The 71014-nt window shown below is 41.3% G+C and overlaps 2 protein-coding genes across 3 annotated transcripts; one reads left to right on the top strand and one right to left on the bottom strand.

The window, feature by feature from the left end:
* On the top strand, positions 24235-37262 carry DNAJA1 (DnaJ heat shock protein family (Hsp40) member A1). Of its 2 annotated transcripts, none has more exon segments than NM_001244163.1 (9): positions 24235-24367; positions 25421-25562; positions 25720-25897; positions 27715-27819; positions 28519-28746; positions 32631-32745; positions 34172-34287; positions 34698-34798; positions 35715-36096. In NM_001244163.1, coding segments are annotated over 8 exon segments (1194 nt in total). In that variant the 5' UTR covers positions 24235-24367; positions 25421-25430; the 3' UTR covers positions 35934-36096.
* Positions 43478-70408, bottom strand: SMU1 (DNA replication regulator and spliceosomal factor). Its single transcript, NM_001243898.1, is given in 12 exon segments — positions 43478-44012; positions 46006-46158; positions 47994-48161; positions 51983-52109; positions 52967-53094; positions 53732-53848; positions 55094-55213; positions 57720-57848; positions 61893-62003; positions 64079-64231; positions 65544-65754; positions 70346-70408. Coding segments are annotated over 12 exon segments (1542 nt in total). The 5' UTR covers positions 70372-70408; the 3' UTR covers positions 43478-43913.

Raw genomic sequence — 71014 nt, 5'->3', positions numbered from 1 at the left:
GCCGTGTCTAGGCAGCTGTGCAGCCTCTTGGCATTCTTTTCGTAAGGAAAAGCCCGCGACTTTTCCGCTATACAAATTACCTGCGTTATTCTCTCACCCCCTTTCAAAGCTACAGTCTGCTTTCTCCTTTCCTGGAAGAGATAGGACTGGAGGGGCTAGAGGCGGGGAAACCTGCAAAGATTTTTTTTTTTAATATTAAAGATTTTTTTTTTAATGCTCTTTTCACTAAATGAATTGGCTGAGGGGCAGAGGAGAAAATCAGGATCTTTGGAATGAAATATTTTCCGATTTTTATCGCAATTCCAGGATGTTCCCAGAGTCTTATATTACAATTATTCAAAGGCATTCTGGCAAATGAAAAAAATCCCTATCTCGTTCGGAATGTTGCTTCCTTACCTAGGAAAGCGGACGCTCAAAGGTATGATGGAGATATCGAAGCTATCAAGATATAGCAGGAGGATCTTCCAGGAAACACAGAAGAGAGACTTGCCCTTGTTAGCAAAGAAGATGCAGGTTTTTATTAGGGCCACCCCGGAAAGTGGGGAGCACAGGAAGCATCTAAGTGGCCACACAGGCCTCATGGCTGTGGAATGTGGTTCACAATGCTCGAGGTTAAAGAGAGCCTACTCTGGTGACGTGACCAGTTTTTGGGGCTCCCTCAGAATTAAGCTTCTTTTAGCCTCTGCTTCTACCTGACCTGCCTTTGTGTGTCACAGTCACAACTGAATTGGATTAATTCACCATATATTGTGCAGAATTGGGTAGAGATTTGTTGCCCAGCCTATTAGCTCTAGCCCTTTGTCCATAGCAAATTACTGGTCCAAGAAGAAGGATCACAGGGCATAATGCATGGCTTAAGGGCATGGTGGACACTTAAAATTTTCAAGGACTCCAGAACTAAAGATTTATCACAAACATAAATATAGAAATTAATAGAGAGTAAGTCTGTGGTATTATCTAGTGCAGTAGTTCTCAAAGTATTATCCTTATGACAGTAGCAGTGGCCTCTAAATGCTTGGGAAGCTGTTAGAAATGCAGATTCTCAGTTCTCACCTCAGGCTGATTCAGAAACTCGGGGGGGGGCGGGTCCAGCAATCTGTTTACCAAAGCCCACCAGGATATCCTAATACATGGTTAAATTTGAGATTCACTGGTAGGAGGTAAAGGCTTCAAACCATATGCTGTGATAAGTGTGTTTTGTTGATTTGCTCAGGGCTTTGGTGTTTTGTTTTGTTTTTCTTTTTCCCAAGTTAAATTTTTCTCAATTTTCAACTGTGACAAAACATGCATAACATAAAACTTAGCAGCTTAACCATTTTTAAGTATAAAGTTCAATTTGTTAAGTATATTCACATTAGGAGTTCCCATTGTGTTGCAGTGAATTAAGGATCCAGCATTGCCACATCTGTGGTGTAGATCACGGCTCTGGCTCAGATTCGATCTCTGGCCCAGTAACTTCCATGTGCAGCAGGTGCGGCTGAAAAAGAAAGAGAAAAAAGCATATTCACATTGTAATGAAATCTACCTCCAGAACCTTTTAAACTCGCAAAACCGAAACTCAACTCATTTCCTCTTCCCCCAGCCCCTGGCAGCCACCATTCTACTTTCAGTTTCCATAAGTTTGACCACTCCAGGTATCTCATGTAACTGAAATCATACAGTAATTGTTTTTTTTGTGACTGGCTTATTTCATTCAGCATAATGTCAAGGTTCATTTACTTGTAAAGTGTCAAAACTTCTCTCTTTTTCAGGGCTCAAAAACATTCTGCTGCATGTATACACCACATTTTATCCTTCTGCTTCCAACTTTTGGCTACTAGGAATAATGCTATGAACATGGTTGTACAAATATCTCTTTGAGAGCTTGCCTCCAGTTCTTTTGGATCTATACCCCAAAGTGAGATTGCTGGTTCATAAGGTAATTCTGTTTCTAATATTTCAAGGAACAACCCATAGCAGCTGCATCATTTCCACCACCAATAGTACATAAGAGTTTTGATTTCTCCATATCCTTGACAACACTTGTTAATTTTCTGATTTGGAGTTTATTTTTAAATAGTAGTCATCCTAATGGGTGTGAATAATATCTCATTGTAGCTTTTTTTTTTTTTGGTCTTTTTAGGGCTGCACCCATAGCATATGGAGGTTCCTAGGCTAGGGGTCTAATCAGAGCTGTTGCTGCCGCCCTACCCCAGAGCCATAGCAATGCCAGGTCCGAGCCGTGTCTGTGACCTACATCACAGCTCACAGCAACGCTGGATCCTTAACCCACTGAGTGAGGGCGGGGATCAAACCCATAACCTCATGGTTCCTAGTCAGATTTGTTTCTGCTGTGCCAAGATGGGACCTCCTCATTGTAGCTTTGATTTGCATTTCTCTAATGATTAGTGATGCTGAGCATATTTCCATGTTTATTGACCCTGTGTCTATCTTTGGAGAAATGTCTATTCAAGTCCTTTGCCCATTTTTTTTCTTTTTACAGCCACACCTGTGTCACATGGAAGTTCCTAGGGCTAGGGGTCAAATTGGAGCTGCAGCTGTAGAACTATACCATAGCCATGGCAACACCAGATCTGAGCTGCATCTGCAACCTATGCCACAGCTTGCAGTAATGACAGATCCTTAGCCCACTGAGCAAGGTCAGGTATCAAACCCACATCCTCATGGATACTATGCTAGGTTCTTAACCCTCTGGGCCACAACAGGAACTCCTGCCCATTTTAAAAATCAGGTTATTTTGTTGTTATTGCATTGCAGAAGTTCTTTTTATCTTCTGGGTATTAACCCCCTATCAGATATACGACTTGCAAATATTTTTTCCCATTTCATAGGTTGCCTTTTCACTCTGTCAACTGTGCCCTGGACAGTAATTTTTAATTTTGATGTAGTCCAATTTCTCTATTTTTACTCTCATTGCCTGTGCTTTTAGTATCATATCCAAGAAATCATTGGAAGCTTTTCCCTTATATTTTATAGTTTTAGGCCTTACATTTAGATCTTTGATCTATTTTGAGTTCATTTTTTATATGGTATATGGTAAGCATCCAACTTCATCCTTTTGCATATGAATAACTTTTTCCAACATTATTTGCTGAAAACACTATCTTTTCTTCATTGAATGGTCTTTGATTACTTGTTGAAAATCATTTGACCACAGCTGCAAGGCTTTATTTCTGGACTTTCTATTCTATTCCATTCATCTATGTCTGTGTTTATGCCAGTGCTACCCTGTTTTCATCACTGTAGTCTTGCAATAACTTTTGAAATCATGAGGTGTGACACCTCCAACTTTACTTTTTCAAGATTTTTTTTGGCCATTTTGTTCATGGGGGGTTAATTTTTTCTTATTCTGTGGAGTGTGAGTGGCTGCCATGTGGTTTCCAGTTACCAGTCTCCACTCACTCACTTATGTAACCTGTCTGCCCCTTGAAGGCCCTTTTTTCTCTCTTTGAGACTTTGAGCCTCTTGCTCTAAAGGGAAAGGCTGCTGGAGCTAGAGGACCAACCTGGGAAGTTGCAATGGTATGGTTCAGAGATTTTCTCAAAAGGAAAAGCACAAAGTTCTGAGAGAAAATATAGCTATGAAATTTTGTTTTTGCAGGAGGGAAGGTTGGGTGGGAGGGGTTTGGGAAGAGTGTCAGGAAAGACCCATCTAAGGAAAGGACAATTAAACTGAGTCCAGAAAGATGAAAATGAAACAGACAAGTGAAGATTTGGTGGAAGAATATTCTAGGTCCATTATCTAGGTTGAGGCAAGAATACATATAAAAGCCCTACAGGAGTTCCCATTGTGGCACTGGAGTTCCCGTTGTGGCACAGTGGTTAATGAATCTGACTAGGAACCATGAGGTTGTGGGTTGGATCCCTGGCCTTGCTCAGTGGGTCAAGGATACGGTGTTGCCACGAGCTGTGGTGTAGGTCGCAGATGCGGCTTGGATCCTGAGTTGCTGTGGCTGTGGCATAGGCCAGTGGCTACAGCTCCAATTAGACCCCTAGCCTGGGAATCTCCATATGCCGCGGGAGTGATCCTAGAAAAGGCAAAAAGACAAAAAAAAAAAAAGCCCTACAGTAAAGCTTTTAGCATATTCTGTCAGGGATGACAGAAGTCTAATGGAGCTGAAGAGTAGAAAGTAAGAGGAAAATGGTGAGATCTGACCAAGGTCAGAAAGTAAACCATTTAGGAACTATATGTGAGCTCGTCCTATATTGAAAAAACCCTAAAGAGTTAGCTGGGGAGTGACATTATTCGATTTTCATTTTATGAAGATCACTGTGGTGCTGTGAGGAAGAATGGATTAGAGGGGCGGATGAAAGCAGAAAAGCTGAGAGCAGTTAGGAGTATACTGATGGAGCACAAAGGATGTTGGCAGCTGGACAAGAATACCAAGGTGGACTGATTTAAGAGATATTTTGGAGGCAGCATCAACTGGACAAGACATATTCTTCTCTGTAGGCCTGTATAGGTCCAATGGCAAATAATAAAAATCTTTCAGTGGGGATGGGACTAAAACCTAGTGAGCTACAAATGTAGTTGCCTCTTTCACATATCAAAAAACTTCTCACTGCAAGCACCTATGACTCTGCCTACAAGCTTCCTCTGGCCCCAAGAGCCTTCTCTGACTGCATCAGGCCAGAAGGGAGGGGATTTACACTCCAGGGAGTAGGAATGAAAATAATATAAAGTGGATGGCTGGAGCTCCTGTTATGGCTCAGCGGTAACAAACCCAACCAGTATCCATGAGGATGCAGATTCGATCCCTAGCCCCTGGGATTTAGGATCCGGCGTTGCCATGAGCTGTGGTGTAGTTTGCAGGTGCGGCTCAGATCTGGTGTTGCTGTGGCTATGGCATAAGCTGGTAGCTGCAGCTCTGATTCAACTCCTAGCCTGGGAACTTCCGTATGCCTTGGGTGTGGCCCTAAAAAGACAAAAAAAAAAAAAAAAAAAAAAAGAGGAAGTGGATAGGTAAACTTGTCTCCACACTCCTAGGGTGAAACAACTTTGAGGCATAGACTACACTGTCTCCCATAAGCTCTGCAGCCCCAGTTGTCTAGGGTGGTAACCTGCATGTTATCCCACCTGCACAGCTTCCTTCCCATCCCATCTCACTTGGCTCCCCTCCTGGTGCTTCCTGGGACCATCTCCTAAAGAAACTAATCACACTCAAATCCTTGCCTCTGTGTCTATTTCTGAGGGAATCCACCCTACACGCGCCTCCTAAATATTTTATAATGATATTTTATTTCTATCTAACTAGGCCATGCCCGCATGTGGAAGTTCCTGGGAACCTGAGTCACAGTTGCAACCTGTGCCACAGCTGTGGCAATGCCAGAGACAACTCATTGCACCACATAGGAACTTCCCTTATTTCCTTTTTTAAATAAGTAAATAACTCCTACTACTTCCCAACTTTTTGTTGTCATGGCACAAAGATAAAATACATGCAGAGGAGTTCCCGTCATGGCTCAGTGGCAACAAACCCAACTAGAATCCACAGGGACATGGGTTCAATCCCTGGCCTCTCCCAGTGGGTTAAGGATCTGGCATTGTTGTGAGCTGTGGTGTAAGTCACAGACTTGGCTCAGATCTGGTATTGCTGTGGCTGTGGTATAGGCTGGCAGCTACAGCTCTGATTCAACCCTTAGCCTGGGAACTTGCATGTGCTGGGTGTGGCCCGAAAAGACAAAAAGAAAAGAAATTATATATGCAGAGCATACTGGGGTCATACTAAGGTCTATCAAGAACTTAGTGAAAAAAAATACACTTTTTTTTTTCTTTTTGCTTTTAAGGGCCGCGCCCATGGCATATAGAGGTTCCCAGGCTGGGGTCAAATCTGAGCTACAGTTGCCAGCCTAATCACAGCCACAGCCACACAGGATCCGAGCTGCATCTGCAACCTACACCACAGCTCATGGCAACACGGGATCCTTAACCCCACTGAGTGAGGCCAGGGATTGAACCCTCATCCTCATGGATGTTAGTTGTGTTTGTTAACTGCTGAGCCACGACAGAACTCCAAAAATACATTTTCTTAATAATTATGTATGATAAAAATTTTAAATAGATTATTTGAAAAATATTATTGATTTTAGCTAACTATACAAGTATTTAAAATTTTTTCCTGAGAAGCCTGACCATGTTCCTGTGAATACTACCTTCTTGATGTGAGGTTTCATGGTGAAATAGCGATATCATTTGCAATTAAGTTTTTAATGATAATCTTTCAAAAGTCTTAGTAGTCAGACCTATAATTGGCACACCAGTAGAGAAGGTTTGTTCTGTACATCACAGTGTAAACATGCTGATGTATCCATAAACTACACACTATAATTTACTTTAAAATCTTCCATCTATAATTTATACTTTATTTTTAACTGCTACTTTCAGTACTGGTTAACCTCTCCCACTGTGTGTTGACTTCCTAGCTTAATTCTCTCAAGAATCTAACTTTCCAAGATTTTAGTGGATTGTCACTGTAATCTCAGTCTCAAGGTTCCTGTTAGAACCATCAATTCAGCAATTCTTATTTGTGTAAATCTCAGATGTTATGGTGGTCTCTTCTGAAATGTCTTCTAAACATACTAAAACAAAAAATAAATAAATATACCAAGAAGAAAGTCACAGGAAGGGCTTCTAGCTTAACCTGCTTACCTTCTACCATCTCTTCATTGCCAGCCTTGTACCAGCAATACTGATCTTCTTATCCTTCCATCCGTCCTCCCCAACACTCCAAAGAGATAGATGAGCTATCCCTGCTAAGCCCTGACCCAAATGCAATACTCTACTCTATTCCTTGATGTTCATGCTGTTTCCTCTGGAATATTCTTTATTTTCTCCCTAATTCACTCCAGCCACCTCCAATCCATTTACATGCAGCTAGAGAAAATATTTCAAAACACAAATCTGAGTAAAATCAGTGTTAGTCGTACTTTTTTTTTTAAGGCTGCACATGCAGCATGTGGAAGTTCCTGAGCTAAGGGTCAAATTTGGAGCTGCAGCGGCCTGCCTACGCCATAGACACAGCAATGCTAGATCCAAGCGACATCTGTTACCTATGCCTCAGCTTGTAGCAATGCCGGATCCTTAACCCACTGAGTGAGGCCAGAGATCGAACCCGCATCCTCACAGATACTAGTCGGGTTCTTAATCCACTGAGGCACAACAGGAATACCTAGTCTTACTTTTAAACAAGATCTTATCTATTTCTCTAATCCTACATTTTTTCCTTGCCTATCTACATACCCAAACACAGGGGCTTTCTTTCAATTTTTCAAACCCACTCAATTAAGTTTCTCTGGTTAGAAGCTGGAAAACCACTGCAGCTAACTTAAAGATTGATAGGGCTGCCCTTGGACCATTCCCAAACCATATGAATCCTATACTATCCAGGCCCTCAACCTCACAATTACAGACAGTTAGCAGTAACTCCAGAACAGCAGGGTACAGGTCGTTGGCATTGTCGACATCAGCTCTTCCTCCTGGTCAAGTAGGACAGACCTGACTGTAGGAGCCCACATGGATACCTCACATTTTTCAGGGTCTTGGCCACTAGCCAGATGAAATCAGGGATGCTCTAGCTTTCCATTGCTTAGTATATCTATTCATTCATTCAACAGGTATTTTTTGAGCACCTTCCACATGTCAGGCATTGTTTTAGGTGCCAAGGCTATACCACAGTGAACAAAACAAAGCTCCTACTTTCAAGGAGCTTACAAGGTAGTGGAGAGAGGCAGGTCATAAAAAAGAAACATGCAGGAGTTCTCTTGTGGCACAGGAGGTTAAGGATCCAGTGTTGTCACTGCTGTGGTGCAGGTTTGATCATTGGCCCAGGAACTTCCACATGCCATGGGCACAGCCAAAACAAAACAAAACAAAAGAAATATGCAGGTCATGTTCGATAAATGCTATAAAGAAAAAGCAGAATAGGAGTTCCCGTCATGGCGCAGTGGTTAACGAATCTGACTAGGAACCATGAGGTTGTGGGTTCGGTTCCTGCCCTTGCTCAGTGGGTTAACGATCCGGCCGTGCCATGAGCTGTGGTGTAGGTTGCAGACGCGGCTCAGATCCCGCGTTGCTGTGGCCCCTAGCCTGGGAACCTCCATATGCCACGGGAGCGGCCCAAGAAATGGCAAAAAGACCAAAAAAAAAAAAAAAAAAAAAAAAAGAAGAAAAAGCAGAATAGGAGTTCCTGACACGGCTCAGTGGTTAACAAATCCGACTAGCATCCATGAGGATGGAGGTTTGATCCCTGGCCTTGCTCAATAGGTTAAGTGTCCTGGGTTTCTGTGGCTGTAGTGTAGGCCAACAGCCATAGCTCAGATTTGATCCCTAGCCTGGGACCCTCCATATTCCGTGGGCACAGCCCTAAAAAGCAAAAAGAGAAAGAAAAAAAGAAAAAGCAGAATAGAAAGTGAAGATAGTCTGTGTATCCTGGAAGGCTTTTTTTTTTTTTAAACCTCAGACCTAAAAGAAGGAAGGAAGACATGTAGATATCTAGAGGACGGGAACCATCAAAGGATTTCATTTTATTTTTTTTATTTATGTATTTATTTTTACTTTTTAGGGCCTCACCTGCAGCATATGGAAGTTACCAGGCTAAGGGTCAAATCAGAGACACAGCTGCTGCCTACAACACAGCCACAAAAACACAGGATCTGAACCACATCTGAGACCTACACCACAGCTCAGGGCACTGCCAGAACCTTAAACCACTGAGCAAGGCCAGGGATCAAACTCGCACCCTCACTGATACTAGTCAGGTTCATTTCTACTGACCCACAACAGGAACTCCCCATTAAAAGATTTTAATCAGAGGAGTGATTTTTTGAGTCTGCTATCTCCAGCTACCCCAGAATGACCTATCTTTTGAAAGGTCATTCTAGGTAGGCTAGAGAAGGCAACAAGCCAGACCCAGCCCCTCTCTTAAGGAGCTTCCAGCACAGGGAGCTCAGCTCCAGCACACATTCACCTTTCACAGACTTCCCTTTGAGCTCTCCTCTCCTGAACCTGTCAGGATCCTTCATACTGACCTAGCTGCTCTTTCTCCCATTTGTCCCTCTAATTATACTTCAGGCAGGATGCCCAGTGGCATTTTCCTGACCATAGTTTGTATCCTCTTGACAACAAATTTGTATTTCTTCACTTTTACACTATTCAGACAACCCTGGGGCCCTCCCACCTGTCACTCTTTCATCAGCAAAGCTCCAGCTCTGCATATCAAAATAACACAGTTTGCTTAAATTTACTCTTTCTTTACCATACTTTCAAACATCTACGTACATAGAATAACATTAGCCTAAATTATGCGGCCTATAAGAGAAAATTTTAATCATTCTCAAAAGAGCTTTTGATACAGAAGAGACCTCACTTCTCACTGTGTGACCTCTCCCTGATGTCTCAGAGAAAAGGGATATGGCACATGTGATTGAGGAGGAAAAGAAAGTTTTTTTAGAAAACATAGATTTATCTTTCTCTCTACAGTAGTCTGTTATTTTATTAGACCCTACTGATTCTCACTTCTCAGAATTCTTGCACTTGTATAGTTCCCTCTCACAGTGACTCTGGACTTGGCTGAGGGGCTGGTTTTGACCAACAGGACATTAAGAAGTAGGATGTGAGCAGAGCTCTGATAAGTGCTTGCACATTGTGGCCTATCCTATGAGGGTGCTCTTCTTTAGAACCCAGCTGCCATGCTGTGAGAAGCCAAACGTAGCCACGTGAGAAGATCACATGAAGGAGAACTAGCATCCTGGTCAACACCCACAGCTAACCTCTCAGCCAACAGACAGGATATGAGTGATCCAGCTTGAATAGACCGTCCAGCCCTGGTCAAGCAATCTCAGTAGTTACCACACAGGACAAACATGAGCTTTCTTTAAGAGGCCTTGCTCTAACTGCAAAATTTTGAGCAAAATAAATATTGTTGCTATTCTAAGCCATTACTTTGGGAAGCATTTTGTCACACCATATTAGATAACCATAACACGCTCTTAAAAAAAAAAAAAAGAGAGAGAGAGAGAAAGAAAGAAAAAGAAGAAGCACTGTTCCTACTTTATGTTGGTTTTTTTTTTTTTTTTTTTTTTTTTTTGGAGGGGGCACACCTGTGGCATATAGAGGTTCCCTGGCTAGGGATCCAATTGGAGCTACAGCTGCTGGCCTACACCACAGCCAGAGAAACATCAGATCCAAGCCACATCTTTGACCTACACCACAGCTCACAGCAACACCAGATCCAAGCCAAGTCTGCGACCTACACCACAGCACACTGCAACACTGGATCCTTAACCCACTGAGCGAGGTCAGGGATGGAACCCGCAACCTCACGGTTCCTAGTCAGATTTGTTTCTGCTATACCACGACGGGAACTCCTGTATGTTGGAATTCTTGAGACTGAAATGTCTGAAGCTTGGGTCAAGGTTCAACCTCCCTAATAAGAGAACTTCCTTGTATACTTCTATAACTGTTAGTTTAATACCTGTGTATCTGTTCCCCACTCATCTGTAAGCTCCATGAAGGAAGGGATGATGTCTATCATGTTCAACCTTGTTTCAATGACCAAGAAAAGACTCTAGCATATGGTATGCACTCAATCAGTATTTTAGTAAATCATTATTAGTTTGATTTACTAGCTATATTAGTTCTCCTATTTGAATACAACAGTAATTTCTGTCATATTACCATCTAATGTTTATTACATGTAGACCCTATCCTAATCAATTTACATTAACTTATTTTGTCCTCACAATAACCCAAGAACTAGGTACTATTATTATCCTCTTTTATAGATGAGGAAACTGAGGCACAAAAAGAATAACCTGCTTAGCGATTCAGGGCCAGGATTCAAGCCCAGTGAGTCAGTTTCCAGAATCCATATTCTTAGCCACTACACTGCCTCTCCCAGTTTCCTGTCCTAGGTCTGACAGCGCCGTTGCTGTTGAAGCAAGAACATGATTAAGGTTACACACCAGAAATGAAGAGTATCTTTATCATGATGAAGATACCATTGGGACTATGCTCCGTCCCTATATATAGGGACAGAGTTCCTGCTCTCACACATCTCTACAGTGTCAATGACAGCAAGAAGATGACAGTCAGGAATGAGAAGTAGTGACCCACAATAGGAAGAAAAACCCTAACACCAGACCCTACGCCAGTCCTTAACTGCCAGCTAAAATGAATGAACTCCAGCTGGTAAGCTCAGCACAACTACAGAACCATAAAGAGCCCTGAGTCAGTAGCTGTCAGCTTAGCGCTGAGTCTCTTTTAATGCCAGTGCTACCTGTTACTGGGTTTTCCTGATGCTCAGCTAAGAGGCCAATGACAAAAGCCCACCATGGCACCATCACCGGCCCTGCCTCTGCTCTGAAGAGCAGCCTGGATGTGGGAATCTGTATCTAAGCCAAAAGCACTTAAAGGTCACCAGCAAGCTGACCTCCCAGTTTGATGAGCAACGTACCTTGTTGACCCAAAACTACCACAACCACCACCACTGAGAGTGTACACACACACACAAATGCCCTGGCTTCACTCCCATATTTGGATAAAACAAATTTAATATTAAAATAATGAAATAGCTGGAGTTCCCATCATGGCTCAGTGGTTAACAAATCCAGCTAGTATCCATGAGGACACAGGTTCAATCCCCGGCCTTGACAGTGGGTTAAGGATCCAGAGTTGCCGTGAGCTGTGGTGTAGGTCACAGACATGGCTCAGATCCCGCATTGCTGTGGCTATGGTATACACCGGCAGCTGTAGCTCGGATTCGACTCCTAGCCTAGGAACCTCCACATGCCAAGGGTGTGGCCCTAAAAAGACAAATAAATAAATAAATAAAATAAAAAATAGGCGTTCCCGTTGTGGCTCGGCTCAGCAGTTAATGAACCTGACTAGCATCCGTTAAGACACCAGTTCGATCCCTGGCCTCGATCAGTGGGTTAAGGATCGGCATTGCCATGAGCTGTGGTGTAGGTCACAGACTCAGCTCTGATTCCGAGTTGCTGTAGCTGTGGTGTAGGCCAGCAGCTGTAGCTCAGATTCGACCCCTAGCCCAGGAACCTCCATATGCCAAGGGTTCAACCCTAAAAAATAAAAAAATAATAAATTAATTAAAATAAATAATAAAAAATAAAATAATGAAATAGGTATTTACTCTGACAGTAGAAGAAATGCTTCATAATGCTTGTATATCTTGATAGCTGCAAAAGGGATTCAGAGTTGCAGAGCAGGATTTTAGGTTCTGGTAATCAGGGGGACCTTTTAGAAGCTCTTCAAACTAGGTCATCTCCATTTGACATCCACTCAACAAATACTTTTAGAGTATGTCAATAACTGTACTAGGTGCAAGAGATAAAGTGAAGTTATGATCTCTGAGAGTGCTCCACCTCAGACACAGCACTTTAACCCACTGAATTGCTTTTTGGTGTGCTGCCATCAGGCTCTAAGAGTCATCCTTGTAACTGGTCACCCTGTCGGGGACGCTGTCAAGGACACTGCTCCTCACGTAACACAATGTTCTTTCATGAGCATCCCTGGGAGAAATTCCAATCTGATCTCAATTCTGGGAATAATTTTACTTCTCCAGAGCAACAGGTTTGTCTTGTTATCTATGGACACCATGAATTATGGGACCAATGAGGCTGTCAGCTTAGAGAGAAATTCATGGCCCAGCTGTAGCAAATGTGAAGGTCATTCCTATCTGCATTTTTAGCTTTGCCCCTGGCTCTATTTTGTCTCTATGTTTTTATTTCTTCATATTCTGCACTTTTAATTTATGACATGTGTATGTGTGTCCATGTGATTCTTTTTGGAGGTTTTTCTTGTATCTTTGGAAATGGCTATGGAACCTTTCTAAAAGAAGACACTGGCATCAAAGTTATAATACATTATGCACATTTACATAAATGCTATGATAGAGGTGTATCCACACAGTGATGTTCCCACACAAGAGAGCTTATAATTGTCAGGAGCCTTAGCGAGAAAACCTTGCATAGAGGTCAGTGCTAGAGTTGAATTTTTCTTCTATTCTTTGTTTTGTTGAGAATGTTGTAGAGTTTATTCACAATGTGACAATTGTTAAACAAAATTAACTTGTTACCTAGTGCAAAAAGATACTAAGAATAATCTTGCAGAGTAAATTTTTGTATCATATCATGGGTTTATAGGACACCACATAAATTGTTTACAACAGATCGAGACTACTTCTACAAGAGTTTCCTTCATTAATTTTTTTTTCTAAAAATAAGATCATGGGGCAAAATAATTCATATCTACATCAGAATTTATGTGCAGAGAAGGAAATTCAGATTGAAAATCTAACAAGTTATAAGGTATTTGACAGCAAAGTGAGGTGAGGAATTAAAATCATTATCTAGAAGACATATACACACAAAATGTTACAAACCAGATTTTTCAAATAAATGAGGACAAACAGGATTTAGGAGTTTAAATTATCTAGGTCAAGAGTCTCCTTTTGGAGGAGATATTAAAAATCATTTAATTCAGTTACATACACATGCAGCAGCATGCTTCCTTCCTTAATTCTTTATTCAACATCTTGCTGGTAGACCTCTGGCCTTTGACTTTCCCTGGATTGGGTGGTTACCTCCAGGAGAACCGGGTGAGAGAAAGAATAGTCACTGACCCATTGTTTTATTCTGTTACATAGGATAATATATATCATGAAGGGAACTCCCATGGGTACTTCCTTTAAAAGATGAAAGTCCCCAACCAATGGCCACCTACATCCTGGTCCTCAACATCAGAGATCAGTAAGTACGATCAGTTCTGATTGTATCCTCCTGCCCTTTTTCTAGAGATATTTGTATATCCAAGTGCTGCCTGCATATCCACACTCGGGTGTTAATACGTTTAAAACCAAACTCATCCTTTTCCCCTCAAAGCTAATGTGGTCCTCTCATTTCCTGTGTCAATGAACAGCATTATCCCATCAGCAACTTTACATCCCATATTTTATCCGCCCTCTCACCTACCACATCTAATTATCAGTTGATTCCAGTGGGTCTACTTCTTTAATATCTTGTGTTACCACTCTCCTCCAATCCTACTTCCACTGCTTTAATATTGGCCCCTTTTATCTACTACTTCTAACGCAGGGCTAGCTTTTTGGCCCTGTGATGTGCAGTCACATAGGGTCTCATGCTTAGAAGGTGCCCAAGCTTGGTTTAATGCTCTGCTGTCACTGTCTTGAAATTCTCAATATTTTTTGAACAGGGGACCTTATGTTTTCATTTTGCACTGGGTCTTAAAAATTATATAGCCAGTCCTATACTACTGTAGCAACACCCTAACTGGTACCCACTTTCCCAGCATGGTCCTGCTGCAACACACCCTCCACAATTCTGTTGAGAATGAAAAAGAAGCAGGAGTTCCCGTCAAGGCTCAGTGGTAAAGAACTTGACTAGTATCCATGAGGATGCAGGTTCGATCCCTGGCCTCACTTAATGGGTTAAGAAGCCAGCATTGCCGTGAGCTGTTGTGTAGGTTGCAGATGTGGCTCAGATGCCATGTTGCTGTGGCTGTTGCTTCGGCTGTGGCTGTGGCCGTGGCCAGCAGTGGCAGCTCCAATTCAACCTCTAGCCTGGGAATTTCCATATGCTGGAGGCATGGCCCTAAAAAAAAAAAACACAGAAAAAGAAACTATTCCACTGGAATTGGATCAAGCAATACAGGGCACAGAGGTACCCCTATCCAAGGCTGAGCAGCCTAAAGGATAACTTTAAATTGAAAAATGAATCAATCATAGAAGAATGAAATCTCCATATAATCAAGGACACTTTTGCATTACAAGTACTTAGAGAAAATGGACAAGGTAAACACAGCTCTCCCTGAAGCCAGAATGGTGTAGGTAAAGACCACAGAGTTTTTTGGTTGTTTTTTCTCTCTTCTTTTTCAGCCATTCCCATGGCATATGGAAGTTCCCAGGCACCAAGGACAGAATCTTAGCCACAGCCGAAACCTACACCATGGCTGTGGCAATGCTGGATCCTTAATCCACTGTGCCGAGTCAGGGATCGAATCAGCACTGCCTCAGAAACAACAACAGATCCTTAACCTACTGCACCACAGCAGGAACTCCAAGACCACAGGTTTTGCATTCAGAAAGCCTGGGTTCAAACTCTAATTTGACCACTTACTATGTGACTTTGGGCAAATTATTCAAATTGACTAATTTTTATTTCCTACTGATAAAATAGAGAAAATTTTCTGGCAGGAACTTCGTGAGACTCACAAAATAATTGGGACTTGGTTCAGTTCAACAAACATTACTGTGCCAGACCATGCTTTCATACTGACAACATCAAGATGACTAAGATTTCCTCTAAAGCGTACAGTATGGAAAAGGGTGGTGGAGATGGGGGAAGTAACTTCAAAAAGGAGAAATCTGACAGATGCTACCTCAGCCAAGTGATCAAGGTCAACATCAACAGGGATTAAGTCATGTTCGTGGTATGTACCTTGGATATGATATGATGAAACTAGCAATCTATCTCCATGATCTTTCTCCCCAAAACCCATAAACCTGGTCTAACCATGAGAAAAAAACAAAATCAGAGAAACCCAAATTGAAGGACAATCTACAAAATACCTGGCCAGTACTCCTTAAAAATGTCAAGGTTATCCAAAATAAGGAAAACCTGGGAGTTCCTGTTATGGCTCAGCAGGCTAAAAATCCAACTATCTATGAGGATGTGGGTTCAACCCCTAGCCTCGCTCAGTGGGTTAAGTATCTGGGATTGCTGCAAGCTGTGGCATAGGTTGCAAATGTGGCTCAGATCTGGCATTGCTGTCGCTGTGGCATAGGCCAGCGAGCTGTAGTTCCAATTGGACCCCCAGGCTGAGAATTTCCATATGCTGAGGGTGTGGCCCTAAATATATATATACATATGAGAAACCGTCACAGTCAAGAAGAACCCAAGGAGACAAGATAATTAAAAATAATGTGGTATCCTGGATGACATCCTGAAACAGCAAAGAGACATTAAGTAAAAATTAAGGAAATAAGAATAAATAATGGACTTTAAAAAGAATAAAATTGTAACTTTGATGATAGATGGTAACTAGACACTATGGTGATCATTTTTCAGTGTATACAAGTATCAAATCATTCTGATGTGCACCTGAAACTAATACAATGTTATATGTCAATTATACCTCAATTTTAAAAATGGGCTTTAGTTAATAATAATGTAACAATCGTAGGTCATTAATTGTGGCAACTGTACCATTTTAATTAAGATACTGACAGGAGGAAAAACTGTGTGCCAGGTAGACAGGAACTCTGTACTATCCTTACAACACCTCTGTAAATATAAAACTATTCTAAAATAAAATGTTTATTAAAAAAAATAACTAGGGGTTGGGAGGTTGGAAGGGAGAACACCTGGTAAAAAAGACTGAGACCATGTGTAGTCATAGAGATAAGAGAGCCAGAACAAACTAGTGATACTCAAAAATAATAATTTCAGCCCCACTAGGTCCCACAGTCAATTAAAATCTAAATGTTGCAGGGGAGCTCCCTGGTGGTCTAGTGATTTGGGCTCTGTACTTTCATTGCTTTGGCCCACCCAGGTTCAATCCTGGTCTGGGAACAGACCCCACATCAAACTGCTGTATGTGGTGACAAAACAAAAACAAAATATTGCAAAAATATAAATTAGGGGAGTTCCTGTGGTGCAGTGGAAACAAATCCGACTAGGAACCATGAGGTTCGGGTTCAATCCCTGGCCCCACTTAGTGGGTTAAGGATCTGGTGTTGCAGTGAGCTGTGGTGTAGGTGGCAGACGTGGCTTGGATCTGGCACTGCTGTGGCTGTGGTGTAAGCTGGCAGCAACAGCTCTGATTAAACCCCTAGCATGGGAACCTCCATATGCCACGGGTGTGACCCTAAAAAAAAAAGAAAAAAAAAGAAATTTAAATTAACTTATATGAGCATTTAAAAATAGCATTTTAAAAACAACCCAATAAAAAATCGGCAGAAGACCTAAATAGACATTTTTTTCCAAAGACGACATCCAGATGGCCAACAGGCACATTAAAAGATACTCATCATCACTAATTATTAGAGAAATGGAAATCAAAACTACAATGAATTATCACCTCACACTGGTCAAAATGGTCATTATTACAAACTCCACAAATAACAAATGCCAGAGAGGGTGTGGAGAAAAGGGAACCCTCCTACATTGTTGGTGGAATGTAAATTGGTGAAGCCAGTATGGAAAACTGTATAGAGGTTCCTGAAAAAGCTAAAAATATACCTGCTAAACAATCCAGCAATTCCACTCCTGGGCATATACCCAGACAAAACTATAATTCAAAAAGATACATGCACCCCTAATGTTTACAGCAGCAAGATTTGCAACAGATAAGACATGGAAACAACCTAAATGTTCACGAATACACAAATGGATAAAGAAGATGTGGCATGGAGTTCCCATCGTGGCTTATCAGAAACGAATCTGACTAGCATCCATGAAGACGCAGGTTCACTCCCTAGTCTTGCTCGGTGGGTTAAGGATCCAATGTTGCCATGAGCTGTGGTGTAGGTCGCACAGATAAGGCTTAGATCTGGTGTTGCTGCGGCTGTGGTGTAGGTCAGCAGCTATTGCTCCAATTCGCGCTGCATCTATCAGCTACAGCCTAGCTTGGGAACCTCCATATGCCATGGGTGCAGCCCTAAAAAGACAAAAAAAAAAAAGATATGGCATGTGCATACACACACACACTCATATACATACACATACACAATGGAATATTACTCAGCCATAAAAAAGAATGAAATGGAGTTCCCTCTTGGGTTAAGGATCCCATGATATTACTGCTGCAGCTCAGATTACTGCTGTGGCACAAGTTCGAACCCTGGCCCAGGAACTTCCACATGCTGCAGGTGTGGTCAAAAAAAAAAGAAGAAAAAAAGGAGTTCCTGTCGTGGCGCAGTGGTTAACAAATCCGACTAGGAGCCATGAGCTTGCTGGTTCGGTCCCTGCCCTTGCTCAGTGGGTTAACGATCCGGCGTCGCCGTGAGCTGTGGTGTAGGTTGCAGACTCGGCTCGGATCCTGCGTTGCTGTGGCTCTGGCGTAGGCCGGTGACTACAGCTCCGATTTGACCCCTACCCTGGGAACCTCCATATGCCGCAGGAGCAGCCCAAGAAATGGCAAAAACACAAAAAAAAAAGAAAAAGAAAAGAAATAATGTCATTTGCAGCAACATGAATGCAACTAGACATTCTCATACGAAGTGAAATATGTCAGAAAAGTAAAGACAAATACCATATGTTATCACTTAAACGTGGAATCTAAAATATGACACAAATGAACTTATCTACAAAACAGAAACAGACTCACACAGAAAACAAACTTGTGATTGCCAAGGAGGAGTGGGGTTGGGGTAGAGATGGAGTGGGAGTTTTGGATTAGCAGATGTAAACCATTCTTTATAGAATGGATAAACAACAAGATTCTCCTGTATAGCACAGAGAACTATATTCAATATATTACGATAAGCCTTAATGGAAAAGAACATGAAAAGAATGTATATCAATGTATAACCACTTTGCTGTACAGCAAAAATTAATACTTGTAAATCAATTATACTTCAATTAAAAATTTTAAAATAGCACTTTAGGTAGAATTTACTTTTCATTTTGTTCTTTCCAATAAAATTTTTCTTCCCTTTTTGTAGTATATTGTAATTCTATGCATCCAAAACTCAACTCATCTGTCTCCTTTTCCAAATCTGCCCCCACCACAGCCTTTTTTTCCTCCTCTTTCAGGTCTCCTTATCTCAGGAAAGGCATTCCCCAACCATCCTGTTGCTCAGACCAGAAAGCTGGAGGTCATCCATGACGCCTTCTTCCTCAACTTCGCATCCAGTCACCATGACCTGCAGATTCCACCTCTATATTTATATCTCCCTCCCTCTCCATGTCTACTGCACAGGCCTTACCAATTCTAATCTAACCTCTCACCCTAACAGCTTCCTATGGCTCCAACCTCCACATTAGCACCCAAAGTATTGTTCTAAACAAGGTTGCTGTGAGGATTAAAATATGACAACATTCATATAGTTTGCACACTGCCTGACAGGCACGCCCCCACCCCACCAAAAAAAAGTCAGCTGTTGGAGGTTATATCACCCCACCTCTAAAGTGTTCCGGTATCCCTTAAGTGCTTTCAAGATAAAATTCAAGCTTTTAGCATAATTCTCAAGCCCTTAAGATTTGGCTCCTGCTGCTCCTTCCATCATCTCCAGCTATCTCCATGGACACTTGAAATCTGGTGAGAGTTACAAAACACACCTCTGAGATAAAATATAATGGTAAGAAAACAGACCATTCATGATAGCAACAAGAAGACAACGTCTAGTAACACCTTTAAAAAGAAATGATCAGGATCTAGTTGTTTGATTCTTTTTTAAGCATGAAACATAAAGAAAGTGAATATACAGGAGTTCCCATCATGGCTCAGCAGAAACAAATCTGACTAGGAACCATAAAGTTTCGGGTTCAATCCCTGGCCTTGCTCAGTGGGTTAAGGATCCGGCGTTGCCATGAGCTGTGGTGTAGGTCACATACATGGCTTGGATCCAGCGTTGCTGTGGCTGTGGCGGAGGCCAGCAGCTGTAGCTCTGATTCAACCCCTAGCCTGGGAACTTCCATGAAAAGAGAAAAGACAAAAGACAAAAAAAAAAAAAAAAAAAGAAAGTGAATGTACAGTTATGTGCACAACATAACTTGTTTACAAGTAGCAGGATTCAACAATATAAACATGTTAATTCTCCCCAAACTGACTGATATATAAAAGTAAGGTAATCTTAAGCAAAATCACATTGGGATTTTGGAGGAATCTGCCAGAAATATTCTTAAGCTCATCTGGAAGAATAAAAATACTAGAAAATGCCAGGAAAATTGTAAAAAGGAGGGGCAATGAGGGGAAAGAAGCCCACTAGACAGTAAAATGTATTTTAAGGAAATTTAGTATACAGTAAAAGTGGCATTTCACATTAGTTAGGAAAAACAAGAGTATTAAAATAGTTAGACAAACTGGCTCACCATCTGGAGAAAAAGAAAGCTCAGTTACAAATAACCCTCAGACTTATACCAAAAGAAGTTCCAGGTGGAATAAAGACTTAAATACAAAAAAACAGAATCACAGAAGGCCCTGCAATGGCCCAGTGGGTTAAAGGATCAGGTCTTGCCACAGCTGTGGTGAAGATCATGCATTTGAGCCATGGCCTGGGAACTCCCATAAGCTGAAGGTGTGGTTATAAAAAAAAAAGTTGGATTCATGAGGAGTTCCATGGTGGCCTAGTGGTTAAGGATCCAGCATTGTCACTGCTGTGGTGCAGGTTCAATCCCTGGCCCAGGAACTTCTGCATGCCATGGGTGCAGCCAAAAAAAAAAAAAAAAAAAAGGAATTATGAATGCACTAGAAAAAAACCTGGGAGTATACATGTAAACATTCATAATGTTGGACTGGTGGAGTTGCTTTTTTTCTTTTTTGGCTGTACTTGCAGCATGCAGAAGTTCCCAGGCCAGGGATCACACCCTTGCCACAGCAGTGACAACATCAGATCCTTAACCTAATGAGCCACCAGAGAACTCTGGTGAAGGCTTTTAAACATAGCAAATGAAGGAGAAGTAGGAGGGGAAAAGAAGGGAGAAGAAAAGAACCGAGAAGCCAAAAAAGAAAGTAATCAAAAATTACCTACGTAAAAATTAAAAACTTAATACAGCCAAAATGTATACATATAGATACAGGCATGAAGTCACTAGAGAAAATAACCACAACATATGACACACTAAAACCTACTATCCCTAATATAAAAGTGCTATTATATGTTATTAAAATAGCAAAGACACCAGAGAAAAGTGGGCAAATGGTAAGAATAGACAGTTGACAGAAAAATCAGTCAGTAAATATCTAAAAGATGCTAACTACACTATTCAAGAAACTTAAATTAAAATAAAAGATATCACTTTTTAATCTCTAAAAAAGGTTAGCAAGGACAAAAGAAAAAAAAAGATCCCTCCCATATAGGCAAGGCCCACTCACATACTGCTGACAGTACAAACCAACATGGAAAGTTATTTATTCAATTTTAAATCTGCATTCACATTGACAAAGCCATTTCTGTTTTACAGAAATACTTTCACAATTACCCAAAGGTATATTTAAGAATTTCTCTGCAACATTATTCATAACGCAGTGGAAATTACCAAAATGCTCACCAATAGGGGAGTGGTTAAATAAATTATAGCACCTACACACTATACGCTATGAAGTTATTAAAAACAACAAGCCAGACTTATTTATCCTGACATGGTAAGATGACAATAAATTAAGTGAAAAGGGAAAATTGCGAACAACACGTAAAAAATGATCCTATTTCTTCACCGAAAAAGATCATATTCTAAATTACTGCTAATCTTTTTGTATTTTATGTAAATAAGAATTCTTTTTAAGGGAGTTCCCTTGTAGCATACCCTCAGCATATGGAAGTTCCCCAGCCAGGGATCAAATCCAAGCTGCAGTTGTGACCTACACGACAGCTACAGCAACAACAGACTTTAACCCATTTTGCTGAGCTGTGGAGGATTGAACCCTAGCCTCCACAGTGACCTGAGCCACTGTAGTCAAATTCTTAACCCACTGTGCCACAGCAGGAATTTGTTTGTTTGTTTGTTTGCTTTTTTAGGGCTGCACCAGAGGCATATGGAGGCTCCCAGATTAGGGGTCAAATCAGAGCTACAGCTGCCAGCCTACACCACAGCCACAGCAACACAGGATCCAAGCTGTGTCTGTGACCTACACCATGGCTCAGGGCAACGCCAGGTCATTAACCCACTAAGTTAGGTCAGGGATAGAACCCCAAACCTCATGGTTTCTAGTCGGATTCGTTTCCAATGCACCACGACAGGAACTCCAGCAGGAACTTCTAATAATGTTTTTTAAGACAACTAAGCATCACCTAACTTTGCCATTGGAGTGATAAGTTATTAGTTCTAAGCTATCTTCATGTTTGTATCACACTTTCATCTTTCTAATACTTGTATGAATTTCACTTGGGTTCCTCAGGCAAAAAGAAACACTAAACATGGTAACATTTAAGAAACACTAAGCATGGTAACATTCACTGTGGAAAATCTTGGTTGATGTGATTTAATATACACCATACTGATGTTTACCTCATATGCTTAACATTGGCATTCATCCTTGAGGGCAGGACAAGAATTTAGGTGATTTTTATATTATCAAGCCCTAGTTCACTGCCTGGCAATATTAGACTTTTATTTTTTCTTTTTTTTGTGGGGGGGGGGGGTTAGTACCTGAGGCATATGGAAGTTCCCAGGCTAGGGGTTGAATTGGAGCTGCAGCTGCCAGCCTACACCACAGCCACAGCAATCTGCAATTGCCACCACAGCTCACAGCAATGCTGATCCTTAACCCATTGAGAGGTGTCCCCTGGGATGTATCCACATCCTCAAGGATACCAGCTGGGTTCTTAACCTGGTGAACCACAATGGGAACTCCAGTACTAAACTTTTAGTAACTGCTGATTAAACAAAACAAAGCCCTTTATACCTGAGGTGATATCTGAGATGGCAACACCTAAGATTGGAAATGTTAAGGGTTTGTCAGCTGGAGCACAAGCAAAAACAGGTGAAAAAGTGCATTTGGGAAAATGCAGATAGTGACAACTTAAAGAGATAAGGCTGAGGTGATAAGCTTGGGGATAACTCCAGGGTAAAGTTCAAAATCCTTAGTTGAGTAAGATACACCAACAGGTGCTCTCCAACTACCTCTGAGGCCTCACCTCCTGTCACTCCAGCTCTTAGCTCTGGCTATAGTCAAATAACTGCAATTTCCTAAAAGCATCATATTCTTTCACACCTTAACCTTAGGTTCCCTTGCACTTTGTCCTTTTCTGGGAATACTCCTCTTCTTTCAAAACTCAGCTCAACTGCCACTTTCCCAAAGGAGCTTTCTCTGTTCCATCAAGTGAACATACAAGATCTTTCCTCGCTGAACTCTATCTTCCACTTCCCTTATAGTTAGTTCACTTCTCGTCTCCCTACTAAAATGTGTACAGAGCTTATTCAACTTTACATCTTCTCCGATGCTAGATACTCCAATGTTTTGTTATTAAATAAAGAAAACAGACCACATTTGCCATTATGCCCCAGGCTCAACATCTGAAAGCCCCAAGGACTCATTTTGCAAACTACAGATTCAGACTCACAGACTGGTAGAACTTAATTGTTAGGTCCAATAATTAAAACCATCCGTGTAATAATCTATGTAGGAAAAGAATCTGATGAGGAATGGCTATATGTATAACTGATATACTGATTTCAAGTGAACTGATGACACCTGAAACATGTTTATAAGTCAACTCTAATAACATTTATTTAAAAAAAAAAAGTTTGCCACTCTTGGTGTTACTGTGCCTAGGCTAGCCAAACCAGGTGAATGCCTGGCCTGAGAGGTTCCAAGGCCCTGGGTTTGCACCAAAGTATTCCAAACGTTTCCCTGTTTAGAGCTGCCTGAGCACAACGTATTACAAGGCCCAAAGTATATATCGTGTGTACAGGGGCCAAAACTTGCACGGAGGGTTCTTCCAACTTCGCAGTTCAGTGAATTACGAGGCTTTGGACAGCGCGTTAAAAAAAGCAAGATCCAAGGCCTGAGACTGTTCAGGAGCCCACAACCGTCTTGATCAGAAGTTCATGCTCCATGGCTTCCCAGAACCTCAGGTCTAAGAAACTAAACCGGTTAGAGACGCCAAAAGCGGTGTCAAACGCGCCGGCGGAGAGCAGGTGCGGCAAGGCTTTGTTCTGAGAGATTCCTGTACCGCACACCGCCCCGGCCAGCGTCCCTGTTCCCCAGCTCTCCGAGCTCTAGCAAGCGGCGGTGGCGGCGGCTCTCCTGATTGTGAATCCTGAGTTGGCCCGGAACGGAATCGCAGCGCTACTGGGCAAATCCCTGTTCCCGCCCAAGACTTCCAGACTTTAGGGCCCGCTGGGTGGAGGAAGGGGATCCAGAAAGTTCTACGAGCTGCAGGAACCCAGTCTTGAGCCCACCCCCACAAGGCCCTTCAGCTGAGTCCCTCCCACTCCGAGCACCCCCGCGCCGTTGCCCAGGTAACCGCGGGGCGGTGGCAGCAGCCGGAGGGGGTGGGACTTCCGGCGGGTGACGCGCCGCGACTCGGCTACAAAAGACGACGGTTGCGGCGCGCCGGGCGGAACTTTCCAGAACGCTCGGTGAGAGGCGGAGGAGCGGCGGCTGCCCGAGCTGCGCACAGAAACGCGCTCCTTCCCGCTCCCCCACATCGGCCTCGGCCCGCTCACCGGTGAGTTTCTGCTTTCACGCTTCCTCTGGTCCCCAGGCCTGCGCCATTAGCGGCTCCGGGAACTGGGATGGAGCCGCGGTCAAGTGGCGGTTGGCTCCGCGTGGGCTGCGGGGCTGTCGGTTCCTGTATCCTCGATTCCCTTTCTGTAGAATTGATGGGGGTGTCCCGGCAGCCCTTGCTGGTGCGCAACGGCTGGGCCCGATACCGTTCCAGAAGCTTTCCCCTCGCCTATCTAGCCGGGGGTCTCCAAGGATCTGCCGCCTCCGGGTTTCCCTCCGCCCGCCCTCGCTGGGGGTGGGGTGGGGGTGGGGGCGATTCTGCGCGCACGCGCAGGAGGAGCCAGGGGCGAGGGGCTGCGGGAGGAGCTTGGCGGAGGCTGCGGTTTTCGCATCTCCGGTCTCCCCTCCTTCTCTTTGTTGAGGGTTGGGCTTCTCCCACCCCTTCGCTCCTGAGTCGGAGGAAGAAAGGAAGGAAGCCCAACGCTCGGCGCTAAGTGCAGGGGGAAACCTAAGAACATGTAAGCTATGCTGGCTTGTGGGGCAAGAGGGGTTCGGCGTTCAAAGCAGAGAAGCTGTAGGTCCTGTGATTGAGAAACAGTCTCAGGATTGAGGGGGAGGGGAGCTTGCTTTCTGGAGCTTCCTCCCCGCCTTGTGCCCAGACGTCTTTTCTAGGAAGTGTATGGTTTATCAGATTTACCAAAGATGATAATGACAGTGGACTGAACCTATTAGTGCGTCTTGTCTTTACTGCCCTGTCATTAATGGGGAGGGGAGACAGGAAGAATCGAGATGGAGGTTTTCAGGTGGAAAGTGGGAACAAAGTAGTATGGGAGGTTTCTTAATTATTCCCTGATAATTATTAGCTTATATTTAGTCTGTTAGAATTTAATGGCTGAATTATCAAAGGACTTGTTACCGTCTCTGTGAAATTTAGGGAAGGTGATGTTCTTATGATCAGATTTGGCAAAGAACAAATTTCTTTGCCTAAACTCTTGATTTTTACTAATTAAAACTACCAGTTGAAAGTAGTTAAAATTGAACTTTTTTATTTCAGGCTGTAGAAAATGGTGAAAGAAACCACTTACTATGATGTTTTGGGGGTCAAACCCAATGCCACCCAAGAAGAATTGAAAAAGGCTTACAGGAAACTGGCCTTGAAGTACCACCCTGATAAGAATCCAAATGAAGGAGAGAAGGCGAGTACCATACTCACACTTTAACATAACTGGGTAGTTCTTGCCAGGTGTATGGTATTTCCATTACAACATGAAATTGAGTATGTCTAATACAGTGGCTGTGCTTTGTGACAGTTGAGTTTTTTTGGTGAAATTTATCCCCTTTTTTCTCACACAGTTTAAACAGATTTCTCAAGCTTACGAAGTGCTCTCTGATGCAAAGAAAAGGGAATTATATGATAAAGGAGGAGAACAGGCAATTAAAGAAGGTGGAGCAGGTGGTGGTTTTGGCTCCCCCATGGATATCTTTGATATGTTTTTTGGAGGAGGAGGAAGGATGCAGAGAGAAAGGAGAGGTAAGAATGACTTAGTCCACATATAGCAAATTAGCCAATTTGGTTAAAGCGAATTCTTGAGAATTCACATATTATTAAATGCTTGTTCACATGTTAGTGTAATGTTGCAAGCTGACTGTAAACATTTTATGATAGTTTTTTAAAATGAGTTTGGATGAAACTAAAAATAGCCAATAGGGTGCTAACAAATGAGTGTTTCTAAAGCTCTTCAGATACATAGGACTTTGTTGAAGTTGTCAAGCATTAAATGAATAAAGTTACAGGAGCATAAAATTTTCAAAACCCTTTTTATATGTTTTGATTTTCAGAACTTACACACCTACTCCTCAACCCCAATAGTGGATGTAGTCAAAAGTGAATAACACCCAGTCGAAGGGAGTTACAGTTCAGAATCCTAAATATTTGTCAGGGTCACATATAGCCAGCATCAGAGTCTGGATTGGAACACAGGTTCATTGCCTTCAAAAAGCTTGGTCTCTGTTTAATCTACCTTCAGTTGTATTGTACTAAAATACGTGCCATATTAAGAAACTTACCTTAAAACAATTTCCAGTCAAAATCAATTGATTGGCAAACTCTTCTTTGTGTGTATTAGATCAATGAAAGGTTATTTTTTAAGTGTGATAATTCGAAAGTTTTCCTTAAATTTTAGAAGCTTTATTTCTTATATTCTGAAACATACAAAGCTGAATTAAGGGCAGCTGTTACCATGCCTGAATTAATCACATAGAATTATATTTGTGATACAGAAGCCAAAGGTGGGTCTAGAAGAGGAAGGTAATGGTACTTTACTTTTCATGTCGATCAGATAGTTTGAGAATTTCTCCCACTTAGACGTAAGGCAGTATTTCATGGTGGATAAAGTCCTTGTGGAAGGAAGAATCACTAGTTAGAAACTTATTAACCATTGGCAGGTACATTCTGTAGCCTCTGTCCTTATATGATCGCCATCTTCTAGTTCTCATTCCTAGATGAGATATGTCACTCCTTTGTAGCCACTGGCTGCATCAAATTTAGATTATCTTAAAAATAAAAATTCAGTTATTTAGTCTGCAGTAGCCATATTTATATGCTCTACAACCATGTGTGATTTCTGGCTACTGTTGTATAGCACAAGATATAAAACATCTCCGTCACTGCAGAAAGTTTTATTGGACTGCACTATGGTAAAGAATGAGAAATCTAGCCTTTAAACAGTTAGTGCTGGCTCAGCAGTAAATGCGCATTTCTGGATCGATACTCCTATATGGAGACAGGATAAATACATCAGCTTTCCTGGCTGAACTTGATGAGTTTTTGGAACTTAGTGTGTGAAGACTTTTTGGATGATGTAATTTCACTAAATACCATAGTAAGTGAAGGAGTCATAGAATGTGTTGGGACAGAAGAGCAGTTGGGGTGATTTATTGGCAAATAATTGTGTTTTAAGTAACATTGGTTTTCTCAGTTGATTTTGCAGTTAACTTTTTTTTTTTTTAAGGATTTATCAAGCTTATCAGTGACCTTTTTTTGTTTCTGCTTTTTGGGGCCACACTCCGAGGCATATGGAAGTTGCCAGGCTAGGGGTTGATTTAGACCTGCACTGCTGGCCACAGCCATGCCAGATCTGAGCCTCAATTGCAGCCTACACCACAGCTCTAGGCAGCATAGGATCCTTATCCCACTGAGCGAGGCCAGGATTGAACTCACATCCTCATGGAAACTAGTCAGATTCTTTTCCACTGAGCCACAACAGGAACTCATAGTTAATGTTTTTGATTGCATTAAAAAAAAAGATGCAGTATCTTAGATTTTTAATGAGTAATATTTTGTTCTAGGTAAAAATGTTGTGCATCAACTCTCAGTAACTTTAGAAGATTTATATAATGGTGCAACAAGAAAACTAGCTCTGCAGAAGAATGTGATTTGTGACAAATGTGAAGGTATGTCTTAATGCTTGTAATAGAACTGAAATGGGACCAAAGCTTTTCTGGATATATAAAAACTGACAAATACTGCACTACCTAGATCTTGGAGAATGCAAGTCTGAAAACCACCCGAACCTACCTCCTAGAGAAATATTTGCAAAATATCACACTTTTATGTGTATATTTTGAACACAGGTGGGATCTAATTTGGTGTCCCTTTTTCTCAACATTGTTCAGAGATGAGTACTTCCTTTCTTCTCTAGAACTTCAGAGGCATTGCAGTGGCTTCATATGATTTTAAAGTGTCCTCTTTTTAAGTCCAGAGCTGTCAAATTATTGGCTCTGAACCTCTAAGCTTTTTTCAAGTAAATACAAGTTACTTGTTTGAAATAGATTTTCTAAAGAGAATAAAGTCTTAAAATGTTCTCGCAGTTAAAGTAGTCTTTAAGAATTGTGCTTTGGAAGCACATGTTTAAAATTAAAAATTCTGAAATGGTTCCTTGGGAAAATAGCAGTCAAGATGTCTATAGGTAACCGAAGCTCATTTGGGACTATGTTGTATCAAATAAAAAGGCTGAATTGTAGATTCTTAAGGCAGCATTCCATTAGACCTTAAAAGTATTAACAAAGCAGAGTGTTTAGATACTGTCTCATTAAAACATTCATCACTGTGTTGGATACTAAATATAAACAATTTCTTTTTAAACTATTTAGGCCGAGGTGGTAAGAAAGGAGCAGTAGAATGCTGTCCCAATTGCCGAGGTACTGGAATGCAAATAAGAATTCATCAAATAGGACCTGGAATGGTTCAGCAAATTCAGTCTGTGTGCATGGAGTGCCAGGGCCATGGGGAGCGGATCAGTCCTAAAGATAGATGTAAAAGTTGCAATGGGAGGAAGATAGTTCGAGAAAAGAAAATTCTAGAAGTTCATATTGACAAAGGTGAGTTGTGAGCCACTTCTTATTTTAAATTCTTGAGTGTTATGTCAAATTTATTAGCATTATATTTTATTTCCTAATAGGGGTTCGTTCCTTGGGAGCTGATAGGGTCAGGAACAGGTGATATACTTTGATTTATTAACTTATTTGTGAGGACTTAGGTTATAATTACTACTTTCTAATGGTTTTTACAAGTTAAACACAAGTTATCAGTTTCTGCCTTTTGGGTTCCAGGATATAACTTAAGAGTTTCTTTTCAATATTAGGATATTTTATTTTGCCAATTTTTAAATTTTAATTTAGTAAAAAATATTTTAAAATGTATTAGATCAGTGTCTATTTTCCATTGTAGTTTCTCTCTCTCTCTCTCTTTTTTTTTTTTTTTTTTTTTTGCTTTTCAGGGCTGCACCCGAGGTATATGGCAGTTCCCAGGCTAGGGGTCAAATCGGAGCTACAGCACAGCCACAGCAACGCAGGATCTGAGCTGTGTCTGTGACCTACACCACAGCTCACAGCAACGCCAGATCTTAACCCAGCAAGGCCAGGATCAAACCCGGAACCTCATGGTTCCTAGTCACATTCATTTCCACTGCACCACAATGGAAACTCCTCATTGTAGAAATTCTTAAAATGTGTATAACCCCAGAATACATTATGCTACTCTGAAAAAAATCAACATGATTAGCTCATTCGGACTTTGCTATTTTATTCATTGGTTCGGGGGCCTTTACCTGTGGCATACGGAAGTTCCCAGGCCAGGAGTCAAATTGAAGCTGCAGCTTACAGTCTACACCACAGCCATGCCAGTGGCAAGCTGCATCTGGGACTTTTCCTGCAGCTCACCAGAACACCAGATCCTTAACCCATTAAGCGGGGCCAGGGAATTAATGTGCATCCTCATGGGTACTAGTTGGGTTAGTTACCACTGAGCCACAGTGGGAACTCCAGACTTTGCTATATTATTTTTTTATATTTTTAAATTTTTTCATTATTATTATTATTTTTTTGGTTTTAGGCTGTACCCATGGCATATGGAGGGACCCAGGCTAGGGGGCTAATCAGAGCTACAGCTGTTGGCCTATACTACAGCCACAGCAATGTAGAATCCGAGCTGCCTCTGTGACCTATACCACAGCTCGTGGCAACACCAGATCTTAACCCAGTGATCAAGGCCAGGGATCAGACCTGCATCCTCATGGATGCTAGTTGGGTTTGTTAACCACTGAGCCATGACAGGAACTCCAGACTTTGCTATTTTTTATTTATTTTTATTTTATTTATTTATTTATTTATTTGTGTTTTATATTTTCAGGGCCACACCCACGGCATATATGGAAGTTCTCAAGCTACAGGTCGAATTGGAGCTACAGCTGCCAGCCTACACCTCAGCCACAGCAACACAGAATCTGAGCCACATCTGTGACCTACACCACATCTCACAGCAATGCTGGATCCTTGACTTACTAAGCAAAGCCAGGGATCGAACCCACATCCTTACGGATCCTAGTCATAGTCATGTTTGTTAACCATCGATCCACAACAGGAACTCCCAGAGACTTTGTTATTTTAAAGTGAAACATACAGAGTTTCTGTGGTAGCTCCGGGGTAACAAACTGGACTAGTATCCATGAAGACACAGGTTCAATCCCTGGCCTTGCTTAGTGGGTTAAGGTCTGGCGTTTCTGTGAGCTGTGGTGTAGGTTGGAGACCCAGCTCGGATCTGGCATTGCTGTGGCTGTGGTATAGGCCCATAGCTGCAGCTGCAGCTCCAATTTGACCCCTGGTCTGTGAACTCCCACATGCCACAGGTGCAGCCCTAGGAAAAAAAAAAGCAGAAAAATTAAAAACCACACAAAAATAAAAGTAATAATACATTGTACATACTCACATGGAACTGTACTTATGAACATCTTATCAGTATACACATCTACTTTAAGTCTCTGCAATAGTTTTCTCCCCATGTGAATCACGGTACTTCCCTCCCCATGTTTTTTAATTTCAGCCATGCCTAGGGCATGTGGATTCCCAAGTCATAGCAGTGACAACATGGAGTCCTTAACCGCTAGGTCACCAGGGAACTCCTTCCTCCATTTTTCTCCCCTTAATTGGCCCATGTTTAGTAGGATTTGAATTTTTCCCTGTCCAGTAAAGTTCCCTTCTTGCTACCAAAAGTATGTATTCAGGAGGCAGTAGTAGTAAGTGAAGCCATTTATGAACGCTGCACTAGCCTGTGCTCTTTATGTTAATGGAACAACCAGCAAAACTGGTTGAGTTCAATTGCTTCACTAGTATAGTGAGACACAGTTACTTTGTGATTAAAGATAGATTGTTTAGTTTCATCAGTGCATAATACTGGTATTTTGGTTTAAGTCTATCTTTTTAGAGGTATATACTGAAGTATTTGGGGTAATTGGCCTGTCTGGACTCGAAATACATGGAATGTGGGTGGAGGTATATGTAACATGAAATACTAGTCAAGAGCTGATAATTACTAGATGTATATTGATGAATATTTAGGAATTCTTTGTACTTTTGACTATTTTATATAAGTTCAGTACTTCCTGTAATAGTAAAACAAAGTTGCTTTTGTTGGGTGATTTCAGTGCTCAATGGTTCAGGAATCCTGGAGCTACTGCTGCAGTCTAATGACTTGCAAACATGAGTTCTGTTTAAAGAGGTGTTAGCTTAAGTGAATCCTTAGTGAACTAAGATACATGAGCCAGAGGTAATCTCAGTAAACACATTGGTGTTTAAGAAATGTTTGCCCTATTGGAAAAATTTTGCTGGGGTTTTTCTCTTTTTTTCTTTTGGCCACACCCACAGTATATGAAAGTTCCCTGGGCAAGGGATTGAACCTGAGTCAGAGCTGCACCTCACTACAGCAACACCAGATCCTTTGCCCACTCCACTGGGCCAGGAATCAAACCCATGCCTCAGCAGTGACCTGAGCCACTTGCAGAGGATGCCAGATCCTTAACCCACTGTGTCACAGTGGGAATTCCACATTTCTCCGTAATTTTTTTTTTTTTCCTTTTTAGGGCCCCACCTGCTGTATATGGAGGTTCCCAGGCTAGGGATCTAATCAGAGCAATAGCTGCTGGCCTACACCACAGAAATGGCAATACCAGATCCTTAACCTACTGAGCGAGGCCAGGGCTGGAACCCTCGTCTTCATGGTCCTCATGGGTACTAGTCAGATTCGTTTCTGCTGAGCCACAAAGGGAACTCCAACATTTCTCTGTAATTTTGACCCTAACCACATGGTCTGAAAGTGTTAAGCCATAATTATCCTTTCTTTAAGAAAAGACTAAAAATCATTTAACAAAACAATTATGGACTTTTAATTTTTTTAAGTTTTATATATTGCTTTCCTATATGTAAACATTGCTAATACAGTAAGGGGGGGGAGTCTGACTTAGGCTTCTGTAGACTTGATAGAAATAATTTGACTAAGTTTTTTTAAAGTGATGAAATAATTGAAACATTTATGGTTATGATGTTTACCACTGATTTGGTGACAGTGTAGACCTCTTTTTTTAGTCCTCACAAGAGCTCTAATGGAGAGGTAGGTAGGTCTCTGTGGGAAAGTTGATGCTTAGGAAGTTAAGCAACTTGCTTCCCCAGGGTAATCCAGCCTACTGGTAAATAGCTCTGAGATTTGAAGCCTGATTTGCTTGTTTGCCTCTAGAATTTGTGTTCTCCACTATGAGAGTTTTCTTCAGTAAGAAGTAGGACTGGGGGTATTTTTGGTAAATTCTCCAAAACTTTAGCATCCATATGGACTTGAACAATTTCTTCATGTACACACAAACATGCATCTGTATTTCTTGTAGATGGAGATTCTGACCTTGGATGTTAAGAGTGTAAAATTAGCTTTTTGTTTTTAGGCATGAAAGATGGCCAGAAGATAACATTCCATGGTGAGGGAGACCAAGAACCAGGACTGGAGCCAGGAGACATTATCATTGTTTTAGATCAGAAGGACCATGCCGTTTTTACTCGGTAAAAACTTTTATCAAATACTCAAAGTGATACTTGGGGGGTGAGAGGGGTTCCTTCATTTTTCTTATTTAAATGAGCTTTTCACTACTTTTAGAACCATTTCTTGGAACTACCCTAGGAAAGTATAGAAGGAGAGTTAGTCTATGTAGTGTTGTCCTCTCCAAAAGATTGTTAATCATTTATGTTTGTCTTAACAGAGAGTCAGATTTTAAGTTTTTTTGGTCTAAATTTGGGTTAATTGTTGCCTAATCTGGATTTTGAAGGATCAATTAGGAGTTATTTTTTTCTTTTTAGGGCTGCACCTGTGGCATATGTAAGTTCCCATGCTAGGAGCAGAATCAGAGCCGCAGCTGCCAGCCTACATCACATGGGATCTGAGCCATGTCTGCGATCTCTGTCTCAGCTCAGAGCAGTGCCAGATCCTTAACCTACTGAGCAAGGCCAGGAATTGAACTCACATCCTCAATGGGTCCTAGTTGGATTTATTACCACTGAGCCACAATGGGAACTCCCAGGAGATGTTTTATATGAGTATAAACAGGTGGATTGGGGAAACATCCCCTAGATAAAGCTGTCACCAATATTTGTATTAAGCAGTTAGTTTTGAAGTAAGTGCCCTAAAGCTTTCACCAATTTCTTAAATCCTGAGTTTCACTTTCTTCAATCCTGGGTTTCTTTTTTTATATTTAAAAAAAATGTTTAAAATATTCTGTATAAAAAAGTTAATTCAGGTCTGTTATGTGAAATACTTAATTTTGTTTATGAACTTATAGTGAAGCACAAGGAAGATTGGTTAACAGTGAATGTGTTAAATAATAAATCCATGGCTAATTTTAAAAACATCTGGAATTGGGTTCCAGTAAGTCTGTTGGGAATGACATGTAAGGAACAGGTTTTGAATTATGGAACAATCATGGAAAATGCCATCAAGCTTAGGATTTTGATTCTGTCATTTGAGGTGAATCCTCAAGATTATTTCTGGAAAGTATTCTGCTTGATGAAAAAAATTACTAGTATGAATGGGAAAAGAAAGCAAGCATGAGGAGGCAGTGGGCTGTTATCAAATATAAAAGATTGTGTTCATAATGTGCCAGGCACTGTATTCCCTAATTCATGTATATCAACAAAGAAATTCTCATTGTCCTATGAAATTGGCCATATCCCCATAATTTAATTCAGACTCTAAATTATCTGGAATCCAGCCTTCGGTGTGTTTCTCCACCTAGACTGTGCGGGGAAGGGATGGGGATCTGAAGCCTTGTTGAGGACACAGTGCTGGCAGGTTCTATGTATTTGCTGTTCCCAGTTCTCAGCTCTGTTTCAAGAATCAGAAAGAAAGGGCATCTTAAAACAGTTTCTTGCTTTGGTGCTTGTAATCATTAGCGATTTGAAAGATATAAGTATATGCCATATTTATATTGTACAGACGAGGAGAAGACCTTTTTATGTGTATGGACATACAGCTGGTTGAGGCATTGTGTGGCTTCCAAAAGCCGATATCTACTCTTGACAACCGAACCATAGTCATCACTTCTCATCCAGGTATGGTAACTAGATAAGCTTGTCTTTCTATTCTAGTGTTTTCATAGTCTGCTGGTAACTATATAGGCATAGAAAAGCTGCTGAGTACATAGGCATCCTTGAGCTGAAATCATGCATTCTTGGCTGTCTTGGAAGCCCCTAGAAGATCCAAAAACAAAAGGTATCAGGATTGTTTCCCATAAATTTACTTGTCAGTGAGCTAGGACATTTCTGTTTATTTTCTCTGCGTCATAAAAGTGTGACTAGGAGCATGACTATGCTGCAAGCAGGATCAGTGGTGTCTCTGTGCCGGATGCACAGGTCACAACTGTGGCTTGGAGCTGATCCCTGGCCTGGTAAACTCCGTATGTATCAGGGCAGCCCAAAAAAAGTGTGACTATATTTGAGGTATTTGGTTTCATTGTTTTTAGGTCAGATTGTCAAGCATGGAGATATCAAGTGTGTGCTAAATGAAGGCATGCCAATTTATCGTAGACCATATGAAAAGGGTCGCCTAATTATTGAATTTAAGGTAAGCTATAAAGTACTCTAGGAATGTTTGAGAATGACTAGTTTATTAAAATTTGTTAGCAGTTACAGTTTCTGAATGATCAGAATCATAAAATGTATATTCTTTTCCCAGATCTAACAGTACTTATGTCCTTTTGAGCATTCTTTGTTAAAAAGTTGGAATTGGGTTTGTTGGCCTCATTATTGGCTATTGAAAGACTGGCAGAGGAAGGGGGGGTGTGTGGCAAGTGGTGGGTATTTTACTAATGAAAGGAAATAGAATTCAAATTTTTGTCAAAATACTGTAATGCTATTAATAGAATGGTTCTTAAAGCCATTCCCTCAATCTAAAATTTTGTGCCCTCAGAACCATTTAACGTTTATTAACATTTATTAAAAACATCTTTGGGAGTTCCCGTTGTGGCTCAGTGGTTAACGAATCCGACTAGGAACCATGAGGTTGCGGGTTCGATCCCTGGCCTTGTCAGTGGGTTATCTGGTGTTGCTGTGAGCTGTGGTGTAGGTTGCAGATGCGGCTCAGATCCTGAGTTGCTTTGGCTGTGGTGTAGGCTAGCAGCTGTAGCTCTGATTCAACCCCTAGCTTGGGAACCTCCATATGCCACGGGAGCAGCCCTAGAAAAAGCAAAAAGAAAAATAAAGTACTTGCTGCATAGAACAGTGATTATTATAGTGCAGTCTTACTAGGGTTTTTTTTTTTTTTTTAAGACTTCATGTATGCCTTGAACTTGATTTCAGAGTACTAGGTGATATATGCCTTTATAGAATGTGTATTCTAACCTGGGATTGGCAGGTTTACCAGAATACTATGTGGTTACATGTGTTTGAGGGAGGGGGAAAATGGGTCAGTGGTAATTTGTCTAAGGAGCTAAGGATGAAGTAAATCAATTGAACTTACAGTGGGAGTTTTTTCCTTACAGGTGAACTTTCCTGAGAATGGTTTTCTCTCCCCTGATAAACTCTCTTTGCTGGAAAAACTCCTACCTGAGAGGAAGGAAGTAGAAGAGACTGATGAAATGGACCAGGTAGAACTAGTGGACTTTGATCCAAATCAGGAGAGACGACGCCATTACAATGGAGAAGCATATGAGGATGATGAACATCATCCTCGGGGTGGTGTTCAGTGTCAGACCTCTTAATGGGGCCAGTGAATAACGCTTACTGCTGGCATTTTATTTGCTGCAGTAGTGATTGAGTGAAGGACTATAATCATAATATGCTCACTACTTGGTATTGTTTTAATATTCAACTATAGTAGTGTTTTAAAAGTTAAATGAAGAATAAACTCAAATATAAAAGCTCTGACTTTGCCCTGTATGTATGGTGACTTCAGTGTGCAAGAAAAGTTTAATACCTGTAAAAAACTACTTTAAAAAAAACAATTCCCCTACCATTTGTTAGGCCATACCTTGTAATTGATTTCAGCTATGTACATGGAATAGCTTAGACTGAAATGCCAGGTGTGTATGTATTGACTTCAGTGTATGACCCTTAATTGTTAAGCTATGAAGTTAAAACTGTATTTAACTGGCAATCAGGCAAAGAACTTAATTTGTAGAAGTGTTGGTCTGTATAGTTGTATTCAGTTGGGATTCATTGTGATGCTTCTGCATTTATTATTCTATTGCCTCAACTGTTACTTGAAGATGGCATGCTATATATATAATTTAATTTAGCCTCTGGTGATAGTGATAGAAATGATACCTTTCTAAAGAAGGGGTTTATCATTAACATGCTGCTTGAGGGCTTTGCACTTGTAGAATTGCATTCCCTTTTGCTGTGCCATCTTTTTTTAAATATAACTATTGGTCCTGATTAAACATTTTTTTTCCCTCTTTGGAGCACGGTAAGCATTAGAGTAGTGACTTCTCTGGAGCAGGATAATTTAGAAGTTAGTGGTGAGACCTTAACATGGAGAAGTAATTTGCATGTATCAGGATAGGAAGGTGTTTTGCAGGCATGTTATAGGCTTACTTTAAACCATTTAACTTACGCTCCAAAGTAACTGTAATTTAATGTTGGTAGTATAGCAAATTATGATGAATAGCTTTAATTAACTGTATGTTTAAAGTCATGTTCACAAGCTTAAATCTGGATATCAGAATTTAAGCAATTCTTGAAATGTATGACTGTTTCCTTAATACACTGATTATAAAGCATGTCCAATGTGTCACCACAGGCCTTTTTTTTCCCCCAGGTTAAAGCATTGCTTTTGTACTAATTAAGATTATTCATTTAACTAGTTAAAATGAGTAATACAAAAACACTATATAACCGTAGTTAATGTTTATATTAAGCAAGGGTGAGGAGCGAAAGTGGAGGGGCTTAAGTATCTTAACACTGCAAGTGAGAATATGAGGGCTTTCTGCTTATTAATTCTGCTCTGGTTCTGTTATCTCCCATATCAGGAGGCTTAAACATTTCTAACTTGGAAGTAACCCACAACTTAGAACACTTGAGTTGGAGGGAAAAAAAAAAAAAAAAAAGACTGAAACTTGGTATAAAGTATTTCCCAAAACGTTCGGGATTCTTGTCATAGTGATATTCTTAATTGACAGCCTCACCTCCTATTATTGGGGGATTGTCTTTTTTTAGTGGCCAGCTACCCTTATATTTGGATAAAAAAGCAGGTGTTCAGTAAAGAAAACCAATCAAAATACTGAAAATAATGGCTTAGTTTTCACTGCATATATATTAGCCAAAAAAAAAAAAATCAATAAACCTATATTTATAAATGTTCTAAGGCATTTTAAAAATTACAAAAATCTCTAACATGATGCTTCCAGTATTGTCAGAAGGGAAATACAGTGAATCACAGATATTGGGCAGCTCCTCAAAAGCCAAACATGAATTCACCATATGACCCAGTAATTCCATTCCTTGACTCAAGAGAACTGTGTGCCAATGTTATTTCATAATTCACAGCAGCCGAAGAAGAAACAACCTATGTGTCTAACAGATGGATAAAATGTGATAGGAAAGGACTTTCATGAAATATCTAGACAAATTCATGGAGGCAGATATTTGTTTTTTAGGTATTTTAGGACCACACCTGGGGCTATGGAGGTTCCCAAGTTAGGGGTCAAATCAGAGCAGCAGGTCTATATACCACAGCCACAGCAGATCTGAGCCACCTCTGCAACATACACCTCAGGTCATGGCAACACCGGATCCTTGACAGTGAGGCCAGGGAACAAACCTACGGCCTCATGGATACTGATCAGACTTGTTTACAGCCAAGCCACAACAGGAACTCCAGGAGGCAGATATTTGAAGGGCCAGGGGAAAGAGGAACAGAAAGTTACTGCATGCTTAATTACCTCAGGTGAGCAAAAGTTTTTAAAACATAGTGGTTACACAATATAGTTAATGCAACTGAACTGTACACTTAAAAATGGATGAGAGATTTACTTTTGTTTCACCACAGGGGGGAAAAATCCTTAAAATGTAAATCACTAGAAGATGGAGTTTCTGTCGTGGTGCGGCAGAAACAAATCCGACTAGGAACCATGAGGTTGCAGGTTGGATCCCTGGCCTCGCTCAGTGGGTTAAGGATCCAGCATTCCCGTGAGCTGTGGTGTATGTAGGTCACAGAGGCGGCTCGGATTTGGCAATACTGTGGCTGTGGTGTAGGCTGGCGGCTACAGCTTGGATTCAACCTGGGACCCTTCATATGCCACAGGTGTGACCCTAAAAGGACAAAAAGACAAAAAAAAAAAAAAAAAAAAAACCATGATTTGAATCTCATCCTCTGGGGGATTTTGATGTAATTGAGCTGGGTGTAGCCTAGGTAACAGGATACATAGAGCCAAGGTTCTATACTACCACCATGGGTGTATTAATCACCCAGAACAATAATGGCAGCCCTTGCTATTGCAAGTTTCAGGCTCAGGAAGCCTCCCAGCTTTGACGTGGTAATTTCCTGTTTTGAAATAATGTGGGAAAATGAAGCATAGGCTCTACTGAGCACAGTGAATGGAAAATGTTAGCAAGTTACAGCAATAAAGATGCTCTTTCAAGGGTTTCTGAAGTCTTTTACCTTTATCACTTTATTTGGTTATCTCAATAGCCTGCTGAGATTGATAGAACAAGCATTAAAACACCCACCTTATAAATGATGAAAATGCCCTGAGGGCTACTTGTTCTCAAATTTGAGTGAGCTTGCTGAGCCCCACTGCAACGCTTTGATTCTCAAAGTCTGAGATCCAACCTGAGAAACTTACCTTTCAAACAGATTACCAGATGATCTTTAGAACCACTGCATTTGACAGAATTCAACATCCATTCATGATAACCCTTACCAAAGTGGCTATAAAAGGAACATATCTCAATGTAATAAAAGCTATTTATGACACACCCATGGCCAATATAATACTTAACAATGAAAACCTGTAAACCTTCCTGCTAAAATCTGAACAAGGATGCCCACTCTCACCACTTCTATGCAACATAGTATTGAAGTCCTAGCCACAGCAATCAGATAAAAAATAAAAGGTATCCAAATTGGAAGGAAAGAAGTAAGTATGTGCAGAGACATGATACTATGTATAAAAAACCCTAAAGACACCACACAAAAATTATCAGGACTGATAAAAACGAATTCAACAAAGTAATGATATAACTAACATACAGAAATCAATTGCATTTCTTTACACTAACAATGAAATATCAGGGGGGTATAAAAAAACAGTACCTTGTAGGAGTTCCTGTCCTGGTGCAGGGGAAACAAATCCAACTAGGAACCAAGGTTTGATCCCTGGCCTTGCGCACTGGGTTAAGGATCTGGCGTGGCTGTGGCTAAAGCTGGCAGCTGTACCTCGGATTAGACCCCTAGCCTGAGAATCTCCATATGCTGCAGGTGCAGCCATGGAAAGCAAAAAAAAAAAAAAAAAACAACAAAACCACACTGAAGGAGTTGCTGTCGTGGCTCAGTGGTTAACAAATCCGACTAGGAACCATGAGGTTTCCAGTTTGATCCCTGGCCTTGCTGTAAGCTATGGTATAGGTTACAGACATGGCTCAGATCCCGTGTTGCTATGGCTCTAGCATAGGCCGGCAGCACAGTTCCAATTAGACCACTAGGATGGGAACCTCCATATGCCATGGGAGCAGCCCTAGAAAAGGCAAAAAGACAAAATCACACTGAAAACCCAAAAAAACCTTTTCGGAATATGCCCCACCCAGGAGGTGAAAGGCTTATATGCCGAAAACTATAAAACATTCATTAATAAAGGAAATCAAAGATGATTCAAAGAAATGGAAAGATATCCCATGCTCTTGCATTGGAACACTTAATACTGTTAAAATGGCTATAATACCCAAAGCAATCTACAGATTTAATATTCATATCAAGTTACCAATGACATTTTTCACAGGACTAGAACAAATTTATATGGAACCATGAAAGACCCAGAAATGCCAAGCAATCCTGAGGAAAAAGAAACTGGGAGGTATAACCCTCCCAGATTTAAGGCAATACTGCAAAGCCACAATAATGAAAACAGTGTGGTACTGGCACAAAGACATATGGATCACTGGAACAGACTAGAGTCTGGAAATAAACCCAAACATTTATAGTTGATTATCTTCAACAAAGAGGCAAGAACATACAATGAGAAAAAGTCTCTTCAGGAAGTGCTGTTGGGAAAGTTGGACAGCTGCATGTAAATCAATTAATTTAGAACACACCCTTCCACCACACACAAATTCAAATGGCTGAAAGGCTTAAGCATAAGACTTTGTTTATGTCCATAAAACACCATGAACATAGGAACATAGGCAAAACATTCTCTGACATAAACCCGGACACATGTCTTCTAAGGTCAGTCTCCCAAAGCAATGGAAATAAAAACAAATGAGACCTAATTAAACTTAAAAGGTTTTGCCCAACAAAGGAGACTATAAACAAACAGACAAGCTATGTAATAAGAGAAAATACTTGGAAATTATGCAAACCTACAAGGGCTTAATTTTCAAAATACACAAACAGCTCACACAACTCAACAAAAAAACAACCCAATTGAAAACAACCAATTGAAAAATGGGCACAAGAACTAAAGACATTTTTCCAAAGAAAATATACAGATGACCACAAGCACATGAAAAGAAGTGCAACGTCACTATTTATTACAGAAATGCAAATCAAAATGACAATGAGGCAACACCTCACACTGGTCATTAAAGTCTACAAATAAATGCTAGAGAAGGTGTGGAGCAAAGGGAATCCTCCTGTTGGTGGTAATGTTAGTGCAGCCACCACAGCACTGAATTTCCTTTAAAAACTAAAAACAGGAGTTCTCAATGTGGCTCAGCAGATTAAGGACTCGCCTCTGTGAGAATGCAAATTCCATCCCTGGCCTCATTCAGTGGGTTAAGGGTCCAGCAATACCACAAACTGCAGTGCAGGTCACAAATGTAGCTCAGCTCCAGTGTTGCTGTGGCTGTGGCAAAAGCCAGCAGCTGCAGTTCCAATTTGACCCCTAGTCCAGGAACTTCCATGTGCCACAGGTGAGGCACTAAAAAGAAAAAAAAAATTACCATATGATCCAGCAATCCCACTTTTGGGCATATATCTGGATAAAACTATAATTCAAAAAGATACATGCACCCACATATTCATAACAATATTCACAATAGCCAAAACAATGTATGTGTCCAAAATGAATGAATAAAAATAATGTGGAACATACATACAATGCAATATTAACTACTCTGACATGAAAAAGAAAATAATGCCATTTGCAGCAACATAGATGGAACTAGAGATGATCGTACTAAGTGAAGCCAGATAAAGACAAATACATATATCACTTACATATGAATCTAAGATAGAACACAAACCCATCTACAAAACAGAAACAGACTCACAGACACCAGATTTGTGGCTGCCAAGGGGTAGGCAGGTGGGGGAGGGATAGGGGCTGGGAGTTAGCAGATACAAACTATGACATACAGGAATGCACAAGCAACAAAGCCCTACTATTTAGTACAGGGAACTATAATCAATATCCCGTGATAAACCATAATGGAAAAGAATATTTACAAAGAATGTGTATGTGTGTGTATGAAACTGAATCACTTTGTTACACACCGTTAACACAAGTTGAAGTGAATCAACTGTACTTCAAAAAGAGAGAAAAGGAAGGAATGGAGGGAGGAAGAAATATACTTAATGACCCCCATCCAGGCCTCCCCTCTTGCCAGGTCTCCCCAGACACTACCATCTGTCCAGCACATGCTTTGTAGCTACCCCATACTCCAGTGCCTGGAAAAGCTCTAATTTAGATCACCAAAGCCCTCTATCTTCAGCTCCCAACGGTCCTTTTACGGTCAGCCCCTCTAGGAAGATTTTCCTAATCCAGTACGTCTGGATAATACCCCTCTTACTATCAAAACCCCAAACTCCAGATTTTCTCTTATCCCACTATTTCAATTAATTCTGTTAACTAATTTTTCCCATCTGTCCTTTTGAACCATCCTCAGCATTAGATGCAAGAGCAGAAGAGGTAATAGCTACAAATCCCTAGAAGGAATAAGTGTACATGTGCTAACTAGATTCTTGCTCTCCATGAGCCTTGGCACAAAGTATGCATCTCACAAATACCAATTCACCATAAGGTCATGTGTTAAACCAAAAAAAAAAAAAAAAAAACTGTAGAAAGACTGCAGGTTTTGTGACAAAAGGACAAAAAATTGGGGGACTATGGCCGGAATCAGTGCTGCTAAGACTATTCAGTCAATACTGAGCATTACTAGGCACAGTATTTTAAGTAACAATCAAAAGACTGCAAACCTTCCCCCACTAGTTTGTATCTTAGTAACTGGAAAACTTAAAGGGGGGATAAAACACTACACAAACAAATAAGCTCTTTTTGAAATAGTACCTAGCACAGTACCTTCACATATCAACGTAGGTGCTCCACACACCTTTAGTTGAAGAAGAAAAGAGACACCCACATGCAAAATATCTTCAACAGTTTTGTTGGCTTAAAATGTTTTTTCTTGGAGTTCCCGTTGTGGCGCAGCGGAAATGAATCTGACTAGGATCCACAAGGATGCAGGTTCAATCCCTGGCTGGCCTCACTCAGTGGGTTGAGGATTCGGCACTGCCATGAGCTGTGGTGCAGGTCACAGATACAGTTCGGATCTGGCATTGCTGTGGCTGTGGCACAGGCCGGCGGCTGTAGCTCCAATTTGACCCCTAGCCTGGGAACTTCTACATGCCTTGGGTGCAACCCTAAAAAAGAAAAAAAAAAAAAGTTTTTTCTTTAGGTAACTGGCAATGATGCACATAGCAAAAAAAGACTTGGCTAAATCTCAGGTCCTTTTCCAATTTTTCTTCAGAACAGAACATTTTCAATGCCAAAACCCTCCTTCACATACAAATAGGATACGGCAAAAGTGAATCCTTACAATGGACCCTGGAGCTAGTTCTATTCATAACATTCCCTAGAGCTGGCCAAAACACATGGAGAATGCTCAGCTAAGAAGAATGAGTGCCTGGGTGAGCGCAGTGACATAAGATCCTCATCTTTTTACATTCACTCTGTCCTTCTACCCAGGAATTGACTTCCTGCTATACTAGAGATTCGGAGATAATAACGTGTTCCACCCTCTTCATTTGAGTCTAAGTAAATATGCTGACTAGACGAACACTTATTTACATTTAAAAGCAAAGCCTCCAGAAAGGTGTAAAGTTTATTAACATCTTAAAAAAAAAAAAAAAAAGATGGAACAGTAAACAGCTACTTAATTGGCGACAGTTCCTTAATTCCTTATTTACAAGTTTTACTACAGGAGGCTGGTTTTAATCAGCATTTCAAATAATCAAAGGATGAGAGTGTTTTCCTAGAAATATCAGTATTTCACGCTCTAGATAAAAGATTCCTGAAAATATTAAGTGACTGCCCCAGTTAGAAACAGGCGAATACCCTAAAAATATACTTTAAAAAGGATAACTGCAACTTAAACATGAATTTTTGCAAAATTCTTATTCTCAATCCAATCTGCTTAGAAAAGCTGGCCTTAAAAAAAAAAAAAAAAAAAAAAAGGCAACACATGACTATGTCTTCATTAAGTACATGCTTTCAAGCTAATTTAAAAAGAAAAGAATATCTGATTTAGGGTTTCCAGAGCTTTAGGAGTCCATCTTCACTGTATGTAGCAATCAGGTTCTGATGAGGGTGATGTGCGATCCCAATCACATCCTTCTCATGAACCTGGAATAAATAGGTAAAGCACAGGGTTAGAGTATATATGTCTACAACAGATCACTCTGAAGAAGCTTCCAGAGCCACTGGGAGGAAAGAAGAGTGAAGCTTCTACTTTTCATCAAAGGAATCGAGCCTAAGGCAGCCTCAAAGAGGGCTAGACATACACACAAATCAAATATTCAAAGGAGCGATCACGCCGCTGATCATATTTTCTGTACTACTGCTCTTCATAATGTGTGAACAACACTTTGTGCCGAATCACTTCTGCACTACAGCTGATCCTGGTCATCATCAACATTCTGTAAATACTAAGCCAAGACAATGGCCGAGACCAAACAATTCCTTCAATTCAGTGAACTCAGTATTTTCCAGGCCCCTTAGCTAGAGGACACTCTATCTACCTCATCTTGCTTTGCTCACATCTTTCATCTGTACTAGAGGCTTCACAGAGCAGGTGTACCAAAAGGTCACTCAATAATAATCTGAGACCAGAGATTATTCTCTAACAGAGAAATGTGTGTAATTTTTCATACATTCACCAGACCACTTCTTCTGCCTGGACCCCAGACAACTACATTTTCCCTACCCCATCCCCTTCGCCCCTTGCATCTGGGCTATGGACATGTGATTGAATTCTAACCAAAAAAAAAGAATGAGGAACAATGTAATATAAACCATCTCCAGATGTAGGTCTTCAAAACATCCAGTATACCCCCCAGCTATCTTTTCTCCTAAGATCTTAGAGGCCACATATTCCAACTGGCACAGCTAAAAGACGTAAGACAATGCAACTTATATCACATTGTGACATAAGAAATAAACTCAGGCCACTAAGATTTGAAGATTATTTGTTATAGCAGATCGCATTCATTACTCCTTGTACTAACTCTTTAAGACACAGAGCTGCTGGAATTCCCTGTAGCTCAGCAAGTTGAGGGTCCAGCATTGTCACTGCTGTGGCTCTGGTTACAGGAATTTCCATATGCCACTAATACGGCAAAAAACAAACAAAAAACCCAAAACAGAGTTGCTTAAAAACATCATAATCAGTTTGATAGGATAATATACAAGTAACCTGCCTTTGAAAGACATGGAGAAGACCAGCAATATCTGCCACCCCCCAATCACTCTAGGGAAGGTCTGACTAATCCAGCTGGCCAGACAGGCATGTTTCCCTTTGTTCTCTGCTTTATGTACACCCATCCTACCACCTGAAGCTGAAGCTGAGGGCTCAACTAAAGGATGACTTCCTGATAATAAGAGGTAATTCAATGCAACTACTTATGGGCCCTTTGTTTTATTTAGTGGTAACAGTCTTACTTTTTTTGCCATTTCTTGGGCCACTCCCGTGGCATACGGAGGTTCCCAGGCTAGGGGTTGAATTGGAGCTGTAGCCGCTGGCCTACACCAGAGCCACAGCAACACAGGATCCGAGCCACATCTGCAAAGTACATCACAGCTCATGGCAACGCTGGATCCTTAACCCACTGAGCAAGGCCAGGGATCAAACCTGCAACCTCATGGTTCCTAGTCAGATTCGTTAACCACTGAGCCACCACAGGAACTCCCAGTCTTACATTTTTTGTTTTTGTTTTTTTTGTTTTGTTTTGTTTTTTGGGTTTTTTTTTTTTTGCTATTTCTTGGGCCGCTGCCACGGCATATGGAGGTTCCCAGGCTAGGGGTCCAATCGGAGCTGCAGCTGCCAGCCTATGCCAGAGCCACAGCAACGCAGGATCCGAGCCGCATCTGCAACCTACACCACAGCTCAAGGCAATGCCAGATCGTTAACCCACTGAGCAAGGGCAGGGACCGAACCCGCAACCTCATGGTTCCTAGTCGGATTCGTTAACCACTGCACCACGACGGGAACTCCCTAGTCTTACATTTTTTATATCAAGGTTCACACTAATAGCAGTCTAGAAAAGGTTTACTTCAGAGTTCAGAAAGATACAAGCATGAATATAATTTCTATAGATGGCCTTAAGTCAGTAATACTTACTGTCAAAGTTCTCTCCAGTTTGCCAGTGACTGTGCTGAAACAGTAGAGCACAAAGTCCTCCCCTACACAGTAGATCCATTCACCACGGGGAGAGAGGGCACAGCAAACAAAGTCACCTCCTTCTCTCTTACCAGAGCTGAAGCTTCTGACAATCTAGATCATAACACAGCCCAAGGTGAAAATAAGACATCTGGATTAGTAAGAGTTCTACTGCAGCAGTTTAAATGGGTATCTTTTTATTACTTTGTACTTTGGTTTACTGTCATTTATAATTAGGTTACCAATCCCACTCACCATGTGCTAAATGCTCCTGCCTCTAAATATTCAAAGGATAAGCTATCTAAAGTTAGTGACAAAGAGAAATTTACAATTGACATGTCCCAAGTCACCAATCCTGCTCTTTAGTCTATTGAGCCATTTTAACTTGAAGCAAATTCATTACTACAATTTCCTAAATCAATATTCCACTGGCTGTCCATGCTCTGTGGACCCACACTCCCCATTTTCCTCTAAAAGAATGAGACAGATGCCCTCCCCATTCATGATGGAACCCTTGTCTCCAAGACCCTGCTCTATTTTAAATACCATTAAAATCATCATAAATCAAGTGAAGAGAAATCAATCTCAAAAGGTTAAAAAGATTACATATTGCATGATCCCATTTACTTACTATTCTCAAAATGAAAAAATAATGGAAAACAGATTAGTGGTTGCCAGAGGTTGGGGCTGCACGGGAAGGGTTTAACTATAAAAGTATAGCACAAGGGAGTTTCTTTGGGGGTGATGAAACAGTTCCGTTTCTTAATTGTGGTGGTGGTTACACAAATCATATGAGACGAAATTTCACAGAACTATTCATGCCCTGCCTCAAAAATGAAAGCATGTAAAAACTAGTAAAAATCTAAATAAGGTTTGTATTTAATATTAATAGTATTGTACTGATGTCAATTTCCCGGGGGGGGGGTTAGTCTTTATTTACTTTTAAATTGAAGTAGAGTTGATTTAAATTTCCTGGTTTGGATAACTGTACAGTGGTTATGTAAGATGTTATCCTTGGAGGATACAGGGAAAGGGTGTATAGGAACTCTCCAACCTGTTTTTGCAACTTCTTTGTAAATCTAAAGAAATGTTTTCAAAGGTTCTTTTTAAATTGGAATATAGTTGCTTTATAACATTGTGTTAGTTTCAGCTGTAAAGCAAAGTGATTCAGTTATACATATACACATATGCATTCTTTTTCAGATTTACGTTTTTAAAAAATCAAACAGAAAACTAGGAAGTGGGCAGCCATGGTATTAGGCACTGTCCCAGCAGATACTGCAGACCAGCCATCTCAACCACAAGTTCTAGGACACCAATTTATCATTTATAAGGTCTCAAGCAAGAGAGTTCCATACACCAGCCCCTTGGTGTTCTCCAAGCTCAGCAGGATCCCCAAGTGCTCAGGCCAACATTTCAGTAGCATCACAACACATCCCCAGGGCTTGAGACCTCAAGCTCGATGCTCCTAATGTCCCTGGTGCTACAAAAGTGATGTTTCTTGGGAACCAGCAGGTGTCCTGATTACAAATATACATCATGAAAACACTATCACTCTTTTCCTACTGGAGTTCCACCTTAGACCATAGGAAGCTAGGAGATGTCCCAAGATGGTAATCCATCTCCCTCACTCACGCACAGACTGTTTTATCTTAAAATCTTCAGTGAGCTTCTCAAATAGGCTTAAAGACAGATCAGTGTTATTTATCCAAAGGATGCAAAAGAAAGATCACACTACACAAACACCCTGGGGAAAGGAAATAATTTCTGAGATGCCAAAGAGATATTTTGTAGACACAGAACTTAACCACGTCTTATAAACAAATACAGTATGTACGGTTTGTAAAAGGATAAAACCATATTCGGTTACTTAGAAGTGCCAGGACCAAGACATTCTGATTTGGGAACCGCCCACAGGACCTGAGCAAAGGCATTTTCTGAGCACTCACCTGTCCCTGCATGTTCATGATGACCACTGTGTTAGATCTGTTGCAAACCACAAAGTGTTCTGGGTTTTTAGGAAGAAGGATCACGCTGTTAACAGTGATGTCGGTCCCTGCAGTGCTGCCCAAGGATTTAAAGGTATTGGAACATTCTGTGGTTTTCATGTTCCAGATCTACAATACAAAAGTTCAAGGCATAAATATTTTGGGGGAGGTTTACAATCTCTAAAGTTTCAGGGCTGAAAATTAAGTTACTAAAAAAGAAAAAAATTGACTCAAGAGAAAAAGCTTCTTAAAGTCCAAATACCTAGCACTATCATACACATAAGTGGCTCAGGTCACTGCTGAGGTGGTTTTGTTTAGTCGGCTGTTTTTTAAATTTTTTTTAATTATGGAGTTCCCTTCATGGCTCAGCAGAAACGAATCTGACTACTATCCATGAGGATGCAGGTTCAGTCCCTGGCCTCACTCAGTGGGTTAAGGATCTAGTATTGCCATGAGCTGTGGTGTAGGTCACAGACAAGGCTCAGGTCTAGAGTTTCTGTGGCTGTGGTACAGGCCAGTGACTACAGCTCCGATTTGGCTCCTAGCCTGGGAACCTCCATATGCCTCTGGTGTGGCCCTGAAAAAAAAAACAAACAACAAAAAAACAAAGTTGGTCCAGAGTGGCTCAGTGGAGCAGTACAGGTTGCAGACACAGCCCGGATCTGGTGATGCTGTGCCCTGGCATAGGCCAGCAGCTACAGCTTCAATTCAACCCCTAGCCTGGGAACTTCCATATGCTGTGGGTGTGGCCCTAAAAAGCAAAAACAAACAAAAAAACAAAGTAAATTATAGTTTATTTACAATGTTTTGTCAATTTCTGCTATACAGCAAAGTGACCCAGTCATACACATACACACACACACACACACACACACACACACACACACACACACACACACACACTTTTTCTCATATTACCTTCCATTATGTTCTATCACAAGAGACTGGATATAGTTCCCTGTGCTATATACAGTAGGATGTGGTGCAGGTTTGATCCCTGGCCCAGGAACTTCCAAATCCTGCGGGACTCCCCTATATGCTGATTAACTGGTATAAACAATGTAAAATAATAAAACCCTTTTAAAATCTATGATCTTTTCCTACAAAATTTTCCTTGGCTGACAAGCTTATGTACTTTAAAATTAGCTATGTGTCAACACTGCTACTGTCATAAACAATCAAAAGCTACCCTTACCTGGAACCAAAATCAAATGGTTTTTTAGATTTACATGCTCAGGGCCCTATGCTAAGATTCAGATTTGGTAGATCCTCAGGTGAGATGTAGTTTTGTGCATTTTTTAAAAGCTCCACAAACGACTCTCATCTTATACTGAGACTTAACTGAATGGAAGCCACAATGTTAAACACACATACACGAGGATACATGAAGTGGAAGCTACTCTTGGCCAACTGTATTTGCCCTCCCAGTCCAAGATCTCTTGTACTAATAGTTCTCTACCCTAATGCTTTTCATCTTGCCCTTCAAGCTATTAAGAACTGAAGGGCACAAATAAACATCACAGTTATGAAAATGTAAGATGTGGGAGTTCCCGTCGTGGCTCACTGGTTAACAAATCCAATTAGCATCCATGAGGACTCAGGTTCGGTCCCCGACCTTGCTCAGTGGGTTAAGGATACAGTGCTGCCGTGAGCTGTGGTGTAGATCTCATACATGGCTTAGATCCTGCATTGCTGTGACTGTGGTGTAGGCCCGCAGCTGTAGCTCTGATTCGACGTCTAGCCTGAGAACCTCCGTATGCCTCGGGTGCAGCTCTAAAAAGATGAAGGAAAAAAAAAAAAGTGAGATGTGCTTAGAGAAGGGAGAGATCAACTATTGTCTGGACACCACTCACTTAATGAGGTATAAAAACCTCAAAGGCATAGACTATGCTGTGTTTCTTCTGTTCCTGCAATGGATCCTAACAGAAAAGAGATGTTGAATAAACAGCTACAAGTAGGAAGAAATAGCGGCCCCATCAGTTGTCCCAGTGCTTATTTTCTTAAATACTGTATTATCTGCCCCAATCTCCCCTCCAAAGCCCATCTGCCTAGGAGAGAAAGGAACATTTCAGAGATCAAGAGTTTTTAGAATATGGCAGGAGTTCCCACTGTGGAGCAGCAGAAACAAATCCAACTAGTATCCACGAGGACACAGGTTTGATCCCTGGCCCCGCTCAGTGGGTTAAGGATCTAGCGTTGCCATGAGCTGTGATATGGGTCAAAGATATGGCTCAGGTCTGGTGTTGCTGTGGCTGTGGTGTAGGCCAGCAGCTTTAGTTCCTATCTGACCCTCAGCCTGGGAACCTCCATATGCCACGGGTATGGCTCTTAAAAAGTAAATAAATAAATAAAAAATAAAAAAAAAAAAAGGACTTTCAGAACATTGTTAATCAACTATAATAAAAAAAAATTTTTAAAGTCAGTGAGCTGCTTTATCCTACTCTTTGTAGAACTAAAAGGGAAAGACCACAAAACAAAGATACCTACAAAAGCCACAACCCCAGTGGCATTTTAAGGTTGTGAGGCCCACATACACAGCACAAGAGGGCAAGTTCCATTACTGAAGCACTAAGAGCTCTGTGTATTTTCTGGTCTATCCTGAGGAAGAATATATCCCCTACCTTCAGTCTTCTGGTTCAATTCCCAAGCCAGAACAAGCCATCTCAGAAGGTGTTCTGACTGTTAGGGAATTTGTATTAGAATATTTAAATCTTCAGCAAAAGAACACTTACTTGCATAAAGTAGGGGTTTTTTTTGTGTTTTTTTTTTGGGGGGGGGTCTTTTTTTTTTTTTTTTTTTTTGGTCTTTTTGCTATTTCTTTGGGCCGCTCTCACGGCATATGGAGATTCCCAGGCTAGGGGTCTAATCAGAGCTGTAGCCACCAGCCTACATCAGAGCCACAGCAACACAGATCCGAGCCACGTCTGCGACCTACACCACAGCTCATGGCAACGCCGGATCGTTAACCCACTGAGCAAGGGCAGGGACCGAACCCGCAACCTCATGGTTCCCAGTCGGATTCGTTAACCACTACGTCATGACGGGAACTCCTGGTCTTTTTTTTTAGGGCCACATCCTCAGCATACAGAGGTTCCCAGGTTAGGGGTCCATCAGAGCTGCCGCCGCTGGCCTACACCACAGTCACAGCAATGCCAAATCTAAGCCATGTCTGTGACCTACACCACAGCTCACAGCAACACTGGATCCTTAACCCACTGAGCAAGGCCAGGGATTGAACTAGACCTCAGGATACTAGTTAGATTTGTTTCCGCTGAGCCACAACAGGAACTCCGCACAAGGCAATTTAAAAGCAGGTCCAGAATGTAAATGGAATGTCTCAAAAATTTCCAGTGATTTTCTATTTGGATTTCCCATCTTTTCCAGAAAATGTGGCCCTCTTTGAAAAAATAAAACTTTAAGGTACTGAAGATCCCTAACTTTTAGCTGAGAGCTGAAGGCAACAAATTAAGAAAGGACTTAGCTCTACTCTACACTCTGAGAAAGGACTTAGTCTACTCTACACTCCTCTTGCTCCTCAATAAACGCTGCTGAAAGGCCCAAAAGGTGGGGAGGGGGTGCCTATGCAATAAAACAGAATTTATTCAACCACTGAGCCTTCATGAATTTGACTGTTGTGGGCTGACCATACTTATGGCAAGACAGAATTTAACCACTATAAATGTGAGCTGATTTAAGTTTAGAACGCCACACCTTTCCTCTTTTCATACACATGACAGCACCTGTAGGTTTGACTTTGTAGGTTTGAGATTTGAGGTCCCTAGGCCAATAGGAATCAGCCACAGACTATTATTACTGTTACAGACTCTTGGCTAAAATACCTAATAAAGAGTTTTATCCACCACAATTACAACCATTATGACCACCGAAAACTCCTCAAAGGGCAAAAATGGAATAGATACCCCAAAATAAACCAGTTGCAAATACTTAACCTTTACAGTGCCATCAGAAGATGCACTAATAATATAGTGCCCATCCTGTGTAAACGTTGCTTCGTTAACAAAGGAGGAATGGCCACGAAACTCCTTCAGGGTTTTTCCAGATTTTAAACCATGAATTCTATCACAAATAAAAGCAAATGAAAAGAACAATTAACATTTCATATGTTATGATTGGGACCAAGTGTTGAAAGAATTTTAATTGAATTATAGAAGTGCATGCTATAATTTTGTCTGTTTTTGGCCACATCCAATGGCATATGGAAATTCCCAAGCTGGGGATCAAACCCACGCCACAGCAGTGACCTGAGCCACTGTAGTGATAATGCCAGATCCTTAACCCACTATGCCACAAGGGAACTCCTCAATGCTATTATATTAAGTGAAGAAAGAGGGCCATACAATTATGTATGTAGTATTATTTTCAGTATGTCAAATAATCAAAAGCCTGGCACAGGAGTTCCCTTGTGGTATGGAGCGGGTTAAGGATCCGGCTACAGTAGCCTGGGTCACCACTATGGTGCATGTTCAATCCCTGGCCTAGGAACTTCCACATGCCTTAGGTGCAGCCCAAAAAAAAAAAGCATATTTTAAAAAACCACTTTGCCCAGAGACTGAAAGAAAATATGGCAATAATACCACAAGATTCTGTTTAGCAACAGACTTCTAGGTCTCAGCTGGGTCCCAGGAATCTGTATTTGTCACATTCTCTAAGGCAACCCTGATGCTGGTGGGCCCACAGACCACCTTCGAAAAACATGAAACACTGTTATAATCCCTTTCTAATCTCTCGTCTGGGTAAAGACCCAAATGGACAAAACAATAGCACTGTGTCAGCTGTACTTTGGAAAAATGAGCTCTCATGCACCTCACTCTCCATATAAGCATCCTTTGAAAACATAAGGAATCAATAGTACCTCTTTCTGGGGCTTTATCATATCAGCCCCAAGTGAGGCCAGTTTGGGGATTCTTACTTACCTAATTGTCTGGTCAAAAGAAGCACTGAGGATCTGACTGCTATCCTTAGAAAAGCTTAGACATGTGACACCTTTACTGTGTGCCCTTTCAAATCTCCTTAAACACTGTCCACTCTGAATCTTCCATACCTTTATAAAAAAAAAAGAATAATAATAAAATTGTAAAAGAGCGTTCCACTCTACCCTGCAGAGCCAAACAAGATGCAATGCTCACTAATGCACTAAAAACAGCACTAAAAATGCATGGTAATAGCTGAATATGTTATGTCTGGTTCACACAGTACAATGATAACTTGAATCCTTTGAAACATAAACCTCTTTCCTTTTAAATTATTAAAACAAAAATTTAGACTCAAGTTCATTTAGCAGAGACCATTTCTGTATTTTATCTAGTGCAGGGCATTTTACTAGCAATTAAATACAAACCACAGCTAACAGCTGCTAATCACCTACAGACCATCCCACCCCCTAAAAATCCCAAAGCACAACACATCATATAAAGTGAGCCATGGTGGCACAGGAGCATGAGCAGATCTGGACTGAAGTCCTAGATTTATCACTTACCAATCATTGACCTTAAAGCAATTAGGGCCTTCCATAGGCAGAATTATTATTGGGATTAAAAAAGAAAATGTAAAGTGACTGTCATGAAGCTGATGCTCAATAATGAGTAGCTTTCATTAAGCTGAAAACATATGCAGGACACTAACTAATTAGAGAACTTTCAAAATGTCTACATACAAGAATTCCTGCCACTAATTCACACCTTGATTTTTCCATCTTGGGCACCAGTTGCTAACATTTCTGTATCTCTGCTGAAGCACATGCAGAGGACAGCATCATCCATCATCATAAAGTTATCCTGGGCCTGGTACTTAAGATCCTAAAGGAAACAAGGATAAGCAGTTAGTTATCAAATTACACAAAAATGCCAGTTACCCCAGGTTGCTACAAACTCAGGATACTGGATTGTGCCAAGTCTAAATCTCCCAGGCAAATAGTAGTGTCATGTACACTGTCCTAAAGAACAACTGATAATGCAGGGAATAACTTCTTTACACAATTCAAATAAATACTGCAAAAAAATACAAACATAATAGCCTATATCTTTTACTTATCCTTTCTAAGCAAAATTCCCCTACAGTTTCATATTTTGCATCTTTAATAAATCTAAATTTATTTATTTTATGGGTATGATGCAAGAAACTGTTTTTTCCTTACTGCCAGCTAACTTTCCTAAAACCATGTATTGACTAATCTGTTATTTTTTGTATCATCCATTATTGTTCATATTAAAGCATCTTCATTTTTTCTAATTATAAAGTGAGACTGCTTTACAGGAAGTCTATAAAGAAATAAAGTAGGAAGTGAAACTCAAGCATAAATCCACTACCCAGGGAGTGGAATTTAGTACTTTATAATAAAGATTACTTTTCGAATCCATGGTTAGTCAACAAGCAGCTATCTGGGAAAAAGTTAAGTTGGATCTACATCAACTTTATTATCCTGAACAAATCCAGACAGATCTAAAATTAAACATAAAAAGAAACATAAAAGTACTAGAAGAAACTATAGGAGAAAAGATGGATAAACAATACAAAAAACTGCTAAGCAAAATCATATGCTAAGTCAAAAGACAAAAGTCAAAATTGAAAAATATTTGCAATACATGTTACAAAGGCTGACTTCCTCAAACTATGAAGAGCTCCTACAAATCAGTAAGAAGCAATCCAAAAGAGGAATGACAAAGGATAAAAAGACTTCACATAGTAGGAAATACTGATGGCTTTTCACATATAAAAAAAATTCAACTTCAATCATAATGAGAAACACAATTAGTGCTATAATAAGATTAAATTGGAAACAATAAGCAATTGCTTTACATATACCTAGAATATTGTAGAAACATTACTTAAGAAACTGGTAACCCTGGCTGAACCAAGAAAGGAAATTAAATGGTTTGATAACAAAACTCTTAAATGAATAACCTCTATTTTATAAAAATGTTTTATCAGATACACATATTACCCATTCAAAAAATAAATTTTAAGTGTAAAAAAAGCAGATAATTAAAAACAAGAATAGATAATTCTCCCATTAGAAAAGTTATATACTTAAAATACTTTACCTTCCTGATTTTTCCAGTTGTAAAGTTCCATACTTCAATAAATCCATCAACAGACCCAGTGACCAGATACTGACCATCTGGAGAAAATCGAGCACACTCCACATGTGATTTCTGACCAAACTGTTTCAAACGAAACAATGAAACAGATATATTTTTATCTAGTGATCTTAAAACAATTCCCATTTTAAACTTTTGAGAGCTCTGCCCTAGCATAAAGCCATAGCTAGCCTATATATGAGTTTTGAAGGGGTATTTCTGTGCACAGAGACAGGGAGATGGCAGATATGTTTTCTTCAACCAGTTTAATGCCTAGCATTTCTACTGAAATTAGTTTGGTTTTCATTTTTTTAATTTTTGGTCTTTTGTCTTTTTAGGGCCGCATCTGCAGCACATGGAGGTTCCCAGGCTAGGGGTCTAAACGGAGCTGTGGCTGCCGGCCTATGCCAGAGCCACAGCAATGCCAAATCTGAGCCACAACTGCGACCTACACCACAGCTCATGGCAATGCTGATCCTTAACCCACTAAGCGAGGCCAAGGATCGAACCCATGACCTCATGGTTCCTAGTCGGATTGTTTCTGCTGCGCCACAATGGGAACTCCTTTGATTTTTTTAAAATGAAGTTAATATTTCCAATGAAAATCAAAAAAATCACTTTAGCAAGGGACTTAGAACAAATAATCCTAACTCAAACAATAAGTTTTGTTTGTCTGTTTTGTCTTTTTAGAGCCAATCGTGCACGGCACATGGAAGTTCCCAGGCTAGGGGTCCAATCAGAGTTGTAGCCGCCAGCCTATGCCACAGTCATAGCAATGCCAGATCTGAGCTGTGTCTGTGACCTACACCACAGCTCATGGCAATGCGAGATCCTTAACCCACTGAGTGAGGCCGAGGATCAAACCTGCATCCTCCAGGTTACCAGTCAGATTTGTTTCTGCTAAGCCACAACAGAACTCCAAGAACAAGTTTTTAACCAGAATCAGCCACTGTTAGCATGACTTTCATCTCAACTTAATATGTCATATGTCCCTGTTTTTTGCACCTGGGGGGATTCACTTTTTAAAAATAAATAGGGATTTTCTTACACTATTTGGTAAACAAATTTTCCATCATTTGTTTTGGTTTTTTTTTCTTTCTTTTGCTTTTTAGGGCTGTAGGTGTGGCATCTGGAAGTTCCCAGGCTAGGGGTCAAATTGGAGCTGGAGCTGCCAGCCTACACCACAGCAACACCAAATCCTTAAGCCACTGAGCAGGCCAGGGATCGAACACACACCCTCATGGATAGTAGTTTGATTCGTCACCGCTAAGCCATGATAGGAACTCCTTCATCATTTCTTTTTATGATCTTCATCTTATCAAGTGATAATGTCTGGCTGACTAACTCTAGGGGAACTAATTAGAGCTGATAGACCGTTTGCCTGGGAAATGTACCCTGAGCATTTACCAGCAATGATATTTCCAATAATAGATGAAAACTAGGAACATTAAACACAAGAAAACAGAGAAAATCTCTACTATGAGTTTCATTTTTAATTATCAAAAAAGGAAGTGTTTATAACAGAAAACTTAGTCTAGCAGCATAATTATCACGGATTTCTATTTGTCTCAAGGCTTTAACCACAGTATATAAAAGTGCTGCTCAAAAATATCTTCCTATGCAAGTCAGAACATATATCCAGAAGAGACAAATCCAAAACATTAAGCCAAAGATTTGAAGAATAAGAAATTTTTTTTTTTTTTTTTTTTTTTTTTTTTTGTCTTTTTGCTATTTCTTTGGGCCGCTCCCGCGGCATATGGAGGTTCCCAGGCTAGGGGTCGAATCGGAGCTGTAGCCACTGGCCTACACCAGAGCCACAGCAACGCAGGATCCGAGCCGTGTCTGCAACCTACACCACAGTTCACGGCAACGCCAGATCATTAACCCACTGAGCAAGGGCAGGGACCGAACCTGCAACCTCATGGTTCCTAGTCGGATTCGTTAACCACTGCACCACGACGGGAACTCCAAAAATATTTTTAAATCTTATAAATTCAGAGCACAAACCCAGAGAGAAACTTTAATATACAGGAAACGCTGGGGTAGCAAATATGGTTGTAATTCTGGGAATTGCAACAATTACTTGTGTTTTTTCCTAAAAAAGTCACAGGGAAGAAAAACAAACAAACAAAAACCCAAGAACCAGCCATTAAGATGATAAAATTATTTTCCTCAAACACCACTCAAGCCCACTCTACAATACACGCCTGATACTCTGCTTAACATGCAGCAGGCAAAAGCACTCATGTTGAATAGGACAAATGTATAGAAAGTACACACAGTTCTTAGTCTGAGGCTTAACAAAGAGGGCAAGCATTCTTTCACATGCACCATCCCTGGGAGGAAGTCCAAAGGGCAGATAATCAGCCAGATGCCCAAAGTATGTCCATGTGGTTATTCATCCAAGGTGTCCCACTGCTGGGCCACAGGGGTACCTCAGTGGTCATTAGCAGCAACCCTGAATGTTGTCAGAGCTGGAGAATGAGTTCTGCTCCCCAACTCAAGCTCCTGGTATAGGGCCTGGCCGAGCGAGCATATGTTGAGTCTCCATCAAATGATTACTGACTGACTGAGTGTCCAAGGATCCTACCTTAATATGCCTGCTCAGCTGTGTAGGAAACTTTTCTTCTTCCACATCTTTGACAGCTGCTTTGCCTCGGAACAAATCTATGGTCATGCCAGGAGGGAGCAATCCCTGGTGTTGCTGCCACTTCAGTGCCTATGAGGAAAGAAATATATAGTAATCCACTTGAATGCTTTTAAGATCTGGTTCTGACTGTTCAGCTGAAGGATGAGGTTCACAGGAAAGTGTGAGTCATCCAGACCCAACCATCTTTGGCCATTCAACACAACATAATCTGAGATATTCTGTGTCCTAGGAACACAGGTTGATCTCAGGGTGGAAGGGGACTCTGAGAGCCAACAGGTCCATACTTCTACACTTATATTCTTATAGGTGTGATTCTTTTTTTGGCTGCACTCATGGCATGGAGAAGTTACCTAGCCCAGGATCAAACCTGCACCACAGCTGTAACCAGAGCCACAGCAATGACAATGCTAGATCCTTAACCTGCTGAACCATGAGGGAATGCCAAGTGTGACTCTTACTATAAACAAAATTTGAAAAACAGAAATCCAACATCTAAACACATCTACTGTTAGCATTTCAGATAATTCACCCCTAACTTGCTACAGCGGAGCTTCTGTTCCCATCCTTCCATTGGAAGTGCATCTCAGATATCCCAATGACTCCTTTCTGACCCTACTCTCCTCCATGCTCTTGGTTGCTCTCAATCATAATAACCACTTGTTGTCTTTTTTTTTAGGGCCACATAGCATGTGGAAGTTTCCAGGCTTGGGGTCTAATTGGAGCTATAGCTGCCGGCCTACACCACAGCCACAGCAATGCAGGATCCCAGCCGCATCTGTGACCTATACCACAGCTCACGGCAACACCGGATCCTTAACCCACTGAGTGAGGCCAGAGATCAAACCCAAGTCCTCATGGATACTGGTCGGGTTGGTTTCCACTAAGCCACAATGGGAACTTCCCACTGGTCTTCTTGAAAATCCTCTCTTAGTTTTCTAACCCTATTCTTCTTGGCTTCCCTTTTTATCTGGTTGTTCCTTTCTCACTTTGCCCTGTTGACTTTAAATATTCCCTATGGCTTCCTTCTCACTTTTTTACTTTTCTAATTCTATTTGCTTCTCCTAGGTAATCTTATTTACATCTGTGGCTTCTTCTACCACTGCAATTTCTGAATCTATAATAGCCCTAGCCAAAACCTTAAGGTTGAGGTTCAGATTCACAAATCCCAGTACCTATACTGGACATCTCCATCTTCTATTACCTATACTGGAAGCTCCCATAGGAACTTCAAAATTAGTACATCCAAAACTGACTGCATGCCTCATCCACAACCTCTAATCCCATCCTAACAAACCTACCCTTCTTTTTATATTCTCTACCAAGTCACTGCAGTCAGAATTCTAAAAGGGCAACCAAGGAGTTCCCACTGTGGCTCAGTAGGTTATGAACCCAATTAGTATTCATGAGGATGAGGGTTCAATCCCTGGTCTTGCTCAGTGGGTTAAGGATCCAGCATTGCTGGCCGCAGATGCAGCTTGGATCCTACACTGCTGTGGCTGTGGCGTAGGCCAGCAGCTGCAGCTTCAATTCAACCCCTAGCCTGGGAACTTCCACATGCTTCAGGCGCAGCCCCCCTCCCCCACCAACCTACCAAAAAAGCCAGTAAATAAATAAAAGGGCAACCAAGAACAAAAGCCTCATTCATTCCTCATACCTAACCAATTACTATGGTAGAACACAAGAGTTTATTTCCACTCTTTATAAACTCCACTAAAGTGGCAATAATTAAGAAAATAAAACCTAACTGCATAAGGTGAGGAGGCCACAAGCAGCAAGCCTAACCACCCCCACAAATTCCTAAAAAGGCTTAGGAATTGAAGGTACCACACACCCCTCAAGGACGAGGCAAGGCATGACGATATGATACAATCTATATAGAGCACAGTTAGCACCTATGACCTCTCCCGAGCCTGGGCATCAGCCTCTAGAGAAGCTGGGTGGCCCATTTTGTGGAAAAGTTGAGATCCTGGGCTTGGGAAAACAAGGGAGAGCTGAGGGGCAGGGTGCAGGTAAGAAGTTACATGAAAGCAGAAGGATTCAGAGCAAGCTGGTATGCTGAACGAGATTTCTCTACCTTCCACCCCACCTGTATCTTCCAGCCTCTAGCTCCTAGGACCCAGGTCATACCTCCCCCTGGCAGGAAACTAGTGGACTAGTCTCTGGAAAAGCTGACCAGTCCAAGAGAATATATCCACAGATATGGACACACAAGGATCTTCACCCAAACAATCCTATCACTTCCCAAACTCCTCCTCCCATCCTACCTCCACATAGTTTCCAGCTTTTCAGAATTTTACTCTTAAATATGAACCAACAGCCAGGGATCTGAGGAAAGTTTCTAAACATGGGCACCAAAACAAACAGGTGGAAGGAAGGAACGCAAAGAAAATAGGGACAATGCTGGGAGAAAAAACTTTCAAAACTTGAAAAAACCATATACATATGGTTATATATATATATATATATATGTATGTATGTATACACACACACACATATATACATAAGTGTGTGTGTATACATATACACACACACACATATTTTTTTCCAATTCTGTTCATAGTTTATTATAAGATAGGAAATATCATTCCCTGTGCTATACAGTAGTATTGCCCGTCCTATTTCCTTGTTGTTTCCCAGTAAGTATTTCTGAATAGTGGTCTCCAACCTCAGGTGGCTTTTAGCACCAGCAATTTTTTGGCTATAAGCAATATTTATGTAAAGATGATAATGTAAACACTGAACTGATTTAACCAAATGTTAAAGATATAAATATACGGAAAATCTAGAGGAAGAATGTATGCATGTTGTAGTGAGTAAGTATGAGATAAATCATCTTCCAGTAGCTACTGTCTGAAAAAAAATTTTTTTAAATCACAATATGATATTATAAGCATGATATTCAGCTATGAGATAAATGCCAAGAGAATTAAAAATGAGTGTAGCAAAGTAAGAAGGTGGAGAAGGGCAGATGGGACTATTTTTTCACTGAAAGCCTTGAAGTACTACTAAATTATACACATCTTTTACTTTGATAAAAAGTAAATTAAGGAGCTCTTCTTGTGGCTCAGTGGTTAACGAACCCAACTAGCATCCATGAGGATATAGGTTCAATCCCTGGCCTCGCTCAGTGGGTTAAGGATCTTGCGTTGCTATGGCTGTGGCGTAGGCCAGTGGCTACAGCTCCAATTTGATCCCTAGCCTGGGAACCTCCATATGCCACGGGTACAGCCCTAAAAGGCAAAAAAAAAAAAAAAAAAAAAAAAAAAAAAGCAGCTTAATTTTGAATTTCAGAATCTCTGCAAGCCTGTAATGAATAGCTTTTTGGCCCTTTTCAAAAGGCAGATTTAGTGCACAGAGTCTATCTGTATCTCCATTAATCACTTGTGCCCTATGCTATTTATAAAACATTTATTACTCTAGGTAGCTTTAATAAATGCTAGTAATACTACTATTAGTAGTATTACTATGCTAGTAATGCTGCTGCTGCTACTATGCTAGTAGTACTACTAGTAATGCTAATAATACTACTAGTAGTAATAATGCTAGTAATGCTACAACTACTACTAAAAAAAAAAAAAAAGAAACCCCACCAGCAGTTCCAATTTACTGAGTGTTTATAAGGTGCCAGGCAATATATAGTTGCTTTAAGTGCATTTTATCTCATTCTCATTTAATCCTTACTCCAACACCAAGATGAGTAATGGGATCAGAAAAGTTAGGTAATGTGCCCAAGACCACATAACTGTAAGTGAGAGAGCTCAGACTCTAACTATGGTAAACATTTGCTCCAACTTGTTTCAGACAGTGTTTGTTTCAGACAGTGTTCTGGCATGATGATCAAAAGTACTCTCAAAGTAGTAGACCAGACAGGATGATTAACTTCCATGGTTACCCTAATTCTATCTCTAAAATGTATGTACGCCCTTAAACACTAATCTATACTGCCATCCCCAGGAAAGATGAGGGTGGGACACATGACTGCTGGTATAAGCAGCTCCATAGGTAGTTCCCAATTCTTAGGCTGTCTGATTTCTTTAGCCCATACATACAGTCTATGTATAGGAAACACTACCAGGAGTTCAGAGTAACCTCAGTTTTACAGACTTTAATTACCTGACCCAGCAACGCCATGAGACGAGATGGAGGTACCACGCTGACTTCCCCAGCTAAGGCCTGGGCAATTGCCGCTCTTCTTTTCTCTTTGCTACTTCCATCAGGGTATGCCTGAAAAAGGAGAGGGAATAGCATCATTTCCAAGAAATGGCAAAAGATGCGAATGTGCTTATTTTTTAAAAAGTGACAATAATTAAGCAGAAACATTCAAAAAGGAAAACAGAGGTAGTTCCCACTGTGGCACAGTAGGTCAAGGATCCAGCATTGTCTCTGCGGTGGCACAAGTTCAATCAATGGCCCAGGGTAGCGGGTTAAGGATCCACGGTAGGTCACAGCTACGGCTCGGATTTAATCCCTGGCCTGGGAACTTCCACAAGCAACAAGTACAAATGAAAAAGAAAAAAACAAAAAACAAACAAAAAAGGAAAACATAAAAAGAAACTACCTAGTTAAACAAAGAATTAATTAAATCAGTTAGTTTCTAAAAAACTTCTCAATACTATCCACAGGCATTTCAGAAATATGAGCACAGCAATAATGAACCCAACTAGCATCTATGAGGACATGGGTTCAATCCCCAGCCTTGCTCAGTGGGTTAAGGTCCTGGTGTTGCCATGAGCTGTGCTGGAGGTCACAGATGTGGCCTGGATCTTGCACTGCTGTGCCTGTGGCACAGGTTGGCAGCTACAGCTTCTATTGGACCGCAAGCCTAGGAACTTCCATATGCTGCACATGCTGCTCTAAAAAGTAATTAAAAAAAAAAAAAACTGAGGTCAGCCAACCCACACTGTTATTTCTGAAAAGAGTCCAAGTAAACTACATCAAAGCCAGAGTTGTTTTCCCAGTTTTTGAAAAATCTGTACAGCCAAGGATTCTTTTATATTCTTTTTTTTTTTTTTTTTTTTTTTTTTTTGTCTTTTTGCCATTTCTTGGGCCGCTCCTGCGGCATGTGGAGGTTCCCAGGCTAAGGGTCCAATCAGAGCTATAGCCGCCAGCCTATGCCAGAGCCACAGCAACATGGGATCCGAGCCGCGTCTGCAACCTACACCACAGCTCACGGCAACGCCGGATCGTTAACCCACTGAGCAAGGGCAGGGATCGAACCCGCCACCTCATGGTTCCTAGTCAGATTTGTTAACCACTGCGCCACAACGGGAACTCCCCTTTTATATTCTTTAGTAATTTCTTTCAGTCAAATGACACTCAGCCCAGAAGTTATTCATCACCTCTAATTTAAATCCTGTCCTGGAAATCTAAACTCCTCCCTTTATCCTCATGGTTTCTGAGTTTACCTTAACTTCCCATTATCCAGTGCGTAGTAAACTCTTCTTCCTCCTGTTTAGACAAGCTTCTGGTAAAAGGTTGGGTGAGAATGAAACTCTCTCTATATAGTTAGTTAGTTAGTTATGGTTTTACGAAAATAAAAGAATATCAACCACCATGCTCTAACACAGTAAGCATAATCAACCGAGAATCCAAAACACAAGCTTTTAAGAACTAAAAAAACTGGAAGGAAACTGCAATTGTCAGGGAGGACAAAAATTCAAAGTGCACATACCAGCAGTAAGGCAGGGCTTCAGTGCCAGTTAAGTACTGGAGCTAATGTGGAAATGACACCAGAAGAAACTTTCTGCATCCTTACTAATCAACACATAATCCTATAAAATGGGCTATGTGGGAGGGAAGGCCCTCAAATACTGAGAGAACTGAACAAGATGATTCTCTTTAATATATGCAAATTCCAACCAATGTAAATCAACAGAAAAGTACCATTTTCAAAAATTCAATCAAAATCACAAAAAGTAAGCAACCATAATGGAAAAAATAAAAATAATTAATAAAAAAAAAAATCACAAAAAGTATCCAATAAAATGATTTAAAAAAGATTACACTGGAGTTCCTGCTGGGGTGCAATGGGATCAGTGGTGGGATCGGTGGTACTGCTGCAGCTCCAGGATACAGGTCTGATTTCCAGCCTTAACATAGCGTGTTAAGGATCCAGCATTGCCACAGTTGTGGCATAGGTCACAACTGTAGCTCAGGTATGATCCCTGGCCCAGGAACTCCATATGCCATGGGGGAGCCAAAAAAGGAAAAAGAAAAAAAAAAAAAAAAAAAAAAAAAAACCCACAGTACTAAATGTTTTCAAAGTTAACAACGGTTTCATTTCATTACCACAGTCATACCTCTCGAGGATCAAAATAAGACCTGGCCAAGAGGTTTTCCAGATGAATATACCGCTCTGGCTGTGTCTGTTTCAACATGATCATTGGGTCGGTCTGTCTCAGAAGAGATCTAGCAGCACCCAATTCACGGAGCTCTATCAATTCTAAAACAACCTGGATAATTCAAAGAAAATGACTGTTTCAACACACTCTCCTGTAACATTTCTTTTTCAGCACAGCTTCTGACACAGATATAGCCTGCCAAAGTGATTTCCAAATCAAAAATCAGGAAACGTCCCTTCTCCTTTTCACAAGCAGTTTCAGGTAGACAACTCAAGTAATTATAAAGTACTAACTTCAGTCCTTTAACGTCTATCCTTCATTTTTAATCTACCAATCTCCTCTTTCTGCAGGCTCTCATTGAAAATACAGATGCTAAAGTAAACTAAACATGGGAACATCTCCATAAGCTGCAGAGAAACCTTTCTCCAGTTACCAAAATTTTCTTTTGGGAATTATTAAACTTCAGTGGCGTGAAAAGAAACAAACCCACTTCCCTATTTTTCCTTCAAACTACACTACATTCTAATTTCCAGAAAGTCCACTCTGTTGGGTTGTATAATAAATAATTTTATGATCTATATCTCGGTTTCCCAGCACAGAGCTTCTAAAAACCTTGGAATTTCCCCAGTGATAGGAATCTGTTATTCATGAGCTGCATCACACCTTAGCGCTAAGGAGATGGCTCAGGATAGGGGCTGGTTACCAGAAAAACCAACCATGTGATTGCAGGGTTGATGCTTCGAGCCAGCTGGAGAGGGTTGAGGTACGGGAGACTGAGTGAAAGCCCCCCAAAATCTCAATGGAGCTTCCTGGTTGGTGCATACTTTGATGTGTCAGATGAGAGGCAATCCCTGATCCCATATGGTTCAGTATCCTCACAAACCTCACCCTACATGTCTCTTCATTCAGCTGGTCCTGATCTGTCCCCTTGATAATAAAACTGCATCAACGGTACACTGACTTCCTGAGTTGTCATTCTGGTGAATTACGGATTCTGAGAGAGTCATAGGGACCCTCCAATTTGTAGCCAGTTGGTCAGAAATGTGGATGGCCCGAGATCCCAACGTGTGGCTGGTATCTAAAGTAAAGACAATCTCGTGGAAGACTGAGCCCTTAACTTGCGGGGTCTACACTAACTGGGTAGTTGGTGTCAGAACTAAATTGCAGTATACTAGTTGGTGTCAGCACGGTTGATACTAGAATAGTTCATTTAATGGTCACTTAAATCATTTCAGTTTAGAGAAATCTTGGCTTTTCCAAGAAAAGAGATAAAAATACAGAGCAGCACTCAAGCTTTGACAGTATAATTTTAAGGGCTGTTATAGCTCTATAATGCTGGACGGAAAGCTCACAGATGCTTTCCAGCCAGGGAGCCCACAACAAATCAACTGACAGGGATCAGCATCATCACCTCTACTCTTACCTGTTCATAGAGGTCAATGAGGGTTTTGTCTGGCAATTTCAGAGACTGTATAGCCTGTAAAACAGTATCCCAATGGCCGCTATTTATGTCAGCCACAAAACTCTCAATGCTGTCCACGGTATTCAGAGACACAGTAGTCTCTTCCTGTAAGGTGGCTAAGGCCCGGTGTAAACTGTTCTCCTTTAGGTACTGCATGATAAGACGGATCACACTGAAAGAAGAAAGCAAGTCATTCAGCTCAGGGATCCTGACTCACTAAAGAGGCCACAAAATAAAGCCCACCACAGTTTATTTCTCCTCAAAACATCCTCCCTTCACTACCTATTTTCCCTTTCTTTTCTTTTTTTAGGCAAGAAATAGATTTATTAAGATAAGACACTTATGGGGAGTTCCAGTCATGGCTCAATGGTGAGCAAATCCTACTGGGAACCATGAGGTTGCAGGTTCGATCCCTGGCCTCACTCAGTGGGTTAAGGATCCGGCATTGCTATGAGCTATGGTGCAGGTCGCAGACATGGCTCGATACTGAGTTGCTGTGGCTCTGGCATAGGCTAGCAGCTACAGCTCCAACTGAACCCCTAGCCTGGGAACCTCCATATGCTGTGGGTGCAGCCCTGAAAAGACAAAAAAGAAAAAAAAGATAAGAGCTTGTGGAGTTCCTGCCATAGCTCAGCAGAAACGAATCTGACTAGTGACCATGGTGATGCAGGTTCAATCCCTGGCCTCGCTCAGTGGGGTAAAGATCTGGCCTTCGCAGATGTGGCTCAAATCCCAAGTTCCTGTGGCTATGGCACAGGCTGGCAGCTGCAGCTGCGATGGACCCTTAGCCTGGGAACCTCCATATGCTGCGAGTGTGGCTATAAAAAGACAAAAAAAAAAAAAAAGATAAAAAGCTTGAGAGAAATGCAAGCAGGCAGGAAAGGAGGCTCTGCCTTCCACTTCTTTATCATGTGAGTAAAACTTTCCCCCAAAAAAATCACAGAATCTAAGTTACAAGAGACCTTGGGGATCATCCAGTCCTACCTCCAACTCAGAAATATAAGAACTAGGGTTCGGAAAAGGGAATAATTTGCCCAATGTCTCACAGTCAGCTAGAAAGGAAGTCAGTACCAAGGAGATTCTCTTATTTTCAAGGCCAGGGATCTTTTCATTATGTCAAATTTCTTTCTTTCTTTCTTTTGTTTTTTAGGGCCACACCTGGGGCATGGAAGTTCCCAGGCTGGGGTTCAAATTGGAGCTACAGCTGTTGCCAGATCTGAGCCACGTCTGTGACTTACACCAGAGTACACAGCAATGCCGCTTAACCCACTGATCGAGACCAGGAATCAAACCCGCATCCTCATAAATCCTAGTCAGGTTTGTTAACTGATGAGTCATGAAGGGAACTCCCGAATTTTCTTATTAATTCATATGATTACACTGTTAGACACCTTAGTAAAATATTTTACACCTAACCTAGTCATTGACACAAAATACTTAAATAATTGGATGATCTAGTCCTTTTTTTTGCTTTTCATGGCTGCACTTGCAGCACATGGAGGTTCCCAAGCCAGGGGTCAAATCAGAACTACAGGTGCCGGCCTACACCACAGCTCAAGGCAACATCAGATCCTTAATCCACTAATCAAGGCCAGGGATCGAACCTGCAACCTCATGGTTCTAGTCTGATTTTGGTCCTAAAAAGCACAAACACACAAAGAAAGAAATTTTCAAGATAAGTGAAATAAAAACACTGTGGATTCAGTTTCCCAAGAGGCCCAACAACTTCCAAATACTGAGAGAACAAGCAACAATTTTCAGCATGTGACAGAAAACTTACAGGCCATTTATAGTTAAATATATATAGTTAAACCTTGATCTTGGGCTTACTATTAAGGAGTCTGGTGCTGAATTTGTTCACATAGACAGTAAAAGTTCACTGCACAATGCTATGATACACTTTTTCTTTTGCCTTAAAAGCTCCTATGTGGCTCACACTGTATTTCTACTTGACAGCACTTGTATAGGGGGTCACACTGTCCTGACTGGAAGGGGTTTCAGATCGTAATTTAATCAATTCTCTTTCCCAGGAGAGAAACAATAATCAAAAAGTAACAACTGATGTTTATTATGTGTTTACTATATACCAGGGACTATTCTAAGCATTTTGGATTCATTTACCCTCAAAACAACCCTATGAGGGAGTTCCTGCTGTGGTGCAGTGGATTAAGAATACAACTGCAGGAGTTCCAGCATGGCTCAGAGGAATCGAACCCAACTAGTATTCATGAGGATGCAGGTTAGATCTCTGGCCTCAATCAGTGGGTGGGAGATCTGGCGTTGCTGTGACTATGGTGTAGGTCACAGACTTGGCGCAGATCCGGCATGGCTGTGGCTGTGGTGTAGGCTGGTGGCTACAGCTCCAATTTGACCCTAGCATGGGAACTTCCATATGCCTCAGGTTCCACCCTAAAAAGGAAAAAAAAAAAAAAAAAGAATCCAACTGCAGCAGCTCAGGTTGTTTCAGCAGCACTGGCCTGGTGCAGTGGGTTAAAGGATCCAGCGTTGCCACAGCTGCAGCTCGGATTCAATCCCCGGCCCAGGAATGTCCATATGTCACAGGTACTGCCTTTAAAAAAACAAACAAACAAACAAACCCAGAGTTCCCGTCATGGCACAGTGGAAACGAATCCGGGAGGTTGCAGGTTCGATCCCTGGCCTTGCTCAGTGGGTTAATGATCCGGCGTTGCCGTGAGCTGTGGTGTAGATCGCAGATGCAGCTCGGATCTGGTGTTGCTGTGGCTGTGGTATAGGCTGGCAGCTGTAGCTCCAATTAGACCCCTAGCCTGGGAACCTCCAAATGCTGCTGCTGTTGGGGCCCTAAAAGCACAAAAGGCAAAAAACAAAACAAAAACCTATAAAGATGGCATTACTCTTATGTCCATTTTACGTGAGGATGTGACCAAGTAACAGAGGTAAATGGAAAAAAAAAAAGATTCAAACTGGCAGTGTGGCAGGTAGCATCATCCCAGACAGGAAAGCAAACACCTTTTTTTTTTTTTTTTTTATCATTTTTGGCGGCCCTGAGCCATATGGAGTTTGTAGATCAGGGATCAGATCGGAGCTGCAGCTGTGACCTATGGCAATGGGATCCTTTAACCCACTGTGATGGAGACTGAACCTGTGTCCTGGTGCTGCAGAGACAATGTCAATCCTGTTGTACCACAGCGGGAACTCCCCAAATACCCTCTTAAAAACAGTTCCTGCAGGAGTTCCCTGATGGCCTAAGGATTTGGGGTTGCCACTGCTGTGGCTCGGGTTCAATCCCTGGCTTCCATAGGACACTTCCACTTACACTCCTAATATGAGACTCCATCCTTGCAAAGAACTCAAATTTGATATAACCAAAATCAAATTCACTTCCTTCAAACACAATGTAATACACAAAGAGCTAAAAGCTTTGGAGATAGGCTGGGATTTCAATCAGAGTTCTTTCACTAACTGTGACTTGCAGACAAGTCAATTAACATCTCTTTGCCTGTTTCCTCATCTGTTAAGAAAAATACCTACCCTGTAGGATTGATCAAAGGGATTGACTACAACACATAGTGTAACTAGCATAGAGAATACTTAGTAAATAGCAGCAATTACTGATCACAAAAACATGCTGCAGCCAAGGCTGGGAGGATGGTCAGTGCCCGATTTTATTCAGGCCCCAAAGGGTGGATTCCTTTCCAACTCCTGCCATAACTGTCTTCACTGTCCATCTTTGCTTTATTTTTCTCCACAACACTTACAGCCATCTGCTAAGCTATCTTACTTACTGATTTTGTCTGCTGTCTGCCTTCCCCATCACAATGTACTTTCCCTAAGAGCAAGGGTTATTGTCTGTTTCGTTCACTACTACAGTCCCAGGGGCTAGAACAAATATACACAGTAGATCTCAGTATTTGCTAAATGAATAAACCTCCCTTCCTCCTATGGCAGATCTTCAGGACAAGTCCTCTCCTTTACACTCAGGACACAAATGTTGTCTGCTGACTTAACTACTAAGCGTTGGCAAGAACAAGGTGGAGGATGGAGTCCTGGAGAAGTTTACTGAAGACTTTCTTCAATCATTCGTTAGTCCCCCTCTCTCCCAAATTTATCATTCTCCTTGCCCAATCTCCAAATTCTGTCCCTCCTTTGTGACTACAGAGCTCACACGCTAAATAAAATTCAGCGCCAGACAGAACCTGATAAAATAGTCGTTCATTCATTCTAAAAGCAATTATTGAGCCTTTACGATGGGCTGGGAATTGGGACTATAATGCAAACGAGTCCCTAGGAGCTATACAGGTTAGTAGGATGGGCAGAAAAACGGTGACGATACCAAAAGCTGTGCAGAAGAAAGCAAAGGACGGTGCACGCACAGGGAGGAAACCACCACGGTGTTCGATGGGGACGGGAAGAGATGGATGGCGTCGAGCCCAGCCCCCTTGTGCTGATAGACCGGAATCCAAATAGGATGGCTAATTTGCTCAGTTACAAGGTACAGCAGAAGTTGGCGAGGGCTAGAATTCAGGTTTTCCAGGAGTCTCCTTCCCCCAGCCCCGCGCCACCTTCCACAGGGCTTTGGGCTTCTCATCTGCTACCTCTCTGTAGGTCCACCTCCAAGGTAGCCAGATCCCAAAAGCTTCTTTATAGGAAAGGAAATGCCCCTCCGCTCCCCAGCCTCTCGGACGCCTCCCCCGAGCAGCTTCCACCACCTCCCACTCCCACCCCCGCAACCCTCTGCCTCCCGGCCCCGGCCACTTCGGTAACATTCCCACTGCAGGACTCACTCCGAGGACTCGATTTCGATCGACATGGCTCTAGCTTCCTGAGCGCAGGCCTCACTCCACTCTAAGGCCCAGCCGCGCAACGCACCAACGACACCTCCGGCGGCCCCTATACGTCACTTCCGCTCGACGTCAGACGCAGGCTCTGGGCGCGGTCTGTACGGAAGAGGGGCGTGGAGTACGTGAGGGGCGGAGCTTCAACTCTTCTGTCGAGAGTTGGAACATAGGCACCGGCTCCTATAGAATCCTTTCTTTTTCTTGGAGGGGAAGTTATCCTTAAAGGACTGGTTTTAAAATTTTTCTTTTTTGGTTTACTTTTTAATTAGTTGACTAGATTTAAAGGTATAGTTGGATTGGGAGTTCCCGCTGTGGCGCAGTGGGTTGAGAACCTGACTGCTGCAGTTCAGGTTGCTGAGGAGGCATGGGTTCAAAACTAGCGCAGAGCATAGGTTACAGCTGCGGCTCGGAATCAGTCCCTGGTTCTGGAACTTCCATACGCCATGAATGTAGCCAATAAAAAAAGAGTTGGATTTACAATACATCTCTGGGAGATTAAGACATTGGAAACCAGTGGCCCAGTTAGCAACATTTGTAGAAGAGTTCATTAAGTTTAAGTGAATAAATGAAAGATTTTAAAGCCAAAACACATTTAAATTAATCTGATTAAGTTTG

The sequence above is a fragment of the Sus scrofa genome, chromosome 10 (genome assembly GCF_000003025.6).
Source record: "Sus scrofa isolate TJ Tabasco breed Duroc chromosome 10, Sscrofa11.1, whole genome shotgun sequence".
In the NCBI taxonomy this organism is placed as follows: domain Eukaryota; kingdom Metazoa; phylum Chordata; class Mammalia; order Artiodactyla; family Suidae; genus Sus; species Sus scrofa.
This window is presented reverse-complemented; position numbering and strand designations above follow the sequence as displayed.

Coding starts and splice junctions, on each gene's coding strand:
- DNAJA1 (XM_021063987.1), top strand. CDS start 25,431: ATGGTGAAAGAAACCACTTACTATGATGTTTTGGGGGTCAAACCCAAT. Junction 27,820..28,518: donor GATTTGTGACAAATGTGAAG/GTATGTCTTAAT, acceptor TAAACTATTTAG/GCCGAGGTGGTAAGAAAGGA. Junction 28,747..32,630: donor AGAAGTTCATATTGACAAAG/GTGAGTTGTGAG, acceptor TTTTGTTTTTAG/GCATGAAAGATGGCCAGAAG.